This window comes from Apium graveolens, chromosome 5 (genome assembly GCF_009905375.1).
Source record: "Apium graveolens cultivar Ventura chromosome 5, ASM990537v1, whole genome shotgun sequence".
In the NCBI taxonomy this organism is placed as follows: domain Eukaryota; kingdom Viridiplantae; phylum Streptophyta; class Magnoliopsida; order Apiales; family Apiaceae; genus Apium; species Apium graveolens.
This window is the reverse complement of record NC_133651.1, coordinates 46,909,368-46,981,456: the sequence shown is the minus strand read 5'-3', so window position 1 is coordinate 46,981,456 and position 72,089 is coordinate 46,909,368. Positions and strand designations below refer to the sequence as shown.

The 72,089-nt window shown below is 34.3% G+C and overlaps 1 protein-coding gene across 1 annotated transcript; it reads left to right on the top strand.

The window, feature by feature from the left end:
- Nucleotides 1-36,080: 36,080 nt before the first annotated feature.
- LOC141723958 (putative E3 ubiquitin-protein ligase ARI7) lies at nucleotides 36,081-54,544 on the top strand. The gene is made up of 15 exons (XM_074525929.1): nucleotides 36,081-36,463; nucleotides 44,874-44,998; nucleotides 45,401-45,506; nucleotides 45,593-45,683; nucleotides 46,017-46,189; nucleotides 46,462-46,566; nucleotides 46,657-46,745; nucleotides 47,198-47,305; nucleotides 47,533-47,623; nucleotides 47,717-47,806; nucleotides 48,511-48,558; nucleotides 49,161-49,232; nucleotides 51,042-51,141; nucleotides 51,223-51,346; nucleotides 53,868-54,544. Exons 1-15 carry the CDS (start codon nucleotides 36,290-36,292, stop codon nucleotides 54,022-54,024), a joined length of 1,653 nt encoding a protein of 550 aa, XP_074382030.1. The 5' UTR covers nucleotides 36,081-36,289; the 3' UTR covers nucleotides 54,025-54,544.
- The last annotated feature ends 17,545 nt before the right edge of the window (nucleotides 54,545-72,089 follow it).

Here is a 72,089-nt window from a genome sequence, read left to right as displayed (position 1 = left end):
TATGCGGATCAACACCGAAAGTTTGGTGGATTTGAGCCAGGTGATCATGTGTTCTTCAAGGTATCACCTTGTAAGGGTGTGAAGCGTTTTGGTATGAAGGGGAAGTTTAGTCCGAGATATGTTGGACCTTTTGATATTTTGGAGAAAGTAGGGGAAGTATCTTATAGAGTTGCGTTGCCGCCACAACTATCTCATGTGCATAATGTGTTTCACGTGTCTGTTTTGAGGGGCTACAAATATCATCCATTACACGTAGTTCAGTATCCATTGCATAAGATTAGAGAGGATCTTTCTTGTGAGGAAGAAGCTGTGGCTATCTTAGCTCGAGAGGAGCGAGTTTTGAGGAAGAACACCATTCCGTTTGTGAAAGTTTTATGGAAAAACCATCCAGAGAGAGAGGCTACTTGGGAGTTAGAAGAAACTATTCGTGAGAAATATCCGTATTTATTCGATTCAGGTACGAGTATTTAGTTTCGTCTGATTCCGGGGACGGAATCCTTTTTTTTAAGGGGGTATATATGTAATATATGTAAAATAATAATAATAATAATAATAATAATAATAATAATAATAATAATAATAATAAGAAGAAGAAGAAGAATTAGAATTGAGATAGAATTGAAGTCCTATTCCCATGCGATGATACGTGGCTTTATAAAAACAACACACACCGTATATAATTATATAAAAAAAACCCTAGAACTGCAAGAACGCGGAGAGAGGACAGAGTAGAATAACAGGGGCGCCTACAAGAGCTTAGAGTCTACAAATAAAAGAAGAAGATAGGAGTCTTGTACACTAACAAGAAAACAAGTAAGACAATTTCTTTTTGTTATTATAACCTCATCATGATTAAATATATATATATATATATATATATATATATTTGTGTGAACAACCCTTCTGCTAGGTAGATCACGTGAGTCTTATTTTGTAGAATTTGCTAGTTAAGATATGCATAACTTTATGTGCTTTCCGAATCATATTTTATTATTTAATATGGTGATTGTTTCATATTTTATTATGTAATTATTTGTTTTAATGATTCCAAACCGCGATGATTTGCACAAAGATATTAATTGATTTACAGTTTCAAACACATATCCATACAAGAACTTGATTTTGTAATACTTAAGCTTTAGGTTATTTTTATATTATTTTGTAATTTTACTTATAATTGATACATGTACTAATGCTTAGTTAATAAAGATTGTTTACATATTAAGCTAACTTGTAATCATGGTGTGTAATATTTAATATTATTAAATTATTAGGTTGCATGTGTGGGACTGAAAGCTTATATTTAATTATATAAAAAATCTTGTAACTTGTGTACGTCTTGTCTCAGTATTTAAGTTACGGGAAAATATATACGAGCTTATCATATATTAAGAATGTGAACTTGTGAATGTTTAAAATCATGATTAGAGTTCTGGAAATCAAATGTTAATTGCTTGCTTGCTTTTGATTTTGTGTAGGATGATTAACAAGTGACATCTGTTTTGGGTGATGTCCGGTGGTAGTACATGAACTCTAAAATTTAATACTTTATCCAGGGCTTTTACCATTTTTGAGATGTAATGGTTAAACTATATTATTTTAATTATTAGCTTAATCACCTCCTGACGTGTATATATACATTCGTATGAATTTTGATAAACTTGGTTAATTGGTATATATTAAAACGGAGTGTATTAGGATCATCTCGAGGCTAGTAACAAAATAAAAATATTTATATAAATAATTTATAAGTAGTAATGATTAATTAATAAAAAAAATTATATAAAATGCATATTAATCGTAAATTATAATTTTGTATTTAGATAGTGGGCCGGGAATTTAGCTACTCGTTTGCAGATTTGGTTAGTATTTTTGTTGCGATATTTGAGGTACGGATTATGTCCCATTTTTATTCAGCGCTCCTCTTCTTAGAAATTTAATATCTCCGTTTTTTGGAATTTCATATTTTATTCGCTCCATTAAAATTGTTTGGATATTTTGACTTCTGAAAATTGTTTTAAAAATTGATTTGGAAAATTATAAATATCTGTTTATGCGATTTTCAAAATTACTTATGACACCCTCTGTTTTGGAAATCAGAATTATTTGTCTCAAGTGATTTTAAATTTTGCGAGAATATTTTTATTTTGAACCCTTAGTGTGATTTAGGGTATACCGAGTTAACCAGCTGTAAGGGTACTAGAGCCATGTCATTGCGGCACCAGTGACATGACACTTCCGTGACAGTGTGATTGGTCACGGCGTATCATTCTGTTAGCTCTTGGGAGGAGCTTTTGCGCATTTGATATTTGTTTTAGGATACGTGGGTGCACCCAGAGTTTGATTTGTAATTTGATTTATGGTGACGTTGTATATGCCGTATTCTTTTTCTGGCAGGTGCTTAGGGGGATCCGAGACTGTGTGATGGAGAGCTACCCCATTTATTGATTAGGATTTCGGACTTTATCAGTATCTAGACTTAATTATTTATTTATAGATTTCAACATTTATATTATTGGTTTAGACTGTTTGGAGATTTAATATTATTTTGGAGATTTCGGACTGTTTAATTTTTGTTTAGAAATATATTAGTGCTCTGTTTGCAGGTTTATGGATTATAAGTAATATCTACTTCTATTTTAGGAAGGGGGTGTTACAACTATTTAAATATAAATAGAGACAAAAAATATTTTTTTTAAACAAACATCTCTAAATATGCATACCGCTAATAGTACTTATCTAGATTTTAAAAATTAATTTTGATATTCGATACTAGATTAGACGCACTTATATATTAATAAAACATGTTAAATTTAAATTAACTTAAATATTTTATGAACATACAACTGTATATGACAATCATGACTACATGAACTAATAGCCAGATAATAAATAAAACGATAGTAAAATCAAAGAGCTCACATGATCGATAGCTTGTACCAACACAATAAGGATACTCTACTACTTAACTAGTCCAGAGTGAGAAAAAAAATCACTCTAAATATATAAACTACTAATAAAATAATTATACAAGCAAACAATTATTAGTAGCGTATATGAATAATTTAAAATTAGACAAAAGTACACCAAGAATCAAAGTAAATTACACTAACGTGTACGGAATGTAAGATTAACATGTAACGCATTTATCTTTAAAAAAAATATAAAATATTTATAATAAAATATATAATTATACCGACATTTTGGATTTATATAATAAAAATAAAGAAGCATCATATGAATAAAGTTGAATCTCGATCAACTAATAGTCGATAAAATATTAAATTTGTTAAAGTGATATTTATCTCTTATCCGAACAAAATACATATAGTGTATTGTTACTAACGATTAAGTATTGAAGTAATATTTTTTTCCTCTCAATCCTATTACTTTAAGGAGGTTGACTTTATTTCAATTTTAACATTTTTCTTTAAAAGTATTTAAAATAATTCTCGGCAGTAATTTATATTGAAATATGAATTAAATATCATATAATAAGGAACAGTCCCCGAAAATTGTGAAATGTGCACAAGGTGACTCTATGCAAACATTACTCACGTGTAAATATAATAAATTACATAAATAAGTAAATTATTCTTAAATATAATAATCATATGCATAGACTAAAATAACTTAGACAAACAGTGGCACTAGTATGAAAATGAACATACATATTAATCAAGCTAATAACGTATAATGTACACATTGAGATTATGAGAATGTCAAAACTTTAATAAGTTCGTAAAGGTTTAGAGCACAATAAAATGGATACCTTATTATATATAAATCAACTTTCAAAAATATTATTATTGCACCAAAAGAAAATAAAATCGTTGTATTGACACTAATGTTAGTAATAAGCATAGACATAATTATCTTTATTAAAATTATTCGCAACATAAATTACAGTATATAAATTACGACTAAAATCAATACTACAACCATTTTAACAAAAATAAAATAAAAAGAATACTTATAATAACCATGCAACCGATTTAAACAATGACAAATTTTTAAAATTTAACAAGAATTTTCACTACAAGAAAAACGGCTTTTTTCTACCAAATACATCAAACCAGAAAAATTCGGTAGAAATTGCTCTACTATTTTCTACTATAACGACTCGTGTATTTTTGAATTATTTAAAAATATGATTATGGAAATTATTCAATGAATAAAATATGTGTATTGGTTTTGACCGCTATGTGTTATTTAATTAATGTGTGATTTATGGTGTACCGGGTTGTCCGCGTGATTAATTATGGAGTCGTATTGAATTATTTCTAATTTCAAAAATGGATTTAGTGCAAATTTATTTCCATAAATATTTGGAATGCCTCTAAAATTATTTTTATGGTTTTACAATTACATTAATTATTTTTAGGATTTTATAAAATTGAGAAATCAATATTTTATTAATTATTTATCTTTAAATGATTTTTCTGATTACTTTTATTTGTAAAATCCATATTTAATTCTAAAATTTTTCAAAAATGATGAAACTCATATTTATCGAAATTTGGAATATTCCGACAATTTTAAAATTATTTTGGTAATTTTTGGGATTAATTTTACCCGGGTGTTGTTTCGTTTTATTGATAAAAGCGGTTATAAGTGTAATTTCAAAAATTATGTTAAAATTATGAAAATTATGTTTTTATAAATTTCGGGATATTTTTAACATTTTAAGATTATTTTCGTAATTTTCTAAATTTATTTTAAGTGCAGCTCGAATCGTCAATTGATAAATACGGGTACGAGTTACGTTTCAAATATACTTTTAAAATTATGGAAAATTTATTTTTATTACTTTTGGATTATTTGTGATATTTTAAAGTTATTCTGGTAATTTTCGGAGTTGGTTTTATCCGCAAGTCGGATCGTTAATTGTTAATTGCGGTTCAGGCACAAGCTATTTTCAGTCAGGACACGTGTTAACCACACAAATGTGTGTGGCACAGCTGGGGGGTATGTGTCGGATGTTTAAGAATTTTACTCCTAATTCACTCTCAATTCAATCTCTCTCTTCTCTGGATATCTCTCGTCTCTTCTCCCGCTATCTCTCTCTCGCTTCGTCTCTTCTCATCTCCTCTTGATTGTCCCCTCTTCTCCGTTCTTTATTCTTGCTTCCCTGTTCCGGTGAGTTTACCGATCGCCGCCTTTATTTTTCCGGCCGCTTTTCTGAATTTTCCGGCCACTGGGTTCTTGGGTTTGATTCCGTATTGATGATACGTATATGTATATATACGCATATATATGCATGTATGTCAGTAACGGGTCTATGCCTTGTTTTTTTCCGGTTGACGTCGGATTATTTTCCGGCAGGGTGACCGGCGTGTGTCCTTTTGTGTGGTTTTTGTCTTGTGATGCTGTTTCAATTCGAGATTATCTGAAATTGGATATGTTTGTTCGATTGGGTTTTGATTAATTTACTCGAGCATTTTTCTGAAATTTTCGAATGAACATTTAGTGTATTTGTTCGAATTATTTTAGTAAAAATCTGAGTGAATCCCTGAAATTATCGGAATTAATTATTTGTGAGAATATTTTAATTGGTAGAATATGCGTTGGAAACCCGAATTAATCGGGCACCCGCGGATTTTACCGTCATCGGCGATGAGCCTCGGCGAGCCGACGGTGGACCGTGATGATTATATTCTGAGTCCTAATTTAATAAATAAATGTAAAATGCGAATAATAATTGATAATAGTATTGAATTGGTGTTTGGGAAATTATGGATGTTGGTTGTTGTGATTGTGGATTGTTGTGGTGAATTGACGTCCGTTAGGAATATGTGTATTAGTTTGATGATAAGTTAAGCAAAACACTTAAGTAGAAATCTAGTGTTTGTAGCCTCAAAGGATAAGACCATCTTGGCTATCCGTTGAAGGAGTAGCTTTACTTAGCAATAAGTTTAGTATTGTAGCACATTTCACTCTCTGGTATCAAGCTGTAATTCTTAGATGTTGTTAGGAAATAATCAGTCATGTTGACTACTAATGGATGTACAAATAGGAGGGCTAATTGTAAATATTTCATGCCTTGTAATTTTGTATAAGTGAAGAAGTGTCAACGGATATTGAAGACCTTCAACGGATAAGAAACAATGCTTCAACGGATAATATCCATCAACGGATAAATGGTTCAACGGATAATATCCATCAACGGATAAGTGCTTCAACGGATAAAGACTTCAACTGATAATGCATCAACGGATAAAGCTTCAACGGATAAAGCCTCAACGGATAAGGCATCAACGGATGAAACCATCAACGGATGAAAGCTTCAACGGATGCTTAGTTCATTAGCAGTTGATAGTGACAATTCACAAGCTGACAGAGGCACATGGATTGACAGAGACATACTGGAATGTGGAAGCCTCTAGGAGGAATCAAGAAAATGCAGCATTTCCATTCTGATGTAAACAAGGAAGTATTCAAAGATTTATAGATTACTCTAGATTGCATTGGATAGAGAAATGAAGAAGAAACATGTGAAGAATCTTTTCAATTATATTTTACAGTTTTTCTTCACTTGTAAACTTGGTGATATATAAACCAAGTAGCAGCTAGTAATTACACATAAATTTTCCTTGAGCTGTTTAGAAATATCAAAAGAGAAAATCATCTAGTTTGTACTAGGAAGCAGCTGTGGTTTAATTCTTTGAATCACAGATTTTCTGAAATAACACATCTCTGGTGGAACAACAAATCCACCAGAAAAGTTTTTTTTTAAAGTTCTTTGTGTTCATTACATTTGTGTTTGAATATATATCTGTCTGCATCAGCTTCAAGCAATTCACACACATTTGATCACTCAAACACTTAGCCTTAGAAACTGCTCAAAACTTGAAAAAGTTTTGAGATTTACATTCAACCCCCCTTCTGTAAATCTCATTGTTAGTCCACTGGGAATAACAATTGGTATCAGAGCAAGCTCTTAACATACAAAGAGTTTAAAGATCTATTCTGCTAACATCATGAGTGCACAGAAGAATCCTCCTGCTAACATCATGAATAGGAAGGATATTGGTGTAAAGATCCTAGTCCTGGAAAAAGATAATTATCATCACTGGAAAGTGAAGATGCATTTACATCTTCTTTCTCAAGATGAAAGCTACATCAACTGTATTGAAAATGGTCCTCACATCCCTCACAAAGTAGCCACAGCTGCTACTGCAACAGTTGCTGTTGGACAGTCCATTCCCAAGCCAAAAGCAGAATGGACTATTGAAGACATGGAAGAAATCCACAAGGATAAGAGAGCCATGAACATTTTGTTTAATGGCTTAGATCAAGATATGTTTGACAATGTCATCAATAGCCAAACTGCAAAGGAAGTTTGGGATACTGTACAAATCATCTGTGAAGGTACTGAGCAGGTCAGAGAAAACAAGATGCAGCTTCTTATTCAACAGTATGAATATTTTCACTTTGAAGAAGGTGAATCACTAAATGATACCTTCAACAGGTTTCAGAAACTGTTAAATGGATTGAAGCTGTATGGTAGAGTGTACCAAGTCAAGGATTCCAACTTAAAATTTCTTAGGTCTCTGCCAAAGGAGTGGAAGCCCATGACTATCTCTTTGAGAAATTCTCAAGATTATAAGAACTTCACACTTGAAAGATTATATGGAATTCTGAAGACTTATGAACTTGAAATGGAGCAGGATGAGCTGTTGGAAAAGGGAAAGAGAAAAGGAGGAACAATTGCTCTTGTAGATGACAGTGAGAAGATGGAAGCCAGGAATGAGGAGAAGACAATGCCAAGTCTCAAAATTGGTACAAGCAAATCATAATCAAGCAAGGGTAAAGAGCAAGTTGCTGAGGATGAAGACAATTCCAGTCAGGATGAATCTAATGATATTGAAGAACATTTGGCCTTTCTGTCCAGGAGGTTTGCAAAAATGAAGTTCAGGAAAAACACAAAGTTCACTAAGCCAAACAAAAACATGGTGGACAAATCAAAGTTCAAATGTTACAACTGTGGCATTAGTGGACACTTTGCAAGTGAGTGTAGGAAGCCAAATTCTGAGAAAAATAAATTTGAGCAAGTTGATTACAAAAAGAAGTATTTTGATTTGCTCAAACAAAAGGAAAGAGCTTTTCTCACTCAAGATGATTGGGCAGCAGATGGGGTAAATGAAGATGATGATGTGGAATATGTCAACCTAGCCCTGATGGCTAATTCTGATGAAAATGAAACTAGTTCATCAAACAACCAGGTAATTACTACTGATCTCTCTCAGCTTTCTAAACATGAATGCAATGAAGCCATAAATGATATGACCAATGAATTATATCATTTGCGTGTTTCCCTTAAATCACTAGCAAAAGAAAACACTAGGATCAAGGAGAATAATGTGTTTTTAAGTGATAGGAATGCTGTGTTAGAGGATCAGGTAATTGAGCTTGAAAAGATGAAACTTAAATGCTTGACTGTTGAGAGTGAACTAGCAGAAGCTGTTAAGAAAGTAGAAATTCTTTCTACACAGTTAGAAAGTGAGCAAGAGGTAATCAAGGCCTGGAAAACATCTAGGGATGTTAGTGTTCAGATTGCAAAGGTTCAGGGAATTGAATCATTCTGTGAGGATGCCTGGAAGAAAAACAAAAAGGAGTTAGAATTAATTGATGGATTGTCAACGGATATGGAATCAACGGATGATGAAAGTTATCCGTTGAAGGAAGAAAAGGAGCATCCGTTGAAGGCTCATCAATTAAAATAGGCAAGTTCTTTTAAAAATAAAAGTCTCAATAAAAAGAATGATTCAACTCTCAAGAACTTTGTCAAAGAAGGAGCTAGCACATCCAGAGATGTCAGTAAGGTGAATATAGGACACATGACTTTAGATCAGCTAAAAGATAGGCTCAAGTTGGTTGAGGATAAGAAGGAAACTAAAAGAAAATCTAAAAGAAATGGGAAGGTAGGGATTAATAAACATAACAATTACACACCTGATAGGTATGCTCCTAGAAAAAGCTGTGTGCATTGTAAAAGTGTTAATCACCTATCTGATAATTGCAAATCTGTTAAAAATGCTCCCATGCCTTTAAATCCCTCCATGCCTAAAATGTCTATGTCACCTCTGCATGCTATACCTGTTATATCTCACCAGAATCCCCATGCACATTTTGCAAACATGCCATATATTAACAATCCTTATTTTACTGCATTTAGTATGCCTCAAATGCCATACAATATGCCTATGTGGAATAACATGTTTGCACAACCTATGCCTTATCAAATTCAAACAAATGTGTTAAATGATTCTGTGACTAACCCTACACTTCAACCAACCACATCTGAGACCAAGGGTGACCCAAAGTTACCTAAGTCAAAAGATGTAGGAGGAATGAAGTCTAGGAAAAAGACTAACAAGGCTGGACCCAAGGAAACTTGGGTACCAAAATCAACTTGATTGATTTTGTTGTGTGCAGGGACAAAGAAGAAATCTATGGTACTTGGACAGTGGTTGTTCAAGACACATGACAGGAGATTTCACCCTGCTCACAGAGTTTAAGGAAAGAGCCGGCCCTAGCATAACCTTTGGAGATGACAGCAAAGGATTCACTATGGGATATGGCTTGATTTCAAAAGAAAATGTCATCATTGATGAAGTTGCATTGGTTGATGGTCTCAAACACAATTTATTGAGCATCAGTCAACTATGTGACAGAGGGAATACTGTTTCCTTCAATTCTGAAGCCTGTATTGTCACAAGTAAAAAGGATAATAAAGTGGTTCTAACTGGAGTTAGAAAAGGGAATGTGTACTTAGCTGATTTCAACTCTACAGATGCAGAATCCATAACTTGTATTCTCAGCAAAGCAAGTCCAGTTGAAAGTTGGCTATGGCACAAGAAGCTGTCCCATTTGAATTTCAAGACAATGAATGATCTAGTCAAAAAGGACTTAGTTAGAGGAATGCCTCTAGTGGAATTCACAAGGGATGGGCTGTGTGATGCTTGTCAGAAAGGAAAGCAAAAGAAAGTATCATTCAGTAAGAAGCTTGAATCTGCAATTGATGAACCACTATAACTTCTACATATGGATCTTTTTGGACCAGTCAATGTATTGTCAATTTCAAGGAAAAGATACTGCCTAGTGATTGTAGATGATTTCTCAAAGTTTTCATGGGTTTATTTTCTTAAATCAAAGGATGAAGCTAGTGAAATCATCATCAATCATATCAAGCAAGTCAACAATCATCCTGATTTCAAAGTAAGGAATATTAGGAGTGACAATGGAACTGAGTTCAAGAATTCAACCATGAAGTTGTTCTGTGAAGAAAGTGGGATCATGCATGAGTTCTCAGCTCCAAGAACTCCACAACAAAATGGTGTGGTGGAAAGGAAGAACAGATCACTAATTGAAGCTGCAAGGACAATGCTTGAAGAGTCAAAACTCCCAACTTATTTTTGGGCTGAGGCTGTCAACTATGCATGTTACACTCAGAATATTTCTCTAATCAATCAGGCAAAATGCATGACTCCCTATCAATTATTCAAGAGAAGAAAACCAACTTTAAACTTTCTACATGTCTTTGGTTGCAAATGCATCTTAAGGAATCAATCTGATCACAAAGGGAAGTTTGATGCAAAGGCTGATGAAGGAATATTTGTTGGTTATTCTGCTGGAAAATCATATAGGGTCTACAATCTAAGAACCAACATTGTCATGGAATCTGTACATGTTGTGTTTGATGATAAAAAGATTGATGGACTAACAGATGAGGGACATCATGAAGGACTCAAATTTGACAACATTGAGATATACTGTGATGATAGTGAAAGTGAGAATGATGAAGAAGACATCTCAAGAAGAATTCAGAATCTGCCTTTGGATAATGCACAGAATGCTGCATCCGTTGAAAGTCATAATTCAGCTTCCGTTGAAAGAAGCATTACAACATCCGTTGAAAGACAAAGTGCATCATCCGTTGAAGTTCATAATGAAGCATCCGTTGATCGCAGTCTGTCAACGGATAATCAATTCACTTCATCAGTTGATAGAGCTCCCAATTCCTTTCAAAGGATCAGCAACTCAGGGGGAGTTTCAACAAATCAACATTCTATCTCACATCCTGACAATACTGAGGCAACCTCATCTAGGGCTAATCTACCACCTCAAAGGAAATGGACCAAGAATCACCCTTTTGAACTGATCATTGGTGATGCTACATCAAAAGTACAAACTAGAAGGGCTACTCAAGATGAATGTCTGTATAGTAGCTTTCTATCACAGGAGGAACCTAAGAGAGTGGAAAAAGCTCTATTTGATCCAGATTGGATTTTAGCAATGCAAGAGGAGCTAAACCAATTTGAGAGGAACAAAGTATGGAAGCTGGTACCCAAGCCAAAGAACAAGAGTACTATTGACACAAAATGGGTATTCAGAAACAAGATGGATGAAAATGGCATTGTCATAAGGAATAAAGCCAGATTGGTTGCTAAAGGCTATTCTCAACAAGAGGGAATAGATTTTGATGAAACATTTGCTCCAGTTGCCAGACTTGAAGCCATCAGAATCTTTCTAGCCTATGCAGCTAATGCCAATTTCAAAGTCTATCAGATGGATGTAAAGAGTGCATTTCTAAATGGGGAATTGGAGGAAGAAGTTTATGTAAGCCAACCTCCCGGTTTTGAAGATCAAAATTTTCCAGACCATGTGTATTATCTGTTGAAAGCACTCTATGGACTAAAGCAAGCACCTAGAGCCTGGTATGAGACTTTGTCAAAGTTCCTTCTAGATAATCATTTCACAAGAGGTACTGTTGACAAAACTCTCTTCTTTAGAAATGTTAATGGCTCTAAGATACTTGTACAAATTTATGTAGATGATATTATATTTGGATCTACAGATGATAAGCTTTGTAAAAAGTTTGCTAAATTAATGCAAAGTAAATATGAAATGAGCATGATGGGAGAGCTAACTTACTTTCTTGGTTTACAAGTTAAACAAGTTAGTGGTGGAATTTTCATTAGTCAAACTAAATATATTTATGATCTTTTAAAGAAGTTTGACTTAATGGATTGTTCACCTACAAAAACTCCCATGGCCACTGCCACTAAGCTTGAATTAAACAAGGCTGAAAAGTCTGTGGATATTACAAGTTATAGAGGCATGGTTGGCTCACTTTTATATTTAACTGCTAGTAGACCTGATATAATGTTTTCTACATGTCTCTGTGTTAGATTTCAAGCTGACCCTAAAGAATCTCACTTAGTGGCTATTAAAAGAATTTTCAGATATCTCAAGGGGACTCCAAATCTAGGAATTTGGTATCCTAGAGAGTCTGGTTTTGATCTAATTGGCTACTCAGATGCAGATTATGCAGGTTGCAAAATAGACAGGAAAAGCACAACAGGCACCTATCAATTTCTAGGGAACAAGCTTGTATCATGGTTCAGCAAGAAGCAGAATTCTGTTTCCACATCAACAGCTGAAGCTGAGTACATTGCTGCTGGTAGTTGCTGTGCACAGATACTATGGATGAGGAATCAACTATTTGACTATGGTCTGACTGTTGACACCACACACTGATAAAGATGTCTCTGCTATGCTAGATTCCATAGGCTATGCTTTTGATTCTACAAGTTTAGGTAGTATTAGAAGGAAAGGCCTTAGAATGGAGTTTTCTTGGAGATGCCTTTATTAAGGTTTTCTCTGGGAAGATTAGCAATTTTGATGCTATCACTTCATCTCTTGTTAATATGCTCTATATGCTAGTTTCTGATAGGTACTTTAATTTTAGCAACTGTGTTATGCTAGAATTAGGTTCCAGATTAGGTAACAAAGCTAATAGACCACATAACATCTACTATGCTAGATTCTTTATGTTATTGGCTAACCATGTTGCTGAAGGTTTGGTTATATCCAATGAGAATAATAAACTCAAATGTTGGGCACAAGAGAAAAGGGTCCTTGCAGACCTTTTGAGAATGAACCTCAACAGCCAGGTGCCATTGGTATACTTGCCAATCATGAATGCACCACATGTAAGTGAGGTAAATACTTCTATAACTCCTACTACTTCCGACCCCACTGTTTCTTTGCCTTCTAGTGTGGCTATGGAACCTGTGTCTTTGTCCAAACAGGCTCCTACCAAAGCCACCAAATCTAAAGTTTCCAAAGTCAAGTCAAAGAAACCTACCTCTGTTGTTTCTCAAAAGACAACAGTTGTAACAACTACCATAAACCCTGAAGGGATTGAACAGGGTGTAAGTGGTGAGGGGAGGGGTGAACATCAAAAAGCCCCCCAAGATAAGGTGGGAGAGGTGAGTGGTACCCAAACCAGCCAAGCCACAGTCTCTCAAAAGACTGTGGTGGTTCAAAAGGAGTTCAGCACATCCCTAGTTGCATCCTCCCAAAAGGATGTAACTATTTAAAATAGTCCCCAACCAGGGACACAGAACAAAAGAGGGAGGGACACTGAAGCCACACATTCACCATTTAAAGCCTTTTCAAGGAAGAAGAAGGCCAAAACCCTAGTTTCCACACAAGGGACACACACAGCACAGATACATCCACCAGTATCTGTGCCTTCTCAAATTCAGCTTGATGTGATTCCAGCAAATGTGGAATCACCCCATTCTCTCAATATAGAAACACACCATTCATCAAACTCTCCAACACCCTCTCTGGATGTGGATATGATATTCACATCAATTCCTGATTCTCCCTCATTAAAACTCAGGGAGGAGCCCCACTCAAAACCTGATGATCATCATCTTTTAGATGATTTGTTGGATCATCAGCCAATTCTTTCAGATGTAGTTGAAGAATCTGTGTTACCTCACTTAAAATCAATCCACACAGATTCAAAAATTATGTCACTTTCTATATCTACATCTTTTCCTTCCTCAACGGATATCTCTCATCCGTTGACAAGTGGTTGTTCTTCAACGGATAAGCTTAACAGCAGTTATCCGTTGATACCATCAGTTTCTACTTCAACGGATACTCCCTATCCGTTGATGGTCTCTACACACTTAACAGAAACAATTCCAACTGTAGAGGACATGGCAACTGTACAATCACTTTTAGGATTGAGGGAAGGGAGTGATCTTTTGAGTGAGAGGCTGGGTTGCTCCCAGGCAAAAGGAGAGGTTGAGAGTCACCAAATGCATGCTATTTCTTCCAGCATGGCAAAAGTGAGTGAGAGGAGTGCCACCTTAGAAGGTGAAGGTGAGGGTGTGAGGGTGTGTGTGAGCCAGGGGAGCCCCTGATGCAAAAAAAGAGAGAAATTGAGAAAAAGGCAGGTACAGAAGCTATAAGGGTGGATCCAGCCATTGCTAGTGAGTTAATGAAAGTGGATGATGCGGATAAGGAAAGACAATTTCAGCAACATTACAAAGCTGTCATTGATACCATTTCCTTGGATGCTGACACTTTTACTCACCCTGTTTCAGCCTATCAATTATTGGCTGCATAGGGCAATGTGGAGGCAGAACAGACACTACACATTGTACACACTTCAGAATCTCTTCTCAGAGACAAAGCTGCTGTCAACAGGCTGCCTTCTCAAGCTGGTGAGCCATCTGAAGAATTTGGAGTAAATTCTAATGATGATGACTCTAATTCTTTGAATGAGAGCATGAGCTTAGGGGGAGTAGCAGGCCCAAGTTCTGTTCCTGATCTTCCTGCATGGGCATGGGCAAAACCATCAACACCAGGAGAGTTTGGTGTCACTTTGGTCAGACAAGTCATGACAATTCAGCAGGCCCTTCAGGAGACTCAGGATGCTGGTACCAAGGCAATTCTTCAAGCTCATCTGGACTCTCTGCATCTCTTGCAGTTGCAGCATTACCAGCAAAATCTAAGTGTGGATGAGCTCAAGCTAGACATTGCTGATCTGAAATCCTACAATGCTGAGAAATTGGATTCACTTATACCCAATGGTATTATGCAAGATTTGTTGGGGAGACTGAGGAAAGCATCTGATGCTGACAAGAGGCTGGCCAGATTGGAAGATAGGGTTCAAATCATTGAAGACTCTATGGTCACCATTCTTCAGAATCAACAAATTCAAACAAATCTACTCATGCAGCTGGCACAAGCACAAGGCTTGACCCCTACCCTTGATGATAACAAAAAGGGAGAGAATAAAAGGGAAGGGGAATGGGAGCCATCTACAACAGTTCAGATTTCTCAAGTGCTAGTTCCTGTCATCACAACTTCTCCAACTATTCAAGTCAAAGGAAAGCTAGATGGAATTGATCTAATCCAGATAGCAGCAGCTGAATTGCAAGTCAAAGAGCAAAGGAAGAAGATTGATGAAAAGATGCAACTAATATTTGGTTCTACAACTTCTCAATCACAATCTGTGAAGCATAGCACAAAAGTAGAATCAATTATTATGGAACTCAAGCCAGTAGGGAGGCATAAGGATGGAGAAACTTCTTCCAAAGATCTGCAACCTATGGTTCTCAAGCCCAACAACAGATCCAATAAGGACTCTACAAAGAATCCTCTAAAAGAGGTGGATTTTCCTCTTCCAAAAGCTGATGAGGACAAGCTTTTAGGTAGAAGTATTGCATATCTCAAAGAGACCATGGATGAGGCTGTAAGGAGAAACATGGCTATTATCTTCAGAGAGGGAAAGAGCATATGTGTGATGCAAGGACATCCCAAATTCTCAATAGCCAAGAGGGAAGAAACCAAAAGGTTGAAGGAAGAAGCCAAACAGCTAAAGTCTGACAAAAGAGCATAAGCAAGGCTTGAAAAACAGCTAAAGTCAAGTCAGGCTGAAGAACAAAAAGAAATTGAAGACAAAGGTGAAGATGAAGCTATGGGGGACATGGTTGGTACTGAGATGGAGGAAAGAAGTAAGGAAGAATGGCAAAAAGGGAAAAGAAAGAAGGTCAATGCAAAGAGAAAGAAGGTAGATAAGACTGAAGAAACCCAATCAATATCCAAACCACTACCCTCTATTCCTGAACCAATTGTACCTGACCCCTTCATGAATATTCATGGTGAAACAATCATTCCCAAGGAGGAACCAATTGATTGGGACACCATCAAATTGCCCACCTTCCTAACCTCTTCTCCACCATCAAAGAAGCAGAAAAGAAGAATCAAATCAACACCCTCTAAAGCCTCAATCAAATTCACACAGAAGCCTAAGCCTAAATCTCAAACCTCTAAAGATGATTATGTTCACATCTGTGACATAAAAGAATTTTCAAACATTGAACTCTATCTGGATGAGCTGGAGGATGTAAGGGGAATAGCTGCCTACAGATAGCTACCTGAGAGACTAGTGTTCAAATACAAAGGAGCTGGGGAAAGAACATGGCCTCTTCACAGAATTCTGAATGAAGGCTACTCTACCTTGATTAGAGTCTACTCAGCCATACAGAAGGATTCTGGCTTTACCAGGACTGCCAAGACTGAGATTCTCAACAAGATTGCCAACATAAGGAAAACTTGGAGGGAGCCAAATGCCTTGCCTAGAACTTTACTCATTCAAGAAAGAGGAATTACAATTCACAAATCACCTCATTGGTTGATGGAGTTCAGAGACAACAAAGGAGTCAGAAGAATTTTCAGAATTGAAGATCAGCTAAAGATTGCCAGTAATGAAACTCTCAAGGATATGCAATCTAAGTTAGATATCAACGAAGAAGATGAAGCTGAATTCTACATACAACTTCAACTTCAAATAGAGGAGAATGACAGGAGGCTAGGAAAGAAAACCAGGGATCAAAGGAAAAGAAATTAATTTGCTCAGGCTAAAGGAGCACCCTTGGAAACAATGTAATTCTTCAATTCCATCTCAGCATATACATTTTTGTAGCACTTTTGAATTTCTACTTTGTTACAGTTTATATATTTGTTAAGTGTTTTGTTATCATCAAGCTAAACCCAAATTTATGCCTACAGTTCTAGTAGACATAAATAGGGGGAGATTGTTAGGATTATGTGTATTAGTTTGATGATAAGTTAAGCAAAACACTTAAGTAGAAATCTAGTGTTTGTAGCCTCAACGAATAAGACCATCTTGGCTATCCGTTGAAGGAGTAGCTTTACTTAGCAATAAGTTTAGTATTGTAGCACATTTCACTCTCTGGTATCAAGCTGTAATTCTTAGATGTTGTTAAGAAATAATCAGTCATGTTGACTACTAATGGATGTACAAATAAGAGGGTTAATTGTAAATATTTCATGCCTTGTAATTTTGTATAAGTGAAGAAGTGTCAACGGATATTGAAGACCTTCAACGGATAAGAAACAATGCTTCAACGGATAATATCCATCAACGGATAAATGCTTCAACGGATAATATCCATCAACGGATAAGTGCTTCAACGGATAAAGCCTCAACGGATAAGGCATCAACGGATGAAAGCTTCAACGGATGCTTAGTTCATTAGCAGTTGATAGTGACAATTCACAAGCTGACAGAGGCACATGGATTGACAGAGACATATTGGAATGTGGAAGCCTCTAGGAGGAATCAAGAAAATGCAGCATTTCCATTCTGATGCAAACAAGGAAGTATTCAAAGATTTACAGATTACTCTAGATTGCATTGGATAGAGAAATGAAGAAGAAACATGTGAAGAATCTTTTCAATTGTATTTTACAGTTTGTCTTCACTTGTAAACTTGGTGATATATAAACCAAGTAGCAGCTAGTAATTACACTTGAATTTTCCTTGAGCTGTTTAGAAATATCAAAAGAGAAAATCATCTAGTTTGTACTAGGAAGCAACTGTGATTTAATTCTTTGAATCACAGATTTTCTGAAATAACACATCTCTGGTGGAACAACAAATCCACCGGAAAAGTTTTTTTTTAAAGTTCTTTATGTTCATTACATTTGTGTTTGAATATATATCTGTCTGCATCAGCTTCAAGCAATTCACACACATTTGATCACTCAAACACTTAGCCTTAGAAACTGCTCAAAACTTGAAAAAGTTTTGAGATTTACATTTAACCCCCCTTCTGTAAATCTCATTGTTAGTCCACTGGGAATAACAACGTCGATTGTATTCGACGGGTAGTCCGATAAACGAAGGAGACGCTGCCCGATTTTCGGGAAATTGAACTACGAAAATACGGGAACGTATCCGATGATTATCGGGATGTCGAGTGACTATATATATATACATGTGTGTTTCATACGAAATTTGATTGTATGATGTGGTGAATTGTTTTGCCAAAAGTAATAACCCTAATTTTGTAAAATGACGAGTATATGCATTTTTCCGAAAATGAACACCGAACTGATTTTTGAGAACGTGAACCCTAATTGTTGCGTGTGTTGTTGTAATGCGAATAATTACGAGTCGGGATTTGATATCATGTGGATAGATTGCTAGCAAGGATATGTCAAGCATACCTAGACGTCTAACGTAGGGTATTTCGACCCTGTAGGTTATAGTCGGGAACCTGAAAGTGAACGTTGGACTAAAGATGACCTAGTAGTCCGTCGACGAGCTCAGTAGAGTTTCAACAGAAAAACTTGAGTATCAAAGTCGAATCCAATGTGATCTAGTGGTTGGACGTTAAAGCCTGAGCGGTAGAGTCGGCTCAGAGTTGATCAGTAATAGTTGTAAAGCCCTGTAAGGCAAGTACTTCTAAACCTTTTTCGAAATACAATGTAAATATTTTTTTAATTCTCTCGTGACATATTGTTAAGTATTCAAAATAGTTCTGTTTAATATTAAAAGTACCTTAAATCATGCAACCTTAAACCTGAATCACATCATTTGATCTTTGAACCATAGTCCTTATTCTTTGTAAACCATCCTTGGTTGATTTTCAAATACCAAACCACACAAATATGATACTACTTCCCAAATCTAAAACTACCAAATACCAAACGCTGGAACAAAATTGTTTGAAAACACGGAAATTTTTATACTCCAACCATTCTTTATAATATCAGAGAACTATACCTTGAAAAATCATTATTTGTCTAATACCTAATCCTTTACAAACTGAAAACCGTTTCTTATACATACCCCGATATACCCTTGTGATATCCATGAGTTTCCTTACATTTTTATTCAAGTGTTTAATCGTCATTGATTATGACCTTGTTTTATTGAATTATATTATTTATCATATTGAACTGCTTTAGAATTGGATAGTTTTTTTTAGATATGGACCAGATTCGTGGTCGGACCATATCAATGGTCAAGTTAGGCCAATGTGTGCCTTGGATCCAGTAATTAGAGCAGTGTTGTGTGCTTTGCTCGGGGTTAGTGCGTGACTGATCAGCATCCTAACCTTGGTTTTAAAACTTAAAATGAATATCCAATTCTATTGATTGTTTAGCAATAAACTTGATTCCTCTGAATCATCTCGTTTGATCATTGATTAACCTCAATTATTGACATTGTGACTTGCTGAGCTAGTTAGCTCACTCTTGCGAATTTTTTTTTATGTATTCTACAGTTAAGAAGGATACGGTTGATAGTGAGGTTTCCCAGTTCAATGTACGAGCTAGGATTCCAGATTGAGTTGGATCAAGCTAGCAGGAGCTTATTGCGATAGTGAGATAGTAAGATTGTAAGAATAATTTTATTATCAGTTGTAAGTTAAATTAGTTGGGATTTGGTACGTTGTAATAAAAGTTAAGGTTGTGGCTTGTTTTCATACTTTAACCTGTTCGATCCGTGGTTGTGTAAAGCAGGGTCATTGCAAATAGTATCTCATATACAGGTTTATATATTATGTATGTGTTGTGGACCCCAAACTTCTGACCCGAGTTTAGAGGGTGCCACAAGTTGGTATCAGAGTTACAGGTTATAAGTCACTAAAACAAGCCTAGATTGTCAGGATTGGGTAGAGGGTTAGGATTAGGAATAGGAAATAGAAAGATAAGACGTTGTGAGGTTGAGTGCGATTGTATAGTAGGTCTCCGGCACGGTTCGTATTAAGATTCGGAATTATTAAATTGCGATGTGATTTCCAGGCAACGACAATGGCAGATCCTGATTTCCCTGCATCATCTGATCGTTTGGGGCTTTCCGTTCGAGGATCGTCATCTTCTCCCAGATTTGATTTGCATCTTGTTCTTCCATCAGTATTAATGGTATTACCTTATATTATGACAGTTATCCTCTTCAAGTTATTCTACGCTATTCCACCACCTATTGATATTAGACTACCTATTTAAGAATCCCCATCTATTTATTCTTGTTTTACTGGACAACCGACTGTGAGTGTGTCTTTTCAATTTACCTTACACCTTGTTCTATACTCCAGTTTAAAACTTGCCCTATGAAGCAACAGTACCTACGAGGATGAATTCGGGAGCTATAGTAAATAGTGAATACCGGAGATATAAATAAAGGTGAGAAGAAGTTTAGAAAGAAGATTCACGTGTTTCGAAGGATAGATGCTACCAGATTAAATGAAGCCATTAGTGACTAGGCCCCCATGACTAGCTTGAGGAATGGATTAGATTAGTATTGAAAAGAGAGTTAGAGGAGATTATGGTTCTGGAGCTTTCTTGAAGTTAATTAATTGTGTTATGACAATGTGATATATTTATAGTAACAAGGTGATGTGACATCAGCCGATTTATTGAATATTGGATAGCCTGTTCTACTTAACTACTGTAACGATAATGTCGGGAGTATTACCAGTATGGAAGCTTTAATGTGAAGCTACAAATAAGATAACATGCAGCGAAAATTGAAGTTTTCGTCGATTAAGAAAGGCAAATGGATACGATAAAGGAGAAAAGGTAGATTGAAGTGAACGGACTTTTATGTGATTATTTCTTTGATTTGGTACCTTGTTATAGGTCGGAAGGACAACAACCAACTCATATAGTAAAGACAACCAGAATTATGATTTTTTTTAAAAATTTTAACAAGTTTTCGAAAAATATTTTCCCTTACAAAATTTCTAAATGCCTTTTTGAATAAAAAAGTTTTAAACACTGGTTGTCAAGTTACTACTTGAGTTTCTTGTTTGTTAAAATACCCGGATTATCTGGAAGGATATTTATTTTAGACTGGGTATTGTTAATTCAGAGAATAAAGTGATCCACGATTATGAAGAAGTTGATTATTCCTAACGGTAAGGTGCAAATATTGTTTGACAAGGTTAATAACAGAATCAGTGTACGGAGTAACTATTTATCCAATTACTAGGACTATCAGAGTCCAAAGAATTCATTGATTAAACAGAAGCCCGGGCATGACCGAAGAAGATTGGAAAAATTCCTAGACCTTTCCAAAAGAAGAATATTATTAACAAAAGGATCGTTATGTTGAATGATTCGTGGTTATTTTAACTTAAAAAGAGGAAACTCGAAGTTATTTGGTAAGAACGCCATTATGATCGAATTGTTAGAGTATTATACGTGTAGGTGCGATGTTAAGGACGCAAGACTTAACAAGTAAGAATCTACCATAATGTTTAATTTGTGAAGGCATTTCAGTGTACTTTTTAAAGTTTTTATATGACATAATTGGGATATGATCGAACAAGCTCGAAAGATGAATACAAGTGAAATATGGATGGTGACCAATGGTATCATTCTTGTCCTCAATACTACAGCGTATATTCCTTTTTAATTCTCAAAATGTATGAACTTCTTTTCTTAATAAACTCCTTATGATGATATCAAAAAGGAGGATATTGCATTCCTTTCAAATATAATTATTCCCCTCAAGTTTTGCTCTCTCATTGGGACAAATAGTGTTATAGTGCGGGACGCCACCTAATCATGTGTTGTATGCCATATGGTACGAAAGACTGGCCATCTTAAGTACCAATGTGGTTGCCTCATTCATATTCAAATCCTTGTTTCTTCTTTCTTTTCAACTCTAATTTTTGTTGAATTATGAATCCTTCTAGTTGTTTCGTTGTACTGCCGTTCTTTGCAAGAGTTTTTCAAGTAAAAATCAACGTATTCTGAACCAAGCGGGCAAAGTTCCATCTACCTCTCATGCATGGAAAGGAAACAAGGGCATATGGCGAGAATTGAAAATCACTAACCCAGTCAGGAATACACTAAGAGTCAAGGGAATCTACTACAATAAGGAATACGTCTCCAAGAATGCGAGTTTATGATTTGTCTGTGAAATATGTTATTCCGAATACGGATGCGGTGACGTGAACGATTATTGTGGATACCTTACGCGTTAAAGTATTAAAAGATGTGAGAGAAACTTAATCGTTTATCTCTCAAGGTTTTGTTAATAAGATGAATTACCCTACTGAATTGATAAGATTATGATCAAAGGACTAGCAAGTCAAGAACGTGTAATTGTTGAATAAGTAAGTACCAATGGTGGAATTGAGATTTCTGGCAATAAGTTGTGAAGAATTGATATCATTTGAGATAAGAGGATTTGACATTATTTTACGGAATGGATTAACTATTTAAGCATGATACCCAGACAAACCGTCGTGATGAAGAGATAGTCTTGAAGATGTCAAATGAGAATATGATGAGGTATAAAGGAAGAAGGAGGATAAAGAATTTGTTAATGATGATTACGGTGATCAAGCTGTGAGCATTATGGTGATTACGAGATAAATAAAAGTCAGAAGCAAACAAAATTTGAAAATTTTATAGCAATTAAGGAGTTTCAAGATATATTTCCAGACGAGTTACCAATATTTCCTTCTGATAGAAAATTTGACTTAGCACCTGAAATAAAGCCAGTGTCCAAAGCCCCGCACAGAATAGCGCCAGTTAAAATGAAGGAGGCAGCCAGGCAAATGCAAGACATGTTAGAAGAAGGAGCGATTAGACCTAGTGTACCCCCTAAGGTGCACCGGTCCTGATTGTTAATAAGAAAATGGAAGTATGAGATTATGCGTCGACTAAAGAAAGCTCAACAAGTTTACTATCAAGAGTAAGTATCTGTTACCTCGAACTACTGATTTGTTTGATCAAACAGAAGAAACAAAGTACTTTCTAAAATTGATTTAAGATTTGGGTATTATCGATTGAAGATTAAACCTATGGACATATCAAAGATAATTTTCAGAACTAAATACTGTGTTATAAAATGCTCGTATTGTCATTTGGATTGACCAATATACCAGTGATATTTGAACTTGATGGACAAAATCTTTAAGGGATATATGGATAAGTTGTAGTTGTGTTACTTAAAGTCAACGAAGGACCATGCAAAGAATTTAATGATAGCCGGGAAGTCGAAGAAGAAAGATGTGGTATGAAAAGTTTACAAGGTGAAAGTTTTGATGGTAAGAAGCATAAATAATTAGTGAAAAGGAGACCAAAGGAGATCCAGTAAAAATTAAAGTTACTATGAATGAAGAAAGACCAAAAGCACCAACAAAAGTAAGAAGTTTTACCATGAGCTGGTTATTATTGAAAATTTATGCAAGATTTCTTGAAAGTTGCAATACCTTTGACAAAGCTAATCAGGAAAAGCAAGAAGTTTTTATAAAGTGGAGAAGGGTGAAGAAAGTTTTGCGGAGTTAAATGAAAGAATGGTTACATCACTTGTTTTATCAATTTGAAAGTATTAAGGAGATTTGGTAGTTTATAGTGATGCTTCTCATAAGGGAATAGGATGTGTGTTAATGCAGCACAATAAAGTTATTGTATATGCATCCATACAACCGAAACCTTATGAGCAGAAGTATCCTACTCATAATTTGGGAGTAGCAGTAATAATATTCGCTTTGAAAGATTGGGAAACATGATATGTATGGAGAAAGGTGTAAGATCTGTACGGACCATAAGAGTTGGAAGTATGAATTGACGAGGAAAAGCAAATGTTGTGGCAAGAGATAAGTAAAAAGGAGAGAAAACGAACATAGAAACGGCACCAGAAGAATTATCTATGGAAATTTTAGAAGTTGGAATTGGAAGTTAAAATTCATAATCCAAAAGAAGCAAGGATGGATAGTATGACCTTTCAGTCAAAGTTGTGAAGGGAAAGATAAGATGTCAATAGAAGATAATGGATCACGATGTTAGTAGTTAGTAAGAGAAAATTTATGTGCCTAGGGGAAACGTTCATGATATCCCCAGGTTTTCTTCCAGCACTTAGATGCTACAAGTAAAAGAATTAAGAAATGAGATTCTACAGAGAATTCATGATATAAAGTATTTAGTTTATTGAAGAAATGCCAAGATATACGGAAATTTAAAGAAAAATAGTGATAATCAGGAATAAGAAGGAAATTTCAAAATGGATTAGGAAGTGTTGGACATGTCAAAGAATTAAGGCGAAGTACCGAAGGCCTAGTGGATAAGGCGGACCGGGGAGTGGTTTTACAAGAAGTGAATCGTAAAGTATACCAGTGATGTTAAAAAAAAAGAAATTATGAGAGTATGTACTGATTATCGGGAGTTTAACAAAATAATGAATAAGAAGAAGTGAGACCCTATAAAGAATTGATTACTTACGAGACCTAATTCAAGAAGTATGCTATATCTCTGGGAATAACTTAAGATCCGATCTGAGAACATATCAGAGATTACGATTAAAGTAAGTTAAGAGCATTGCAAGCTCTGGTGATATTATGTGAAATAACAAGTGTATCAGGTGAAGATAAGGAATTAAGGAACGTGGTATATAAGGAGTACTTGGATAAGCAAATTGTATTTATTAATAACATCCTCAGCTACTCAAGGAATAAGAAAGTATGTGTAGAATGCTCAAGGATTTTTCTCCAAAGATCAGAAGGAAAGCAACTATACGTTGAGTCTTCAAGAATGAAATTTTGACTAAGATTAACAAAAGATTCTGAATTAATCCATTAACAACTACCTAAGCACGGAAGTGATTCAGGAAATGTAAGATATGTTGAGAGGTTGAGTTTTAAGGAAATACTGGAATGATCATTTTTTTTATCGATGTCAGCTTTGAATGCCACTTTACCAAACTTCATGTGAACGCAAGTGTAAGTCCCCATTTTTATTAAGATAAAGTGGGAGAAAGGAAGTTGTCAAATTTTAAGTTAATCTAGCACACCAAGGGCGTAACGATATTGATTGAAGCAGCTCAGAGTAGACAAAGAAATAAGCGAAATTGTATCGAGGGAGAGTATGAATATAAAAATAGGACCAGTAGTGTTAGTAAAACTGTCATCTTGAAAGAGATTGGATAAGTTTGAGTAGAAGGGACAAGTTAAGTCCTAAATTTAGTAAACCATTCGAGGTATTGATAAATATAGATAAAGTTGTTCTTGAATTAATGTTGCCATCACACCAGTATGTACATATAATGTGTTCTGCGTGTCAATATTAAGGCGAGTCCTTGGGAAATAAATGTATATCTATGGTGGATATATTTGAAAGCCTCGAGAAGAAGAGTCTACTTGGATATTAGGGTCAGATATGCTTGACAAATATCCTCACTCGTTTAGTTAGACCAGATTCTGAGGACAAAATCTTTTTAAGGGGAGAAGGATATAACGACTCGTGTATTTTTGAATTATTTAAAAATGTGATTATGGAAATTATTCAATGAATAAAATATGTGTATTGGTTTTGACCGCTATGTGTTATTTAATTAATGTGTGATTTATGGTGTACCGGGTTGTCCGCGTGATTAATTATGGAGTCGTATTGAATTATTTGAAATGCCTCTAAAATTGTTTTTATGGTTTTACAATTACATTAATTATTTTTCGGATTTTATAAAATTGAGAAATCAATATTTTATTAATTATTTATCTTTAAATGATTTTTCTGATTACTTTTATTTGTAAAATCCATTTTTAATTCTAGAATTTTTCAAAAATTATGAAACTCATATTTATCGAAGTTTGGATTATTCCGACAATTTTAAAATTATTTTGGTAATTTTTGGGATTAATTTTACCCGCGCGTTGTTTCGTTTTATTGATAAAAGCGGGTATAAGTGGTATTTCAAAAATTGTGTTAAAATTATGAAAATTATGTTTTTATAAACTTCGGGATATTTTTAACATTTTAAGATTATTTTCGTAATTTTCTGAATTTGTTTTAAGTGCAGCTCGAATCGTCAATTGATAAATACGGGTACGAGTTACGTTTCAAATATACTTTTAAAATTATGGAAAATTTATTTTTAATACCTTTGGATTATTTGTGATATTTTAAAGCTATTCTGGTAATTTTTGGAGTTGGTTTTATCCGCAAGTCGGATCGTTAATTGTTAATTGTGGTCCAGGCACAAGCTATTTTCAGTCAGGACACGTGTTAACCACACAAATATGTGTGGCACAGCTTGGGGGGGTATGTGTCGGATGTTTAAGAATTTTACTCCTAATTCACTCTCAATTCAATCTCTCTCTTCTCTGGATATCTCTCGTCTCTCCTCCCGCTATCTCTCTCTCGCTTCGTCTCTTCTCATCTCCTCTTGATTGTCCCCTCTTCTCCGTTCTTTATTCTTGCTTCCCTGTTCCGGTGAGTTTACCGATCGCCGCCTGTATTTTTCCGGCCGCTTTTCTGAATTTTCCGGCCACTGGGTTCTTGGGTTTGATTCCGTGTTGATGATATGTATATGTATATATACGCATATATATATGCATGTATGTCAGTAGCGGGTCTATGCCTTATTTTTTTCCGGTTGCCGTCGGATTCTTTTCCGGCAGGGTGACCGGCGTGTGTCTTTTTGTGTTGTTTCTGCTCTGTGATGCTGTTTCAATTCGAGATTATCTGAAATTGGATATGTTTGTTCGATTGGGTTTTGAATGATTTACTCGAGCATTTTTCCGAAATTTTCAAATGAACATTTAGTGTATTTGTTCGAATTATTTTAGTAAAAATCTGAGTGAATCCCTGAAATTATCGGAATTAATTATTTGTGAGAATATTTTAATTGGTAGAATACGCGTTGGAAACCCGAATTTATCGGGCACCCGCGGATTTTACCGCCATCGGCGATGAGCCTCGGCGAGCCGACGGTGGACCGTGATGATTATATTCTGAGTCCTAATTTAATAAATAAATATAAAATGCGAATAATAATTGATAATAATATTGAATTGGTGTTTGGGAAATTATGGATGTTGGTTGTTGTGATTGTGGATTGTTGTGGTGAATTGATGTCGATTGTATTCGACGGGTAGTCCGATAAACGAAGGAGACGCTGCCTGATTTTTGGGAAATTGAACTACAAAAATACGGGAACGTATCCGATGATTATCGGGACGTCGAGTGACTATATATATATACATGTGTGTTTCATACAAAATTTGATTGTATGATGTGGTGAACTGTTTTGCCAAAAGTAATAACCCTAATTTTGTAAAATGACGAGTATAAGCATTTTTCCGAAAATGAACACCGAACCGATTTTTGAGAACGTGAACCCTAATTGTTGCGTGTGTTGTTGTAATGCGAATAATTACGAGTCAGGATTTGATATCATGTGGATAGATTGCTAGTAAGGATATGTCAAGTATACCTAGACGTCTAACGTAGGGTATTTCGACCCAGTAGGTTATAGTCGGGAACCTGAAAGTGAACGATGGACTAAAGATGACCTAGTAGTCAGTCGACGAGCTCAGTAGAGTTTCAACAGAAAAACTTGAGTATCAAAGTCGAATCCAATGTGATCTAGTGGTTGGACGTTAAAGCCTGAGCGGCAGAGTCGGCTCAGAGTTGATCAGTAATAGTTGTAAAGCCCTATAAGGCAAGTACTTCTAAACCTTTTTCGAAATACAATGTAAATATTTTTTAATTCTCTCGTGACATATTGTTAAGTATTCAAAATAGTTTTGTTTTATATTATAAGTACCTTAAATCATGCAACCTTGAACCCGAATCACATCATTTGATCTTTGAACCATAGGCCTTATTCTTTGTAAACCATCCTTGGTTGATTTTCAAATACCAAACCACACAAATATGATACTACTTCCCAAATGTATAACTACCAAATACCAAACGCTGGAATAAAATTATTTGAAAACATAGAAACTTTTATACTCCAACCATTCTTTATAATATCAGAGAACTATACCTTGAAAAATCATTATTTGTCTAATACCTGATCCTTTATAAACTGAAAACCGTTTCTTATACATACCCTGATATACCCTTGTGATATCCATGAGTTTCCTTACGTTTTTATTCAAGTGTTTAATCGTCATTGATTATGACCTTGTTTTATTGAATTATATTGTTTATCATATTGAACTGCTTTAGAATTGGATAGTTTTTTTTAGATAAGGACCAGATTCGTGGTCAGACCATGTCAATGGTCAAGTTAGGCCAATGTGTGCCTTGGATCCAGTAATTAGAGCAGTGTTGTGTGCTTTGCTCGGGGTTAGTGCGTGACTGATCAGCATCCTAACCTTGGTTTTAAAACTTAAAATGAATATCCAATTCTATTGATTGTTTAGCAATAAACTTGATTCCTCTGAATCATCTCGTTTGATCATTGATTAACCTCAATTATTGACATTGTGACTTGCCGAGCTAGTTAGCTCACTCTTGCGAATTTTTTTTTGTGTATTCTACAGTTAAGAAGGATACGGTTGATAGCGAGGTTTCCCAGTTCAATGTACGAGCTAGGATTCCAGATTGAGTTGGATCGAGCTAGCAGGAGCTTATTGTGGTAGTGAGATAGTAAGATTGTAAGAATAATTTTATTATCAGTTGTAAGTTAAATTAGTTGGGATTTGGTACGTAGTAATAAAAGTTAAGGTTGTGGCTTGTTTTCATACTTTAACCTGTTGCGATCCGTGGTTGTGTAAAGCAGGGTCATTGCAAATAGTATCTTATATACAGGTTTATATATTATGTATGTGTTGTGGACCCCAAACTTCTGACTCGAGTTTGGAGGGTGCCACATCTACCAACCCGTAAATTGGTAGGAATTGCTCTAGGTGGGGCCCAGATTTTGTACACGCAAGCACCAAAACCTACCAATTTTGGTAGGTTTTGACCAAAATTTGATACCGAAATGGTCGAACCAACCACGTCATCAGCCCTCACTTATTTTATTAATTAAACTTTTTTTATGAAAAAAGAAATAATACCATCAATCTGAGACCATTTCCTACTAAGTTTGGTGGGAAAGTTTTTCCTACCAAGGTTGGTAGGTTTTGGTAGAATCTTAATGTGAAAATAACCCCCACCAACCACATCAGCAGGCCACGTATTGTTAAGAATATATAACATTTTTCTGAAGTATGAATAAATATCAATAATTCAGGTCGTTTCCCACCAATATTGGTAGGAAATGGGAGAAAACTAAGAAAAATGTATTTTTTCCACTTTTCGCTCATTGTTTGTTAGATTTCCGTTGATCATACTCTAAAAACATAAATATCTATTCATTTTAATAGTGAAACTCTAAAACTTAATTGATTACACTTACAGTCCCGTGTTTCCATTTATTTTTTGGATAATTATAATTATTACGAAAAAAAATATTAAATATGAAAATGATTCGATAAATTAAAACTTTTCAAGTGAAATGTCATTTTTTAGTGAAATAAAACTAGGAAAAAAATTGGGTAAGAAAACAATTATGAATAAGAAAATCGTTTAGAAAACAAAACGTCGATATTGTTCGAAGATTTAGTTAGATTTTCAACTCAAAGTTCCGGGGATGGGTTAGACATTTGGATTTTTTTAATAATCCAACCTTACGGATGATTAGATATATGATTTTTATACATGTAATTGAAATATAGAATTTTGAAAAATTAAGCTATTATGTTTTTATAATAGATCTATAGAAAAAAACTACAAGAAAATTATTTTTTTGTACTTTTCGCCCATTGTTTGTCACATTTTTGTTGATCAAACTCTAAAAACATAAATATCTATTCATTTTAATAGTGAAACTCTAAAAGTTAGTTGATTACACTTACAGTGACGTATTTCCATTTGTTTTTTGGATAATTATAATTATTACGAAAAAAATATTAAATATGAAAATGATTTGATAAATTAAAACTTTTCAAGTGAAATGTCATTTTATAGTGAAATAAAACTAGGAAAAAAATTGGGTAAGAAAACAATTATGACTAAGAAAATCGTTTAGAAAATAGAACGTCGAGATTGTTCGAAGATTGAGTTAGATTTTCAACTCAAAGTTTCGGGGATGGGTTAGACATTTGGATTTTTTTAATAATCCAACCTTACAGATGATTATATATATGAGTTTTATACATGTAATTGATATATAGAATATTTAAAAATTAAGCTATTATGTTTTTATAATAGATCTATAGAAAAAACTGCAAGAAAAATATATTTTTTGTACTTTTCGCCTATTGTTTGTCACATTTCCGTTGATCAAACTCTAAAAACATAAACATCTATTCATTTTAATATTGAAACTTTAGTTGATTACACTTACAGTTTTGTGTTTTCATTTGTTTTTTGGATAATTATAATTATTACGAAAAAAATATTAAATATGAAAATGATTCGATAAATTAAAACTTTTCAAGTGAAATGTCATTTTATAGTGAAATAAAACTAGGAAAAAAAATTGGGTAAGAAAACAATTATGACTAAGAAAATCGTTTAGAAAACGGATCGTCGAGATTGTTCGACAATTGAGTTAGGTTTTCAACTCAAAGTTTCGCGGAAGGGTTAGAAATTTAGATTTTTTTAATAAACCAACCTGACGGATGATTATATACGAGTTTTATACGTGTAATTGAAATATAGAATTTTTAAAAATTATGCTATTATGTTTTTATAACAGATCTATAGAAAAAAATGCAAGAAAAATATATTTTTTGTACTTTTCGTCCATTGTTTGTCACATTTTCGTTTGTCGAACTCTAAAAACATAAACACCAATTAATTGTAATAGTGGAACTCTAAAAGTTAGTTGATTACAATTATAATCCCGTGTTTCCATTTGTTTTTTTGGATAATTTTAATTATTACGAAAAAAATATTAAATATGAAAATGATTCGATAAATTAAAACTTTTCAAGTGAAATGTCAATTTATAGTAAAATAAAAGTAGGAAAAAAATTGGGTAAGAAAATAATTATGACTAAGAAAATCGTTTAGAAAATAAAACGTCGAGATTGTTCGAAAATTGAGCTAGGTTTTCAACTCAAAGTGTCGAGGATGTTTAGGATTACACACTTGGATTTTTTTATTTTTATTTTTTAATAATCCAACCTTAGGATGATTAGATACATGAATTTTATACACGTAGTTGAAATATTGAATTTTTAAAAATTAAGCTATTATATTTTAATAATAGATACATAAAACAAACTTTTAATTCCTACCGGAATTGTTAGGTTTTGCCCAAAAAAGTTGTTTGTCCTTTTCCTAGTTAGGTATTTCCTACCAAGTTGGGTATGAAATAGACCTAAAATTGGTAGGAAAAGGCATCACCTGAAAATAGTAATTAAATTGTTATTTTAACAATTTCGTATAATATTCGATTTTTAATAAATATTATGCAATTTTTTAACTAAGATATATTTGTTTGTTTCACTATATATTTTAGGGATATGATAAAATTTTTAGAAAAAAATAAATATATTTGGTTTACTAGTATTTAGTCCTATATTGATATTTAAATTTTTTTAAATATTTAATTTACTTTTTCTTAATTGCACTCACACTAAAAATTAAAAAAAAATCGTTAAACCCCATTACCTACCTATATTGGTTGTAGTTTCACGAAAATTTTAAACATGAAAGTAAATTCAAATTTTTTAAAATTGGAGCGAAATCCAAAAATTCAAAAACAAAGTCCAACTCAAAACCTACCAATATTGGTATGAAATGAACTTTAGTTTCACGAAAATTCATATATGGAACCAAAACTAAAAGTTTTAAATAGGGAGCCAAAATCAAAAATTCAAAATTTTCGTCAAATTCAAAACCTACCAGTATTGGTAGAAATGAACCTTAATTTCAAAAAAATTCAAATGTGGAGCCAAAATCAAAAATGAAAATTTCAAATACGGAGCCAAAATTAAACTCAAAAATTTGAAAATTCTGCCTAAACCCATAACCTACCAATATTGGTAGGAAATAGGTGACTTGAACCTATAAACCACTATCTTCCTCTTTTCACTTTCAATTTCATCTACTCCACCAAAATTTCATTTCATAATTTCTTCATCCTCTTCTTATTTTTTGGTAAATATCTTCATCTTCTTCATTTAAACCATCTCATATATATGTATGCATTTCAATATTTTTAACATATTTTTTATCTTGATTCGTTTATATAATTACTTCTTTGTTTTTACTACATGTATTAATTGTTCATGTACGTTAATGACTACTAACATTTATAATCTCTTCTTATGTAGATTTTATTCACTCGAGACCAAGGAAATGAAACAAACAAAGACGAAAATGGAAAACTCACAAAGAATGTAAACAAATTATTCAACAACGATAATGAAGAAATTACAAAGAATGAAGGCAAATGATTCAACAATGATGAGAACTTGAAGATGATTAGTCTTAACTTTTCAAACATCTATTGATCGTTGTAATGAATTATTATTTCTAATATACAATTATCACGAATATGTAATTTTTTTTAATGTTATAATGGTGATATGTCCGGATTGTGATTTATGATGAATTTTTCAATTTTGGTTATTGTTGTATGCTTATGATTTAGATATTAATTTATGTACAACTTGTTCTACATTGTTATCAATGAAATAATTTTTTTTATACAAAAACTGTCCAACATTTCCCACCACATTCAAGCCATTTCCTACCACATTCAAGGTATTTCCTACCACATTCAAGCTAAACAGTGGTAGGAAATGGTTGGTAGGAAATGCTGATATTCATATCTTCTGACATAAAACCTACCATTCATCAGTCAAAACCTACCAGTTATGGTAGGAAATACTCACTCAAAACTTACCAATTTTGGTAGGAAAAAGGTCTTTTCTGTGTCAATTGCCACGTGGCAGGACACGTGGATGGGTCCCACATGCCAACTCATCAGTCTGACCCCAATTTGTATGACGTGGCAGCTAACATGGCAGGTGACGTGGCCGTCCATGTGGCATGCCACATGGGCGGCCACTTGGCAAGTGGGACCATTTGAGATACAAGCACCAATTCCTACCACAAAGCAATTCCGACTGGAGTAAATCCCATAAAGCCTTTTGGTAGGAATTGCCCCCTTTTTCTATCAGAAATAACCCATTTCCTACCAAAACGCTGGTAGCAAATGGCCGTTTTTCTTGTAGTGTTTAATATACCGAAAATAGCTATCAGTCAGCCATATTTAAATAACATTATTAGTCTAATGACTTATCTACATTATTGTAAGCTGAGAACTTATCAAATCTTAATACCCTATATATTATATCCTTATCATTAATCTAATTTACTCAAAATAAATTTAAAATACACATTTTATAATTAAAATAAATTTTCAAAATTCCTTAGAGACAATATGTACATGGTGTAGTCTTGTGTAACTATTTTTCATGCGTCAACATGTATATAACTTATATTAATCCAACACAACTTATATCAATATAACTCTAACTTTCATCGCACCGGAAAATCTAAAAATCTTTAGAATACAAATATAAACTCGCAGATAACTAGATACTCCTTATTACATAGTTCCTAACATAATCCAAAAGCGGAAAGTTTTTTTTTTCACTCCAAAATCCGATGAAATTCCTAGTACTCCTCTTAGCTAATAAATATAGCAACTATTTTTTTTCATCTTCAAAAATCATTCACTTTTCTTATCAGTTAACTCTTTCACAATCTTAACTTAAATCTTACAAATTATAAAATTATCCAATCTATACCTATGATAAAATCAATGATTATTGAATTCAAAATTTACCTTATATTAAATATATCGAAGGTTATCTAAGCACTTTTGATACTAAACAAACGTAAAATAGAATTTTCCTTGAAAATTGAAAGACATATAAAAGAATTTGATCACAATGAAAAGAAGAATCTAATATTCGAAATAGAAAAATAAATGATAAGATAAGTCTAATTTCGGCAAAATAACACCAGAGAAAGGAAAATGATCCAAATATCACATACAAATATGAATAGAGTTCACAAAAAGAGATAAGCAAATCTAGTTTACAAAAATCATAAGGGCTGAATACATATAACACAAATACAAGCTAATAAAATCTTAAATTGAATACCCATCATAACGTCTACCCAGCCTCACAGGTCAACCTAAATAGGTATTCTACAAGAAAGAACCTAAGCTCTGATACCATCTTTGTAACACCCCCTTCCTATAAATAGAAGGATATATTACTTATAATTCAAAAACCTGCAAATAGAGCACTAGTCTAAAAATCTCCAGAATAATACTAAATCTCTAAAATGTTTAAGTTTTGAAACTTATTTATTTGAAATTTTAATAATATGATTTGATAATGTTTATTAATATACACATAGATGTATAAGTTCGTGATATTACAGTTTTAAAAATAATGGACTGATTGAAATTTATTTTTATTGATAGTTATAGGCGCGTATATGAAAGATTATTATATTTAATTAAAAGGTAAATTTTAGATGACATCAATAGTATACGAATTGTCATTACTCTGTTCACCGATCAAATCCAACTAACTATATTCAGATTTATGTTAGTTTAATATGTTAAAACCCGAATCCATGTTAAAATTTTATGTATCAATGACAAAAAATTTATGTTAGCTTGAGCCCCGTCATATTAACCAAATTGAGCTAATTATATTTACTATTTTATTTTATTTTATTAGTCCATGGTGATTATTATTTTATTTTAGACCGAATGGATAATATGTATTATTTTGTTTTAGTTTGATGACATTATATCGACCCCACAAATTTTCTTTCAAATTTTTATTTTTGTTAAGGTCTGGTCCAATAATATAATATTTTTAGTGGGATCAATAATATTTATTATTTTATTTTAGCCCGATTCTTCAAATCCAACTAATTATATGTAATTTTTTTAATATTTTATTTAATATTTGATCACTAGTATAATTTTATTTAGTCCGGCCGGGTGAATTTTATATATTATTTTTGTTTTAACGAAAATCATTAGACATATTATAATTTTGTTATGAATATTTTTCTATTTATGAAAATGATTTATTTTAAATATTACTATAATTACGGTTACTAGACCGACAACCAACAAAAGTTAGATCATTTCGTCTTTAATATAATAGTATAGACAATATAGATGATAGATAGATTGATAGATAGATAATCAACATATATTTAAAAGAATTGTACATAATATTTTTAGAGAAAGAACCGTTTTATTTGAAGAAAATAGAAAAGACAACATGTTTTACTTAAAAAAGGTATAGATTAAAAAGAATTGTCTAAAATATTTGTAGAGAAAGAGTTGTTTTAGATGATGAAAATAAAAAAAGTAACGTATTTTACTCATACAAGTAATTGGTTAGATATTAATTAAGTAAGGGCATTTGAGTAAAATATTAATTTTTTTTAAGAAATGAAAATTATGTAATTGAAGAAAGTACCGTAAAGTTTCGTATTTAATATAATAATATAGATAGATAAATAATTCTACTTCAAAAATTAAATAATTTTTTTCCTATTTTGTTTATGTAATTGAATTATAAGATAATGCTTATTTTAAATATATTTGTCTTTACACTAATACTAAAAATTATATAAAACAAATATTTTTTAATGTGGACCCGTAAAAAATATATCACAGACAACTACTGGTTAGAACTGCAGATAATTTTGACTTTTGCATTGTTTTAAGAAGATAGAGTTTGCATTATGAGATGAAATTGTTATTGTTGTCGAGGAATATGGATGACGATGCTAAGTTATTCTTGTAAAGTAGTTAAGAATTCATTGATTGCTAAAGTCAAAGAGTTTAACAAAGTCTTTAAGTAAAATAATAATTAAATAAAACAAATAATTATGTAGCTGAAAGAGTTAATTTATTAGTTATTAGTGGTTATAATATTATTATTTTATTTTATTAAATTATTTAAAAAAATTATTTTAATTGAGAGAAATAAAAAGATAACATGTTATAGTTGGTAATGACTTTTATTTGTTTTTCTATTATAATTCAATTACCAAGGATGTGTTTTAAATAAGTTATTTTAATTTAGAAAAATAAAAAAATAACGTGTTACAGTTGAAAACGTTATAATTCGATTCCTCAGCGTGTACGAACAACAAATACCATAACAAAACTTTTATGTTTGGCGTATATATATATATCCCTCCGCAATTTTCTTGTCCCAAAATTCACACAAAAGCTTCCAACCTCCCAACAATTCTCTCTCTCGTGTGTGTATATATATATCTGATTATTCCCGTTTGTGCATACACCTACAAGCCTAATTTGGCGAGTACCTGATCGGAAAGTGTGAATTTGAAAGGTTTTTTGATGGATTCGGAGGATGATATGCACGATGCTAACGATCTAGAGGACTTGTACAGCAGCGATGATTATGATGATGATGATGAAGGTGATGTTGTGGTTGACAGCGATAATGATGATTATGCCTATGATAATGATTCCGATGATGCTTCTGGAAAACTTGCCTCTATCAGCCAGCAGGTTCTTTTTTATTTCTAATTTAATCGCTTTTTATGTAGTGTGTTGATGTTGTATATATTTGATTGTGCTGTCATTATTTTTCTCAAGTTGAATGTCCTGATAATTACTGCCACTAATCAATTTCTTGTAGAGTTAATTTTAGAATTAAACAGTTTAAATCAGGACAAGTAATTTTAACTTAAGTCCATTATGGTGACATTTTAAATTAGGACAAGTAATTGTAAATTAAGTCTGACAATTTAAATTAGGACAAGTAATAGTAAATTAAGTCCATTACGGTGTTTTGTGCGTGTTTCCTGTAGGGTAAACCATTGCAAATTTTGATTTAAAGCTTTGGTCATCAAGGGTTCATAACATCAACTTTCTATAAAACAAAATTAACTTCCTGAATCATCATTATTCAAGAGTTATATTCTTCAAACTATAAATACATATCGCATATTATCAAATATGTGTGAATTTCAAGTTTAAGAGGAAAATAGTAACTACAGAAACATCTTCAACTGGTACTCGTTATTTTCAAAGCTGTATAAAACGGAACTAGTAGATTAACTACAAGATAAAAGGATCTTAATTTGTATCGAAACTAGAGTTCTTCGTTGCTAAACTTGATACTAGAACATTTAAAAGATATGATGTTACCTCTCAGCTGCTCAATTTCATCAAGATGATTTCTAAATATTCCCGTGGAGTCGTGGAACTATAAATATCAATGCCAGATTGAGATATTTTTGTTATGTGAATACAATCTGCGATTAATACATATAATCAAACAAATGTGTGCGTGAGTAAACGAAATCAAATGGAGGAAGAAAGGATATAAACAGAAGAGAGATCCTCGAGTCCAGTTGAAACTGTCTCCTTAAAGCTATTTCGCCTCTCACCGTATGTGCGAGTCGATAGCCTCCCAGGATAAAACGAGGTAGCGGCGGCGTTACGGATAACGAGCACCTTCAGCGAGCTTGAACGGGTACGAAACTATCACCGAGAGAGAGAGAGTTTTGTGTTTAAAGGCGAATATGTTTTTGGTGTCTAACCCTAACGCCTTAGAGGTGTTTATATAGGTGTAGATAGACTTGTGCGCTACTCTTTTCCATAATTAAATATCATTAATTATGAAATCGGTGTAATACTTGCAAGCTACTCTATTCCATAAATAATCTGAAACAAAATCAGATTAAATATATCAAGACATACACCATATCAATTAATCTGAAACAAAATCAAATTAATTTATGCCATAATATTTGAGCCAAATTCTAATGGAAAATAATAATTTCCATTATTAAGAGAATATCATCATATCTCACACATCTTTTAGTCATAATGCTCAAAAAATATGACTTGCCAATATGGGACTTATACCCATATTTTCCAACAATCCCCCACATGGGTGAGATTGGTGATCTTAGTAGCACACACCAGACAGACAGACACGGAGTTTGACTTGGTGATAGTTTCTTCGATCAGATATAGCATACGATAGGTAGAGAATGCTCCTTGAACCTTCGCTCGAGTAAGCATACCGACTTTACTGGTAGACAGTAGACGTGCTTGTCCTTGAACTGTTCGACCGTTTGTGTAAACGATGATATACTTATCACTATATCGTTTCTGACTCGTTCAGCTCTCATGAGTATGTCCATTTTGGCCATGGAACATCGTCCTGGTTCTGCAGAAGTTTCTAAAGAATTGTGCCTCGCAATTCTCCTTTGAAGCGGCCCCACTTCTCTCCCACATAGGTGATCTTTATCTTATAGAGTAACCCGCGTTTACTCAACTGAATTCCATGCGTTCACTCCTGAGCTCCATGTATTCATCAAAGATCATTAAAAGCTCAAAGCTTAACCTCGTACCTTACGGGTCTCACTGTTTTCTCATCATAGGAACAGGCCAGGGGTTACCCCCACAGTGATTTGGTCATCATGATTTAGTCTCGAGTTCCCCTCAAGTACCTTAGTACCCTTATGATCGCTTTCCAGTGATCAGCTCCCGGATTACTCGTAAACCTACTCAACTTGCTAATTGAGTATGCAATGTCTGGTCTTGTACAACTCATGAGGTACATCAGACTACCAATTATCCTCTAGTATTCCAATTGGGAAACAGCTACACCTTTGTTCTTGGATAGGTGCAAAGTCATATCCACAGGTGTCCTAGCTTTCTCAAAGTCATCCTTAAGAAACTTCTCAAGGATCTTGTCAACATAATGTGGTTGACTTAATGCGAGACCCTCTGATGTTCTAGAAATTTGAATTCCCAGAATTACATTTGCTAGTCCCATGTCTTTCATGTCGAATCTTGATTTCAACATGTCCTTGGTAGATTTGATCACTTTATCATTGCTTCCGGCAATAAGTAGATCATCTACATATAGCGTCATCATGACATAGCCATTGTCATTCTCCTTGACATAGCTGTTCTCGTTATCCTTGTAATAGGCACAGCTATCACATTCATTGATTTTGAAGCCATTGGCCAGCACGACCTCATCAAATTTTTCATGCCATTTCATAGGCGCTTGTTTCAAACCATACAATGATTTCACCAATCTACAAACTTTCCTTTCTTGTCCTGGGACAACAAACCCTTCGGGTTGTTCCATATAGATTTCCTCATCTATGTCCCCATTTAGGAAGGCTGTTTTCACATCCATTTGATGTACAGTTAGATTACGCATTGCAGCAATAGCAAACATCATCCTTATGGAATATGTATCAAAGTAATCAAGGCCTTTTTGTTGCTTGTATCCTTTAATTACAAGTCTAGCCTTATACTTATCAATAGTGCCATCAGTTTTCAACTTCTTCTTGAAAACCCACTTGCTACCTAATGGTTTGCAACCAGTTGGCACGTCCACTAATTTCCAAGTATGATTTTGCATAATTGAATCAACTTCATTCTTGATGGCCTCTTTCCACATAGGCCCATCAGGTGAGGTAACCGCCTCCTTATAAGTTTTTGGGTCACCTTCTTCGAGCAAATAGGTCATAAAATCAGACCCATAGGATTTCTCCGTTCGTTGTCTTTTGCTCCTTCTCACTACCCCACATTTTTGTCTTCACTTTCGTCACTCTCATTATCGTCATCTACAGACTCATGAGATCGTTTAGACGTCGTAGGTTGTTGGTTTCCTGGATTACAGGGAAACATCGTCTCAAAGAATGAGGCATTCCTTGATTCCATAATGGTATTCTTTTGAATATCAGGAATCTTGGATTCATGAACAAGAAACCGATATGCAGTGCTGTGTGGAGGATATCTGATGAAGATACAATCCACAGTCTTAGGACCTATCTTCACCTTCTTCGGTGTAGGGATTAGTACCTTTGCAAGGCACCCCCACACTTTCAGGTGTTGGTAACTTGGTTTCTTTTTCTTCCACATTTCATAAGGACTTACATCCTTATTCTTGCGCATCGTAATATTTAAAATATTATTTGCGCTTAAGATGACTTCTCCCCACATCGATTGTGGAAGCCCAGAGCTTAACAACATCGCATTCATCATTTCTTTCAGAGTGCGATTCTTCCTTTCAGCCACACCATTTGACTGAGGGGAGTATGGTGCAGTGACCTCATGGATTATACCATGTTGTGAACAGAATTCTCCAAATGGTTCAACATATTCACCTCCACGATCACTTCGTATCGCTTTGATTTTCTTAGTCTGTTGTGTCTCAACTTCTTCCTTATAGATTTTAAACTTATCTATAGCTTCGTCTTTGCTTTTCAACAAATATACATAGCAGTATTTTGTACAATCATCAATGAATGTAATATGATACTTGTTTCCTCATCTTGTTGGAGCGAATTTTAAATCACATATGTCGCTATGTATTAGGTCTAGCACTTTGGTGTTCCTTTCCACACGTTTAAATGATGATCTCGTTAATTTTGCCTCAACACAAGTCTCACACTTATGTTTTGAATCGATAGTAAGTTTAGGTATGTATTCTTTTGCACTTAAACGTCGTAAAGTGTCATAATTTACATGTCCTAATCTAGCATGCCATAAATTAGGAGACTCAAGCAAGTAAGCAGAAGAATTCTTCATTTCATTATCGTCCTTAACGGACATTACATTGAGCTTAAAAAGCCCATCGGTTAAATAACCCTTGCCTACAAACATACTACTCTTAGACAAAATTACTTTATCTGACTCTATTACAATGCGAAAGCCATGCTTACTCAACAGAGAACCAGACACAAGGTTCTTGCGAATATCAGGCACATAAAGTACATTCTTCAAAGTCAGATTCTTCCCAGAGGTCATCTTCAGGATCATCGTGCCTTCACCCTCAATGGTAGAAGTTGCTGAATTCCCCATGTAGAGCTTCTCACCAGCATCAGAAGCTTTGAGGCTAGAGAAAATCGCCTTGTCTGAGCAAACATGCCTAGTAGCACCAGTATCAATCCACCATTCACGTGGATTAGAACTGACCATATTCACTTCAGAGACCGTAGCATAGAGGTCTATATCACCCATATCCTTGGAGATATTCTCTACCATGTTTGCTTCTTTCTTCTTGTTGGGCTTCTTGGGCTTTTTGCAGTCAGAAGACCTATGACCAACTTTATCACAGTTGTAGCACTTCCCCTGAAATTTCGACTTCGAAATCCCTCCTTTGGGTGCCAGCTTTGCCCCTTTACTAGAATTAGTCTTCTTGGGCTTGGAGCTTTGAGCGTGCTCCACCATGTTTGCCTTCTCAGTGGCAACATTAACTTTCTTCTCGGACCCTCTGTTGTCTTCTTCAATACGAAGTCTAACAATAAGATCCTCCATAGACATCTCCTTTCGCTTGTGCTTAAGGTAGTTCTTAAAATCTTTCCATCCAGGTGGAAGCTTTTCAATAACAGCAGCAACTTGGAAAGACTCACTTACGACCATTCTCTCAGCATGAATGTCATGAATGATCACCTGCAGTTCCTGCACCTGACTGACCACAGTCTTAGAGTCTTCCATCTTATAATCAAGAAAGCGGCCAACAATCCACTTCTTTGCCCCAGCGTCCTCGGTTTTATACTTATGGTCAAGTGACTCCCATAAGACCTTAGCTGTTGGCTTCGCGCTGTATACGTTATACAACGAGTCAGACACACAATTTAACACATAGTTCCGACATATGTAATCGGAGTGCTTCCAAGCATCAGCAGCATACACAGTCTGCATGTTACTCTCAGCAGTGAGCAACGGTGGTTCTTCCTTAAGGAAGCGATCCATATGCAACGTGGTCAGATAAAAGTGCATCTTTTGTTGCCAACGTTTGAAGTTCGTTCCGTTGAACTTCTCAGGTTTTTCAGCATGTGCAGCAGGCACAGTTTGCATAACAGGTGCAGCAGGCACCACAGGTGGAACAGATGGTACGTGCGTCTGTACTACAGGTGTATGCACACCAGTAGGCACCGCAGGTATGATCGGAGGAGTGAATCCTGCCGATATCTGTCCAAGAGGAACACTAAACTGTCCAATGACAGTGTGTCCCACAGGCACATGTCCCGAAGGCACATGTCCAACAGGCGTTTGACCCCCATCAGATCGTACGATCCGTGCGGTAGGGTTAACCGGCTGCTGGTGAACCCCATCAGATCCAGTGATCTGTGCGTTGGGATCAGCCGTCATGTTCATCGAATCGTTCGCAGTTTGGTTCTCCATCGATCTGTTACTCAACAAAACAAGCAGATACAGATGTATCAGTCACAGATGTATATAAAATAAATAGCTTTAAGATTGTGAATACAATCTGCGATTAATACATATAATCGAACAAATGTGTGCGTGAGTAAACGAAATCAAACGGAGGAAGAAAGGATATAAACAGAAGAGAGATCCTCGAGTCCAGTTGAAACTGTCTCCTTAAAGCTATTTCGCCTCTCACCGTATGTGCAAGTCGATAGCCTCCCAGGATAAAACGAGGTAGTGGCGGCGTTACGGATAACGAGCACCTTCAGCGAGCTTGAACGGGTACGAAACTATCACCGAGAGAGAGAGAGAGTTTTGTGTTTAAAGGCTAATATGTTTTTGGTGTCTAACCCTACGCCTTAGAGGTGTTTATATAGGTGTAGATAGACTTGTGCGTTACTCTTTTCCATAATTAAATATCATTAATTATGAAATCAGTGTAATACTTGCAAGCTACTCTATTCCATAAATAATCTGAAACAGAATCATTAAATATATCAAGACATACACCATATCAATTAATCTGAAACAAAATCAAATTAATTTATGCCATAATATTTGAGCCAAATTCTAATGGAAAATAATAATTTCCATTATTAAGAGAATATCATCATATCTCACACATCTTTTAGTCATAATGCTCAAAAAATATGACTTGCCAATATGGGACTTATACCCATATTTTCCAACATGTTAAAGATGAATAGTACGTACCATGAGAAAAGGGAACTCTGCCATTGAAGTGGCAACCAAGAAGAAAGAAAATTCATGAACAATTAGGCCATTCAGATTAGCTTAAACTAGCCGTTGGTTTAAATAAGTTCTCTTGATCTCAACTCCATTGCCATCCATAAGTGTTAAGTTATTCAAATATATATTCCACAATTTTGGGTGCTAATTCTGGAAATGCCACGGAAACTCTCAATTTCCTATCGTAGATGTGATGCCATTTCATGCGACACGTAAGAGCATCACAGTGGTAAATGGAATATGCTAAACATGACAATTAATAGACGGCAAAGAGTTTAATGTCTCAGATTGCATGCGTTGCATTTACTATTAGAGATATTAGATTGCATTTCATTGACAGTTTTTTGCATCATCTAGCTATTAGGTGTGGACTAAAAGTTTATTTGGAATGGGTAAGTTTTCACATCAGAAACATGCTTCTAGACTTATAAATATCCTATCCAAGAATATTAGTATGTGTCTTTCTAGTCATTTTTCTTATCTTTAAATCACATAAAACAATCAAGTATGGAATAATAATATGTAAATCCATTAAAAATCTGACTAAGTAAAGGTTGTTTGAGGTGCTGAAATTGCAAAGAATGATTAGCCCACATGTGCGCTGCCATGGATTCTCTAACGAAATCTTCTCCTTTAGCATTCTCGTGTTCATAATCTCTATGTGATAATTGTTCTTTGGTAACACTGCCATTTTTAATTTCTTAATCAACTTCGGCAAGTGTTAATTATGACATGAAATCTGTTTTTAGGGTTGAGATCTTTGCTTTAATCTCACTTGCTAGATCCATTTGTTATAAAAAAAATCTCTTCTTTGGTGTATCAAATTCACGCTCTATTGCATTATACAAAGAAGAATGTCCGGTTGAACACTTAATGTGCATTTTTTAGGTGGAAATATACTTTTGTAGTGTTCTTATGAACAAAATTCGAGATAGTTATAAATGTTCATTAGTTGATCATAAGTGATGCCATAGTAGTTCACATATGCAAATCAAGTTCTAGTTGTGTATACAAATTTACCATAATAATTATAGATCCTCTGTTGGTTGACACTAAAGGTTGTTCTCCTTTTGGGATTTTGAGACAATGATTCCTGGTATACAGTTTTAATCCTAACCCTTCCCTTCCCTCCCCAATTCCCTCGATTCTTCCCTGCCCCCCTTTTAAACGGATCCTAAATATGCAAACTGTTTTTTTTTAATGTATTAGGTGTTGATATTTCTCATGTTGATGAGTCATGCTTGCGGTAATTATCTCTTTTTTGGTTGGTCGCCAACTTAATTTTTGTGGTACTAATATTGTTACTTTTGTTCCCAATGATTTAATGATATGAACTCTTGCTGAAATTGTGGCCGAGAAGTGTTCAGTTAAGGGTTATATGTTAATTTTCCTTATTTTGTTATTTCCTGTCCATTTTTAATTTGTTGAACCCTTCCTGTTTGGTGCTCTGATGTTCCGTTTTAAATTTGTTTAACACTTGAATTATATTTTTTTATGTTTTCGTGAATGGGTGCTAAACAAGTTTTGAACTTGAAGTTGTTAGTTGGCTATCCTTGCTAAACAAGTTTTGAACTTGAAGTTAAGGGTTATATGCTAATTTTTCTTATTTTGTTATTTCCTCCTTTTTTAATTTGTTGAACCCTTCCTGTTTGGTGATCTGCTGTCCGTTTTAAATATTTTTAATACTTGAATTATATTTTTATGTTTTCGTGAATGGGTGCTAAACAAGTTTTGAACTTGAAGTTGGCTATCCTTGCTTTAGATAAATATTTGGCTGGTTGCTTGTATAATTTTACTGATCTTGCTGCTCTCTAAACTCTAATTTCATCATGTAACTTACTGTGTTGTAATTTCTCTAAATACTTATTTCTTCGCAGTGGGTATATCTTTATTACTTTAGAAAGGTTGGGCGCTTTCGTCATATTTTTAGTTTGTCATTGTTTCCTTTCTTAGCTTCTGCACTGCTTTTGTGTTGCAGAAGAATTATACTGTCTTGAAGGAAGAAGATATACGACAACGCCAGGAAGATGATATTGCAAGAATTTCTGCAGTACTTTCCATTCCAAGAGTTTCTGCATGCATGCTACTTCGCCAGTATAAATGGTGAACCCCCTTCTTTTTTCTTGCCGTGATCATATTTCCTTTCTATGCTAGATAGTACAAAGAGTGGAATGATTACGTTTCTCCCTTCTATTTCCTTAAAATTTTAATCATTTGGGTATGAATTGGTTAGTTATTTCTGATTTCCTTTCACAAGTTTTTAACAATAGTTTTGTTTATTAAATTGGATACAGGGATTATCATGTGATACGTTGAGCTTTGTTCATGTTCTGTTCCTTATCTTCATATTTGTAACTTGCAGAATCTGATGTATATACAGTCATTGGTGTCTGTTTGCATGTTCATTAGTAACGTATTACTAAATACCAAATCACAAACATAGTGAAATTACCGATTCTGTTTAACTTATTTACATGTATCTGATAAGAAAAATTGACAATGTAGGAGTGTCAATAGTGTACATGAGGCATGGTTTTCAGATGAAGATAGAGTTCGCAAGGCTGTTGGTCTAGTGGAAGAGCGAGCTGTTAAATCTCAAAATGATGGAAAAGTACACTCTATTGTAGAAGTTGGTTCAATTTGTTGACTCACATTCCCTGTTTGTACTGTTGTTGATGGCTTCATTTTTTTTGGCAGCTGATCTGTGCGATCTGTTTTGAATCCTATCATATTGATAAGATAAATAGTGCTTCTTGTGGCCATCCTTATTGTTGTACATGTTGGGCAGGTATATTTCTCAGCCATGGTTAATCTAAATTATATTGGAGGTCTGATTTACAGCTCTTGCTCCAGCTCTTCCATGATTGTGGTGATTGTTTTGTTACACAGAATACGACTAATTAGATTTTCTTAGAAAGTTGATGCTAATACAAGCACTGGTTGATGTGCCAATTTCAGTGTGTCAGGAGCTACATGCTTCTTTGTTATGTTTCTTTTGGTTGTATTAATATTTCCGCCTTCTGGTAGATTTTAAGCGTCAGAATAATGTACTGTTTATGCAGTTGCCATTTATAGAACAAGTTTTAAAATCTAACCGCTCTTGTGTGCTTTCTGATTTTAGCATATATTAGCACATCTATCAATGATGGGCCCGGATGCTTGACACTGAGGTGTCCAGACCCATCTTGTGATGCTGCTGTGAGTCAAGATATGATAAATGCGTTGGTGTCCAGTGAAGACAAGGAAAAGTATTACCGTTACCTTCTTCGGTCTTATATTGAAGATAATCGAAAGGTACATTTCTCTAAGCATTTGACTGTCTTACTTTACCTTTCATCTTGTGGTTCAATCCAGGATAAGAACATGTACTAAGTTGCAATTCATTTTTTTTTTGTCCCCTTGATTGTCACTTTGTTTTCTATTAAAGAAGGTATTTTCCTAGCATTTCTCTCACAAAAAAGTGCTAATTTGAAAATATCAAACCAATTTAACTGCTTCTCCCTCTAAATAAGCACTTCAAGGGATATATAAGCTCTCCTATACTGTCTAATAATTTATTTGTGTAGACCAAGTGGTGTCCTGCGCCTGGATGTGATTGTGCGGTTGAATTTGATTTTGGAAGTGGAAGCCATGATGTGTCATGTCTGTGCTCATATAGCTTTTGTTGGAATGTAGGTTTGTCAGCATTTTTTGGTTTTGGTTTATTTTATGTATCAATTGGATGTGTTTCAGTATGCTTAAGTTTCAAACTTCTGTTACAGTGTACAGAGGAAGCTCACCGTCCAGTAGACTGTGAAACTGTGTCTAAATGGATATTGAAAAATACAGCCGAATCTGAGAACATGAACTGGTAGGTCGTTACTTCTGATAGTAATTTTGGAATGTATTTAAGCAGTTCCTGTTTCATTTGTTAATGGTCTGATGATCATCCTTTACATTTTAGGTCTAAGATTACCTTTTTTTTTGGAAATCTTCTAATTAGACTGTCCATCAAGTCACTTTATGTTTTGTAATCTAAGGATTAGTAGCTGATCTAGCTTCTATAGTAAACATGTGAAAATATCTATTACAGTATCAAAAAATTCATCGGTTATAATTTGATTATTGTATGGCATAATAACTATGCATCTCAAAGAAGTCATGCACCACAGGCACATCTATATATACACGAAGCAGTTATTTAAAATGAACATCTCTATCGTGGAATTAAATTTTCAATGTGTCTGTCTAAGTTATTGAATAAGTGGTTGTCATATATTTTTTTGGCAGTATAATGCTAACGAATATATTTTTATTTTACAGGATACTCGCCAATTCGAAGCCCTGTCCAAAATGTAAGAGACCAATTGAGAAAAATCAAGGTTGCATGCACATGACTTGCACACCACCCTGCAAATTTGAGTTTTGCTGGTAAGCATCAGGTTTTTTAGATGTATTAGATGCTTTTCTTTAATAACGCGTGTTCAATATCTTTCTCCTTTCATATATGTATTAGCGTATGCATGAAACTTTCAGTTTCTAGATCCTTACCTATTCGTTGTGGCGGGTAGTGTTATAATGATGATTAGCTTGAAAAATACTGATTTTGCTTTGCAGTATTATGATTTCGTCATATTAACATTTGATGTGCACTGCAGGCTATGTCTTGGTGTCTGGTCTGAGCATGGTGAGAGAACTGGCGGCTTTTACGCTTGTAATCGTTATGAAGCAGCAAAACAAGAGGGAGCGGTAATAATCATACTCTCATGTCACTAGACTTTTCTGTTTTATACCGAAAATGAGTCATAATAATGTATCCCTTGCATGTTGTATCCTTTGCAGTATGATGAGTCTGAAAAGAGAAGGGAGATGGCTAAAAATTCTTTGGAAAGATATACACATTATTATGAACGATGGGCAACCAACCAATCGGTATGATCAAGTTTGTCCCTAAATCTCTATTTGAAGCTGTCACACGGCCTTTATAAATTGAAACTCCTGATCTCTTCATTATCGTAGAACCATAAACTATACCACCTTACTTAATTTAGCTTCCCTTGAAATTTAATTGTAGTTGAAAGAGGAACTGTACCATCTTCGTTAATATCATTTTCCCTTGAAAATGAAGAACATTTTTAGTTTATAGCGAAGTTGAGAGTGATTTACAATCGGTCAATAACAAAATTTCACTTATTTGGCGATATTATAGAAGTTAACAACTTAATGAACCGTTTATATTTACCATTTTATGAAGAAAAGGGTTTCTCCTTAATTGATGGTTTTTCTTGAAAGAAATTCATATTTTTTTAGAACTTTTGAACTCTAGCGATTTAGTTGCCAGTTTTAAGGCCAAATAAGTGAAATATCTTTCATTTCAGGGATGCCAAGTGTATATTGCTCTTTAAGTGTGGTAGATTACAAAGTACTGTTGGAAAACTTGCATGTTTGGTTTTTGTTTTAACACTCTTTTTGGTACTCCGGAAACAGAACAGGAGAGAGAGGAACCGGATCAACTGCATTTTGCACGCGCTCCATAACTATATTTTTTTGCCATGTTTTAGTTTTTATTTTGGATATAGCTAATTCTTCGCATTCTGTTTAATCATATTCGACAACTTTATCATTTTCAATGGCAGTCGAGGCAGAAAGCACTTGCAGATTTACATCAAATGCAAAATGTGCATGTAAGTACTTTTCTTATTGTTTTGAATTGTAATTAAAATACGAACAAGTGATGATTGTATCACATGTGTAACCTATCATTGGTTTTCTACAAGTTCATATACAATGTTAAATTACTGTGTGTAATATTTATATTTAGATATTGTTGTACAAAGTTCTGAGTTATAACTTGGCGAGTAGTTCACATGTAAACTTGAACAAACGAAATTTTTACAGGTTCGAAATGAGGGCAGAGAATAGAGATGTATAAAAAATTGACGCACATGTTTATTTACTAAAAATCTTCAAATCATGACTTTTATCCAAACAATTCAGTTTTTTCAGAAGATATGCATTTTATTGCCACGAGGCTGAGATCAGCCTAGTCTCATACTGATTAGTATTGAGTTATCTTGTATCATTTGTGAGCACACAAAGCTTATCTTTCATGTGAAGATCATCTTAGTTTCATACTGAATCAGTGTATTGAGTTATCTTGTATCCTTTGTAACCACAGATGTAGCACATGACGATCTTGTAAATTACTTCCTCCGCTGCTGTATCCATATAACAACTTCATTAAATCTATGGTTACTAACTTGTAAATTTCTTTATGTTTGTCTAGCTTGAAAAACTCAGTGAAAAACACAAGATACCAGAGTCACAATTGAAGTTTGTAGTAGAAGCATGGTCACAGGTATGTCTGCTGCTTTTTTATCGAAGTTATAATTTGAATCCTGTTAATAATATTCAAGTAAAAAACTTCAAGCCCTTATTGTTTTTCAATAAGACAATAACTTCTCAATGTATGTGTTAGTTTTCATCTCCTAATAGTCCCTTCAACTTTTCTACTAAAAGTTCTTGCAGCTGTTGGTCTACATCTAATCGTAATTGTCATGATGTAATATGAAATATAAAGATTCCTGGAAGAACAAATAAAAGGTAGGGATAGTGGACTAATACCTAATAATAGCAATATATAGACGTAGATGGGAAACTAGAAACTAAGAGCAGAGAATCTATGAGCTAGTACATTCAAATTCTGTAATTAAAGTCTATTTCATTTGTCTAATTTCCAAGATGCTTGTAAATCAACAATGATAGATACAGGAACATCTCCCCTAAATGAATGTTTCACTACATTAACTAGTTCCGTTCATCTTTGCCTCAGTTGAGTCTCATCAATCAATGTATTTCCTTCAAAAAACTATAAATTTTTAAAACCTTACTGTCCATGAGCCAAGTCTAGAACAGCGTCGGAACGAACAGTTTTACTATTGGACTGGGTGGCGATATATTGGTTTAGTGCCTAATGCAGTTTATCTTGTGCCACGACCTGTACATGTAGATTCTAAATATTAATTTCTATATGTAAATTGATTTTGTAATGTGTCCTATTGCAAGTATTATGAATCAAGTTCATTCCATATGCTTTTTATATATATGTGTAGACAAGTACAAAAAAAGTGTATATTACATGTATTATTCATTCTGATATGTTGATATCATGAGGGTCCTTTTTAACCTTATCTATGTACGTGCAAGTTTAATAAATTGTAGCAAGTGCCGTCGTTTCCTCTGGTTTTTCCGTTCCCCAAATTTAGGGTTGGTAGAAATATGTGAAGTTGGGGTTTATGGTTTGTTAATTATAACATTTTTGGAAGAGTTCAGATGTTCATAGTACTTTCATCACATATAGTTATGGTTCAAACCTTGGTTATGCGTGTTGAACCCTGAGTATATTAAGTTCCAATTAATTATGGAAAATGCCACTGTTTTTTCTCTTAGCAAAAGGGTCCTGGTTTTTGTAATCAATTCTTGAAAATTCCACCAAAACTTGATGTCACGGAAATGATCGACCAACGATTCTTTTGGATCAATGGCCCAAAAATGTGGGAAGTTCTTTAATTTAACAAAGTTTCTAAAATCAGCCTCGTGTCACCATTCTCTTTTTTTAGATACAAAAATGAATGAAAGAGGATTCACTATGTAATACTGAAATATAAATGGTGAATGGTATGTCACATTGTATCTATACATGTGTGTATTATTAGTAATTAGATATTATGTCAAATAACATTAGTACATAACTGTATCTTTATATGTATCTGTTAGATTATTTGTTATGTATTGAATTAGATATTATATGTTTTTTTAAATAATTTCCTAGCACTAGGTAGAACTAATTAATTCATTTTATCTTTTAATATTATAATAAGCTATCTATGTATGTATGTAAGAAAAAGAAAACGCTGTCTGTCCGAAGGCCTGACCCGCCACGACACTCGCTAAATGAACAGAACTTGAATAGAACATATTCACTCTAATTCCACTGTGCCTGTGCGCCATATAAATCCACCTAATTTGAAGCTGACATGTTTTGTCCCACTTACAATACCAACTTGATGTCCATCTCTTTTTACACCTCGTAGCAGATGTATTATTCGTTAAACCTTCTACGTGCATGATATGATTGATTGTTGCTTATTAATTTTAATCCTGGCAGATCGTGGAGTGTAGGCGAGTTTTAAAATGGACATACGCATATGGATTTTATTTGCCAGAGCATGAGAAAATCAAAAGACAGTTTTTTGAGTACTTGCAAGGTATATTCATACTGAAACATGTTATTGCTCTAACACTTGTTCAGGAATAGTTCACGGTTCATGTTTTAAATTTCTGAACAGGTGAAGCGGAGGCTAATCTAGAAAGGCTTCATCAATGTGCTGAGAAGGAACTACAGAATTACCTCGGGGATGGAACCTCTGAAGATTTTAATAGCTTTCGTACAAAGCTGGCTGGTTTGACTAGGTATAATTATTTTTAATTTTTCAAAAATAAAAGTATAACTAATTCTAAAATTTCTTAGCTGTTATTAACCAAGCTCAATTCCGTAAATGAGCCCATAAGTTGAATTATTGAATTATTTCTCTGGCAATTAGGAAGTGAAAAGGTGTTAAGTTAGTTGGTGAGTGGTGTGTTTATATTAAGCATCTGTAATCAAAGTTCGTTATGAAAATTACTTTGGTGGTGACCCATCTGAAAGTTTGTTATATTATTTCTAAAATATGCTAGTAGTAAATAGTAATTCTAAATCAGGATCGCCCCTTGAAACTGTTCTTAAGTTTAGCATATAATCAAAACCAAGATCACCTGTTGAAGCTGTTCATATATATTGTCCTTTGGTGGAAGAATATTGTGGAAAAGAGAACATGTATAAGGTTGGTGGGTTGTTCCTGTGTTGAAGCTGTTCATATATATTGTCCTTTGGTGGAAGAATATTGTGGGAAAAGAGAACATGTATAAGGTTGGTGGGTTGTTCCTGTGTGGAAAGCTCCTAAAATATCTGGAAGGCTAGTCAGTGGATGCAAGATAAATGTTAGAAGTGCTGTGTGTGGAGTGTTACGTTTACTTTAAAGTTGCATGTTGAGTGTTAAGTGTACTTTAATGTCATTAAGTTTGATTTGAGTACTACTGTCAGGAATTGATGTGTTCCTGGCTTAGTTTGATTCTGTTTTTGGAGTTTTCTGTTGCTTTAAGTAATATAAAATCTAGATTAAGATAGATAAAAGAGTATTAGAGAGAGAGAGAGATGCCTCAACATGCTCCATTGTTCTTCCAAGCCAAATGTCTAGGTCTCATTCCATATTGAAAATTTGAAATGGTGTTGCATTCAAGGTTGTATGAAAGGTGCTGCTGTACCACTAGACCTGGCAATAAGGGTAGACGACACGTGAACACGGTACAAAACGACACGAATAATTAGTGTTTGGGTTCGATAATTTGGTACACGAATACGAAAACGAAAAAACACGAATATAATTAGTGTCGGGTTTGGGTTTCCAATATAGGTACACGACACGGAACGAAAGTACACGGAATAAATAAATAATTAAATTTTTTAAAATATATAATGTACATATATATACTAAATACCAAATGTGAATTTTACCTATTCTAAATAACATATATATAATTGTAAATACTAAAATATATTTTATTTGTTCCTTGACTACGTGAGTGAACACTTCACCATTTATTTATCTATTACATTTTTTAACAATTAATATTTTTCGTATATAATCAGTGTACTTCAGTGTACTAAAACGGGTAAACACGAATATATTAGTTCCGGGTTAGTGTCACCAAATTGGTACAGGAATGCAAATCCGGGTCGGGTTCAGGTTTAAGGTTTGGTACAAGAAAAAAAGTACACGGAACGTTTATACACGACATGGAACGTTGCCAGGTCTATGTACCACCATTCTGCAGAGGACAAACAAGCTGACCAGTTCTTAGGTACTTCACTAGTCATATTCCCGAGGGGGTGGTTGATTTCCTCAAAGGCCATACATGGTCAAGGTTTGGGGATGGGAAAAATTGGGATCCCAAAGAATATGTAGGGGTATAAATGACCTTCCCTTCGAGTTCGGGTATAGCAGGAACCCCTGAATCTACAGCCACCTGGCGTTCCAACCCAGTTCCAGCATAACACTTCTCGGATCGAGAAAGGGGAACTGCTTGACGTTTGTTGTTTAGCCAGTTAACAGGATAGGGGTTCTCATTCCAAATTTTTATATTATTAATCCAAACTGTAGCATATGCCATATGGGATCCCAATTCCCGAAAGCCCCCCTAAATGTTGTGTAGGCCTACTTAAGAGAGGATACTTCCTTAAAAATAGGGCTCTATTTCGATTTATATGATGAAATAATATAATATGAAGAAAAATAAATCCAGTTGTTTTTACTTTTAAGCTTATGATTGTTATTATTGTTGTTTCCGTCTTCCAACTATGAGATGCATCGTATTTTCTTCTTTCTTCGGTGGGGAAACCTTTAGGGTAGCGGTCCTGCGGCTGAAATACCTTAGTAGTTATCGTTTTACCAATTTACTCTATACTTCCTTCTTTTCAGTGCTTGTACAACATATATGAAGACCCATATGCTAACTGTTAAGGATTTAGTTAGCTCTTGTATCTAACATTGCACTGATTAAAGCTCAAGTAGTAAGAGTAGCTGCCATTAGTTTTCAGCAGTTATCTATACTGTTTTCTTAATTATGTGTTTGATTAATGTTAATCTTTTTTATTGGTAGAGTACCTAATATATAGAGTTTTAGATTGCAGTGTCACTCGTAAGACTTTAAAAACTTGGTTAGAGCACTAAGAATGGTTGAAGGCCTACCTGCTTAATGATTAAGGATGTAGTTAGCCATATCTCTAAATTTTGCACTGATTAAGACTCAAGTTGGTGTTCAGCAGTTATTAACATATTCTATTTATTTGCAAGTTATTAATATATTCTATATGCTGATGAGTTGTAATTTGCAGCGTCACTCGTAATTACTTTGAGAACTTGGTTAGAGCACTAGAGAATGGTTTATCAGATGTCGACTCCAAAAGAGGTTCTAGCATAAAAGTAAGCTCAAAGGGTGTTGCAGAGAGTAGCGATGCAAAAGGTGCGAAAAAGAGCTTGACCAAAATATAAGGATCAAGCGAAGGCACCAAGGATTCAGGCAGTTGAATTTGTGATCCTTACACTTATTTCAGGTCTGTAAAATGACAAATGTGCCAACACTGAAGGTGATCATTCAAATATATGTATATATAAGATATAGATTTTTAAAACACAGATCTCATTAAGCAGGATATTGGAAGGGTGAGTATAAGAAAGTTTTTCTAGTTGGTCACTGTGGTTGGTTTGTGCAAACAAGAACTACTTTGCTGTCTGATTTACAGTTGTCACTTGAGTTGGAATGGTTTCAAGAAAGAACAGGAAAGGACTGTTGTATGTTTATTCTACGTTGGTCCTTTTTGTATATAGCTTCTACCCACTCACTTTGTATTTTTTTTCCAGTTCACTTGTATCTTTATGCGCTATGATTTGTGAACGTGTGTCGCGACTATTTATACCCCAACATTTGCGTCAAGCAATTATGTCTTTCATTAATATGACGGGCTAACTTGTTCTGTACATGATGAATAAATTGTTTGATGGCATTATTACACCCGGAAGTACTATTTTATTTGTGAGTGTGACCTCATTAGACTCAAAAGTTCATTTCTGAGCGTGATTGTCAAATATATTTAAAACCTACATCATTTTTAATATAGAAGAATCCAGGGAAAATTTAATGGCGCATGGTTCACTTGATTATTGTGTTAAGACTCCTTGTTACATTCTATGTTTTGTTAAACTGTCTAGATGAAATTTTGTCACAACTATGCAGTCTAGAAAATGTTCATTTGATTATTGTGTTAAGACTCCTCGTTACATTTTGTCAAATTTTTTAGTGAACTTGTGTTGCTTATGGCAGTCTAGAAATTGTTGTGTGAAAATGTTCCAGTCATGAGTGATAGGTATGGTCCTGTTTGGGAAGTCATTTTCCAGTCAACTTGTATCTTATAATAGAGACAAGGGTATTGGTCAATTTATCTGCCTATCTTTTTTTTGACAGTCAATTAATCCTAGTTAAAAGTAATATACGTCATCCACAAAAAATCCAAAATTGAACGTATACGTATTAACATAAATAATTATAGTCTACATTAAGAAAACTGTGATTGTTGAATTGTAGTCTGCATCGTTGATCAAATATTTCATTGTGGTACATCCCTCACATCGCTGATATAAATAATATTTTTAGATTTTTCAGAGAGATAATCGAACATTTTTTGTAGAAAAACACATAAATTCGATTCGTCAAAATACAAACGCGTCGCTGATATAAACAACATTTTTAGATTTTTTAGAGAGGCAATCTAATATTTTTTGTAGAAAAACACATAAATTCGATTTTTCAAAAATACATTCGACTAACTGACAATAACCTAGATCCGATGTGACCCATAATAATGAACCAGTATATTAAATTTTGCATATCAATGATACCAGATAACAAAACAAACCGAACTCTCGTTGGGAGAGAGAATAAGGTAGCAAAAACCACAAAAGGACAAGGGTATTAAACCTCTCAATGAAGAGATAGATTTATTTGAAATAGTAAAAAGGGAAATGATTAAAATGGGATGATGAGATATTATTATCTTATAAATATATGATATCCTTACATGTTTTTACATTTGATTGGCTTGGAAGATTTCATCTTATTAAGTTGTCTCCTCTAAGTATTATTATATATAGAATTCCTTTGTATTGGTCCAAGTCATCTAACTCTTAACCATATATTCAAGTAATAAACATTAATGTGTTCTTATGTTTCTTTAACTTTCTTCAAATCGTGATATTTCTTATATTTCCCGTAATCTTTTTGATGGTTGTACCTTTATTAATAAATTATAAATTTGGTATCAGAGTCATGGAAGTTTAAACCCCCCTATTTCTCCTGACAATAGGCAACATTAGGGTGACTTACTTGTGGTCTAAGGAGAATATGTTCTCTGGTTGTCTCGACAGTGGATTCTCTCACACCTGAAATCTTATGACTAGAAATATTATGAAATAACTGTTACAACTTTAAGTTGTGGCACAATAGGCTGTTATGATGGTGCAGCTAAGGGTATATGTTCAGATTATCATAAAGATTTCATGCTTGTTTAAACGCTTTGTGTGTTTGTAAGACACCATAATCCCACAAGCGAATTTAAAGGTACAAGGATCATCAATCATATGGTTATTCCTAATATGCACACTCCTTCTCTTTTTCTACTTCTTCTTGTAATTTCTTTAGTTCTTCTAAACCAAAATGTAACGAGTTTCTTTTTGCTATAAATTATCATAACGAAGATAGTAAAATCCCTATTAATAAAATTTCTTGTCTGAATCCATAAAAAACCTTCACTAAAAAACTTAATGATGTATATCGTGTTATAAAGCAGGTTCTTTCATCCCACAAAGCAATAGAAGCGAGGGAACTCGTATTCATCTTGCATTCATGTGCCAAAGCAAATTCCTAAAGATGAACTCGTCAAGATGACCATGTCTCTTGGGGTATATGCAATTGTGAAGCATATCTTAAAGACCAATGGAATGCTGAAGATGATTATCTACCCATAAGAGGCAATAAAAATATGAAGAAGTCTATGCAAAAGAGTATATAAGAACATTACAACAATAGCCAAGAAGCTTGAGCATGGTCTATCGTTAATCTCAAGCGCGACTGCAGGGCAACTTCAACCCAGGATTGATGCTCTCCATCATGAGCTTATGTAGTTAGCAACAATCGTTTACCTTAACTTATCTCTACTTAATCAAAAGAAGGTAGAGTTAGATGTTTTGAAAGCCCAACTGCATTTTATTTCAACCCAATAGTCGTACACTGATTATTATGATGCACCATCAATTTCATAATATTTACAACCTTTGTCAAATTATTCGCAACCTCTTTATGACTTTTTCACCATATGATCACAATACATTCATTAGTGTAGCTTTTCTACATATAAGGCAACATGAAACACCACAGTCATCAAAAAGAAAATCAGATATGTATCCAACAAAGAAATCCTCTACAACGAAACAACCTTAGTCGTCCTCTCATGTTGATGGTGGAGAATCCAATATCATCTTTTCTAACTAAGATGGCCACTCAACCCCAATCACAGGAAAAATAAGCTTCGCTATGGTAAATATGTGAAGAAGACTCATAGAGTGTTAGCATGTTACAAAAAATTCTCATGGGTGATGAAGAAACTTTTACCCAATGTAATATCCGGGATATATCGTGTAATTATTTTTGCTATTATATAATTATTATGTGTGTTCAGTATCTATTCTGTGAGCTAATTGTTAAGTGTTATCTGTACTTGAATATTCAAAAATAATATTAATTGAGTATTTTAATTTTTATATGTCCAAAATAAAATAAAAATAATTGTCATATCTTCCTAATTATTTTTATGTTGGTTTATGGATTTATAAGAATCATATGAAATTTCTAAAATCTTTTTCCGGGTAATTAAAGTCTATTTTATAAAAACGGGAACCAACCGACGTCACCCGTTGTTACGTTTTTGGAACCCGAAACTCTTTCGAGAACTCCTTCCTAACCTAATTGTAATATTCCGAGTATATTCCATGTTTCGACTTTTTCGATCCGGCTTACGGTTTGTCCTGCGCGGGTCCCGGCGCAACATTTTCGATACAATATTCGTTTCGGTAAATCAATAAAACCCGTATTTTCGATAAACGGGAGCTTTTTATTAAACTATCGCAATTATCACTTCGTAATACGTGTAACCAGGCGCTGAGACCAAGACCGCAGTACAAATTGTACTGATTTGGATAATTATCCCGAAAACCGATACCGTTTGGATCAGTTTTTACAAATAAACGTACCGTTTTATATCGGGAATGATCCAACGGGATACTAATTTTCCGTAATTATAAATAGCCTTTTTCCGTATTTTATTTCGTATCAAAATCATTTGCAGATAGTTAATTATATAATTTTCAGAGAAAACCCCTAATTACATAAATTGTTCTAAGAATCAAACAACAAAACGAAGGCGTTACCGATCTCTGTTTTCAAAGCTTGAGTAACCAAAACGAAGGATTTGAAGTGTTCTATCAGATTCTGAGCTTTGTTTCACTGCAGAAATCAAGGTTATTTTTCTAAAAAATTATTTATTTTCGAATTTATTTTATTAAAAATATGAATTTTTGTTCGGATGATTGTTTTTATGATTTGATGATTGCATGTTGTAGAGCTTGTTTTCCTGATGATTTTCATATGTCATACGTCTGATTTGGAGTTCAATAACATGTTCAAATTTGAGTTTGATTTTCGAATTTCAAAATTAGGGTTTATAACCCGTATGAATGTTCTTAATTGAAATTTGGGGGTTTCTTATTCTGTGATAGATTGAAGTTGTGTTATAGTGGGTTGTGTTCTCTGTGAAATTTGCAATCTAGTCGTATAAGTTTCATGAACCAACGAGGTCTGTAGAGAAGGGAGTTGTGTTTTGAAGTTTTCCGATGTTCGCCGGAAACTGGAAAACTTCACGGCCAAATTCCGGCCAACTCAGGGATTGTTAGGATAAATTGATTGCATGGTTGTGTTCCTGATGTGGTGTAGATGTGATCTGGAGGTGTTGGTGGGGTGAGGACGCCGGGAACGTGTTCTCCGGCGAACCCGACTGTTTTCCAGCGACGGGGTGTAAAATTGCAGTTTGGTCCCTGGACTTTTGAAAACGATACAGTTAGGTCCCTGAAGTTTCCAGACTTTGCAAATTTAGGATTCCTGTTTATAAAATGTTTAAAAATCATATTTCCTATTTATTTTTATTATAAAAATTCATTTTTAAATTTTGAAAATTCTAAAAATTATTATTTTAATTCTGAAAATTATTTTTAATTCACAAATAAATCTAAATTAATTAGTTAATTAATTTCAGTTAATTTATAATTGATTAATTGGTCAATTAATTCGAAAATTAATTGATTAATTGATTTAATTAATTATTAATAGATTTTAATTAGTTTTTTAATTAGATTTAATTATTTAAAAATGATTTAAAAATTCTGAAAAATAGTTTCGAGCTTTAAAATATTATTCTAAATTATTTCCAAGGCTCGATAATTATTCTAAAATTATTTCGGAACCAGAATGGGCCAATCGAACCCTGTTTATTAACCCGAAATTGATCCAACGACCCATTTTAATTCCGAAAAATGTTTTAAAAATCATTTTAAATACCAGAAAGCCTATTTATGACCCTAGACTTCTTTATAAATAATATATCATTGATTACGTGATGTATTATGTGCTATATGTGACTTGTTAATTGACTATCGGTGTATATATTCAGTGTTTACTTGATTATTGCATAACTTTCAATCCGTTAATCGGATTTGGGTAAAACGAAGGGTAGATAGAAGTATGTGTTGAATAGAATTCCATGAGTAAATTATTGATAAATGCTTATGATATGTGAGCAGAAGAGGCAAGACGTAAGAAAGGGAAACAGATAGTTGAAGAGTAAGACGGTTGTGATTGGAAACGAGTGCAGTGTAGTAAGCTAATATCAGGCAAGTGTTCTGAACTTTCTCGAGATATTGTAGTACTTGATAATCCTGTGATATTGCAAGTGCTTTGAAGCACAGAAACCTAAATCCTGATTTCAGTTATTGTCCTTGAGCCATGAATCATATTCTTTCTAATCCATTGATTATTGTATACCCAAACAAGAACCACAAATCTACGATACTACTCTACAAATACATACAAACTAAATACCAAACACTGAAATGAACTATTATATACTCAACCCATGGTATCTTATACTTTGAAAGATCGAATCCCTGAAACCTTGAAACGTTGATTCCTTTGTTATCCAATTCTTTCATTACCCAGCATCCAAGCTTTTAAATTGCCTTATTGATCCTTACAAGGATTGAAACCCTTTCATTGTTAAACATTTATTGTTGTTAATTATTTCGGTTATTGTTTACTATTGCATATTCTGTTATTATGTTAGAATTGGATTGTTTTTATAAAATTGTGGACCAGATTCGTGGTCAGACCATATAATGGTCAAGTTAGGCCAATGTGTGCCTTGGATCCAATAGTTAGAGCAATGCTGTGTGCCTTGCTCGGGGTTAGTGCGTGACTGATCAGCAGCCTAACCTTGGTTTTAAAATTAAAAGTATAATATCCAATTCTAAATCATAATCCATTGTTCACTTGATATCATAACCATATTCACCTGATGATCATTATTCTCAGTTTTGTCATTGTGACTTGCTGAGCTAGTTAGCTCATTCGTGCGATGTTGTTTATATTCTTTCCAGTTAAAAAGGAACCAGTTGGTAAAGAGGATCCCCAGTCCAGCGCGAGAGCTAGGGGTTCAGGTTGAGAAAGCTGAGCTAGTAGGCTTCTTTTGGAATAATTTAAGTTTGTAAAAGTTTGTAATAATGTTTAATACTCAGTTTGAATTTGAAATAGTTGGGATTTGAACGGTTTGTAATATATTAGTGTGTTTGGCTTGTGTGCATACTTTAACCTGTTGCGGTCCGTGGTAGTTGGTAAGTAGGGTCATTGCATATATTATTATTATCTTTATTATTATTATAAGCAGGTTATAATTAAGGTGTGTGTGTGGACCCCAAACTTCTGACCTGGGTTTGGAGGGCGCCACAGGTTTGGTATCAGAGCCACAGGTTATAAGTCACTGACACAAGCCTAGGTTGACGGGAATGGGTAGAGGGATAGGATTAGAAGTAAGGTATAGGATGATAGAACGTCGAGAGGTTGAGTGTTATGGTATAACCGGTATTAGTATAGTTTGCGTCGTGGTATGAAATTCTTATATTACGATATGATTTCAGATAGCAGAGATGGCTGACTCTTTTATTCCCGTATCAGCTGATCACTCAGAGCCTTCAGTTGGAGCACCAACATCGGATCCACGTCCTGTTATTCCACCAGCATTGGCTATTCTACCTCCACCGGTGTTGCAGCCCGTACCATTGCAGGCCATTCCACCTCCAGGCATGAGGCCACCTGTCAGAGGACCCCCACCAGCTGATTCAGATTCCACTGGGCATTCAGTAGCGAGTGCCCCATTCCAGTCTACATTGCCCCCAGTTCCTTATTACCGGTATGAGGCTCTTCTATTGGAGCGTGATTCCTTGTTGGCTCAGATTAGAGAGTTACAGCATATCATTAGGACTACAGATGTTGATCGTGGTATGAGGGAGCTTCGAGAGGAGATTCATGTGACACGGAGGGTTCTTGAGGCTAGGCTACATGGAGCTACACTACCTGGCAGAGGCCCTGATGCACTGCTGGACTGGGCTACTGAGGTGATGGAGGACTTTAAGAGGCTGGCAGGACCAGAGTTTCCTTGGAGCTGAGTTAGAGATTTTGAGATGGAGATGCTGAGCAGTGTTGTTATGGTTATGTAGTATGGATAGTAGTGTGTAGTGTGTATCAGAAGACTTTTGAGTTGTATTTATAGACTAGCGATGCTGACTAGTGAGTAGGTTGTTGTACCCTTTTTGCTTTTACTTTCGAAGCGTCTTTACGCTTGTACTACCTAAAACTTTTGATCTATATATCAGTACCTTTTCCTTTCTAACACTGTCATTTACTTTATTGCACCTGTTTTACTTTACCTTATTTATTGCACCAGTATATCCTGTGATACCATGTACCCTGTTTTCTATAACTGTTTATATTCTGTAAAGAAGCATGCAATTTACTTAGTTACAACTGTTTTCAAAAAAGAGATATTTCTATTTCATAAAACTTTTCTTTTATACAAAGATTTGATTCAAAAGCTAAATAAATTGATTGATTCTTTACAGAAAAATGCCTCCCAGAAGAAATACCCGCACCAACACCCAGAATGAAGAAACCAACAACAACAACAATAACAACCAAAATGATATAAACCAGAATGTGAAGCCAGGACCCATGGACCCAGTAATAGCCCAGATTCTTCAAATCTTGGCCCAACAAACAGTTCACCTGGCACAACAACAGCAGAGACAGACCAATCCCCAGGTAACTTTCAAAACTTTTCAGGCAGTAAACCCACCAGAATTCAAGGGTTCCTTAGAGCCAATTGAAGCAAATGTATGGTTAAAGGAAATAGAGAAGGCTTTTGCCTTGGTAAAAGTGAAGAAGGAGCAGAAGGTTGAATTTGCAAGTTACTATCTGAAGAATGAGGCAACCTATTGGTGGGAAATGGTGAAAACATTGGAAAGCACAGATGTTATTACTTGGGAAAGGTTTAAGGAATTGTTTTTAGAAAAGTATTTTCCTCAATTTGTTCAGGATCAAATGGAGCTGAAGTTTTTAGAATTAAAGCAAGGAAACATGTCGGTAACAGATTATGAGGGGAAGTTTGAGGAATTGTCAAGGTATGTGCCGTCGTATGTTGATACTGATAAAAAGAAAGCTAAGAGATTCCAGCAAGGCTTGAAGCCATGGATCAGAGGGAAGGTAGCTATTTTTGAATTGGATACCTATGCCGGGGTTGTACAGAAAGCTATGATCGCAGAGACAGAGAGTGAGATGTTCCAGAAAGAAAAGGAAAGCAAGAAAAGGAAAGTTGAGGGAAGTGAAGGTCAGTCACAAACAGGGAAGTTTTCAAATTTTAAGAAGGGCAAGTTTCAGCCAGGGAGAAATTTTAATTTCAGAAGACAAAATGCAGGAGACGGAGGCCAGGGCAATTGTTCAGCTAATGTGAATCAGCCGAATCAGTTGAGATTAACTTTTCCAGATTGTCAAGTATGTGGAAAGAGGCATGGAGGAGTTTGTAACAAGTTGAATGTGGTATGTTTTAAATGCAACCAGAAAGGGCACTACTCGAGGGAGTGCCGAAATCAGCCAGCAAGAGAGCCAGCAAATAAGGATCAACCTATCCGGAATCCAGCAGTGAAAGTTCCAGTCATTGGATTTACATGCTTTAAATATGGGAAGCCAGGACATATGGCCAGGGATTGCAAGACACCAACCCCAGTCAGTAATGCATTAAGGATTATGGAATCTACCCCAACAGTGAATGAGACTCCGAGGGCTAGAGTTTTTGACATGTAGGTGAAGGATGCGATACAGGATACGGATGTCGTGGCAGGTACGCTTAATGTGAATTCTTTATGTGCCAAGGTGTTAATAGATTCGGGAGCAACTCGATCGTTTGTTTCGCAAGATTTTGTTAGTAAGTTAAATTGTCCAGTTGGGTATTTAAATGAAATAATGACTGTTGAATTAGCAAATCAAGAACGTGTAACAGTTAACCAAGTTTGTGGGACTTGTGAGATTGAGATTTCTGGTAGTAAGTTTTGTGTAGATTTAATACCGTTTAAGTTAGGAGAATTTGACGTTATATTAGGAATGGATTGGTTATCTAAGAATGATGCTTAGATAGATTGTCGAAATAAGAAAGTAATGGTGAAAACGCCAGACGAAAGAATAGCAACGTTCAAGGGACAGAAGCAGGTAAAGAAGTTCTTAACGATGATTTAAGCCAAGAAGTTACTACGACAAGGATGTGAGCATTTCGTAGCATATGTGATCGACAGAAGTCAGGAGCCAACAAAACTTGAAGATATTCCAGTTGTAAATGAATTTCCAGACGTATTTCCCGACGAGTTACCAGGACTTCATCCAGATAGAGAAATTGAATTTGCAATCGATTTAGCACCTGGAACCGAACCAGTATCCAAGGCCCCGTATAGAATGGCGCCCGTTGAGATGAAAGAATTAGCAAAGCAATTGCAAGAGCTGTTAGAGAAAGGAGTAATTAGACCCAGTGTATCCCCGTGGGGTGCACCGGTATTATTTGTCAAGAAGAAGGATGGAAGCATGAGACTGTGTATCGACTATAGAGAGCTCAACAAGTTGACGATTAAGAATAAGTATCCGTTACCCAGAATTGATGATTTGTTTGACCAATTGAAGGGAGCCAAGTATTTCTCCAAAATCGATTTAAGATCGGGATATCATCAACTGAAGATCAAACCAGAAGATATACCAAAGACAGCTTTCAGAACAAGGTATGGGCATTACGAGTTTTTAGTGATGTCTTTTGGATTGACCAACGCCCCAGCAGCGTTTATAGACCTGATGAACAGAATTTTCAAGGAATATTTGGACAAGTTTGTTATAGTATTTATAGACGATATTTTGATCTATTCAAAGACGGAGGAGGATCATGCAGAACATTTAAGGACAGCTTTGGAGATTTTAAGGAAAAAGAAGTTATATGCTAAATTGTCGAAGTGTGAGTTTTGGCTACAGGAAGTTCAGTTCTTAGGACACATAGTCAGTAACGAAGGGATCAAAGTGGACCCGGCAAAGATCGAGGCAATTACGAATTGGGAAAGACCGAGAACACCCACTGAGGTAAGAAGTTTCTTGGGATTGGCAGGATATTATCGACGATTCGTTCAGAATTTCTCAAGAATTGCAACACCATTGACAAAGCTTACACGAAAGAATGAAAAGTTTATATGGAATGACAAGTGCGAAGAAAGTTTTCAGGAATTGAAGCAGAGATTAATCAGAACACCTGTTTTGTCACTTCCAGATGATCAAGGGAATTTCGTAATTTATAGCGATGCTTCCTACAAAGGATTAGGATGTGTTCTTATGCAGCACGACAAGGTGATTGCGTATGCGTCAAGGCAATTGAAACCACACGAACAGAAGTACCCTACTCATGATTTGGAGTTAGCAGCTATAGTTTTCGCTTTGAAGATTTGGAGACATTATTTGTATGGAGAAAAGTGTGAGATTTTCACGGATCACAAAAGTTTGAAATATATATTTACCCAGAAGGAACTTAATATGAGACAAAGGAGATGGTTAGAATTGATCAAAGATTATGATTGCTCGATTAATTATCATCCCGGTAAGGCGAACGTTGTAGCAGATGCGTTATGTCGGAAGGAAAAGTTAAATGTATTATCCGTACCTGAAGAGATATATAAAGAATTTCAAAAATTGGAATTGGAGATTAGAATTTACAAGCCTGAGGAAGCAAAAGTGTACGATATGATTTTCCAACCGGAGTTATTAGAGAAAATAAAGAAATGCCAGAAAGAGGTAATGGATCAAGATATAAATAGTTTGGTAGGTGAGGAATTATGCACGCGACAAGATGATCAAGGTATTCTTAGGTTTTCTTCAAGAATTTGGATTCCACCAGTAACGGAGCTGAAAAATGAAATTTTACAAGAGGCACATAGTTCAAGATATTCCATCCATCTAGGGAGTACCAAAATGTACAGAGATTTAAAGAAGAATTATTGGTGGCCAAATATGAAGAGGGAAATTGCGGAATGGATTAGCAAATGCTATACCTGTCAGAGAGTTAAAGCAGAGCATCAGAGACCAAGCTGATTGCTACAACTATTGGAGATTCCAGAATGGAAGTGGGAACATATTACCATGGATTTCATAGTTGGATTACCAAGGACGAGGGCTAATCATGATACCATTTGGGTTATAGTAGATAGACTTACCAAGTCAGCTCATTTTCTGCCTATAAATGAAAGGTTTTCGCTCGACAAGTTAGTTCATATGTACTTGAAAGAGATCGTAGTTCATCATGGAGTTCCAGTGTCTATTGTATCTGATCGAGATCCAAGATTTAATTCAAGATTTTGGAAGAGTTTTCAAGAATGTTTGGGAACAAGATTGAATATGAGTACAGCTTATCACCCCCAAACAGATGGCCAAAGTGAAAGAATGATCCAGACAATCGAGGACATGCTACGTGTTTGTGCTATTAATTTCAAAGGAAGTTGGGACGAGCATTTACCCCTAGTAGAGTTTGCTTATAACAACAGTTATCACGCCAGTATTGGGATGCCACCTTATGAAGCCCTTTATGGATGCAAATGTAGATCTCCAGTATATTGGGACGAAGTAGGAGAACGCAAAATACTCGGACCTGAATTGGTGCAACAGACAAAGGAAGTTGTTGAAATTATCCAGAAAAGATTAATAGCCGCACAAGATCGTCAAAGGAAATATGCAGACCAGTCAAGAAAAGACATGGAATTTGAAGAAGGAAGCTTAGTATTATTGAAAGTATCACCGTGGAAAGGACTAACGAGGTTTGGGAAGAAAGGGAAGCTAAACCCAAGATATGTCGAACCTTTTGAAATCCTAAAGCGTATTGGCAAAGTAGCTTACGAGTTGGCGTTACCTCCGCACATGGAGCACATTCACAATATTTTTCACATATCAATGCTTAAGAAATATAATCCAGACTCCAGGCATATAATAGAATATGAGCCAATAGAACTTCAAGCAGATTTATCATATGTAGAGAGTCCGATAGAGATTCTAGAGGAAAGAGAGAAAGTATTGAGAAATAAAGTGATAAAGTTAGTAAGAGTATTGTGGAGAAACCCAAAGGTTGAAGAGTCAACCTGGGAGTTAGAAAGTGATATGAGAGAAAAATACCCTTATTTGTTTTCTTAGAGATTCTGAGGACAGAATCCTTTTAAGGGGGGAAGGATGTAATATCCGGGATATATCGTGTAATTATTTTTTCTATTATATAATTATTATGTGTGTTCAGTATCTATTCTGTGAGCTAATTGTTAAGTGTTATCTGTACTTGAATATTCAAAAATAATATTAATTGAGTATTTTAATTTTTATATGTCCAAAATAAAATATAAATAATTGTCATATCTTCCTAATTATTTTTATGTTGGTTTATGGATTTATAAGAATCATATGAAATATCTAAAATCTTTTTCCGGGTAATTAAAGTCTATTTTATAAAAACGGGAACCAACCGACGTCACCCGTTGTTACGTTTTTGGAACCCGAAACTCTTTCGAGAACTCCTTCCTAACCTAATTGTAATATTCCGAGCATATTCCATGTTTCGACTTTTTCGATCCGGCTTACGGTTTGTCCTGCGCGGGTCCCGGCGCAACATTTTCGATACAATATTCATTTCGGTAAATCAATAAAACCCGTATTTTCGATAAACGGGAGCTTTTTATTAAACTATCCCAATTATCACTTCGTAATACGTGTAACCAGGCGCTGAGACCAAGACCGCAGTACAAATTGTACTGATTTGGATAATTATCCCGAAAACCGATACCGTTTGGATCAGTTTTTACAAATAAACGTACCGTTTTATATCGGGAATGATCCAACGGGATACTAATTTTCCGTAATTATAAATAGCCTTTTTCCGTATTTTATTTCGTATCAAAATCATTTGCAGATAGTTAATTATATAATTTTCAGAGAAAACCCTAATTACATAAACTGTTCTAAGAATCAAACAGCAAAACGAAGGCGTTACCGATCTCTGTTTTCAAAGCTTGAGTAACCAAAACGAAGGATTTGAAGTGTTCTATCAGATTCTGAGCTTTGTTTCACTGCAGAAATCAAGGTTATTTTTCTAAAAATTTATTTATTTTCGAATTTATTTTATTAAAAATATGAATTTTTGTTCGGATGATTGTTTGTATGATTTGATGATTGCATGTTGTAGAGCTTGTTTTCCTGATGATTTTCATATGTCATACGTCTGATTTGGAGTTCAATAACATGTTCAAATTTGAGTTTGATTTTCGAATTTCAAAATTAGGGTTTATAACCCGTATGAATGTTCTTAATTGAAATTTGGGGGTTTCTTATTCTGTGATAGATTGAAGTTGTGTTATAGTGGGTTGTGTTCTCTGTGAAATTTGCAATCTAGTCGTATAAGTTTCATGAACCAACGAGGTCTGTAGAGAAGGGAGTTGTGTTTTGAAGTTTTCCGATGTTCGCCGGAAACTGGAAAACTTCACGGCCAAATTCCGGCCAACTCAGGGATTGTTAGGATAAATTGATTGCATGGTTGTGTTCCTGATGTGGTGTAGATGTGATCTGGAGGTGTTGGTGGGGTGAGGACGCCGGGAACGTGTTCTCCGGCGAACCCGACTGTTTTCCAGCGACGGGGTGTAAAATTGCAGTTTGGTCCCTGGACTTTTGAAAACGATACAGTTAGGTCCCTGAAGTTTCCAGACTTTGCAAATTTAGGATTCCTGTTTATAAAATGTTTAAAAATCATATTTCCTATTTATTTTTATTATAAAAATTCATTTTTAAATTTTGAAAATTCTAAAAATTATTATTTTAATTCTGAAAATTATTTTTAATTCACAAATAAATCTAAATTAATTAGTTAATTAATTTTAGTTAATTTATAATTGATTAATTGGTCAATTAATTAGAAAATTAATTGATTAATTGATTTAATTAATTATTAATAGATTTTAATTAGTTATTTAATTAGATTTAATTATTTAAAAATGATTTAAAAATTCTGAAAAATAGTTTCGAGCTTTAAAATATTATTCTAAATTATTTCCAAGGCTCGATAATTATTCTAAAATTATTTCGGAACCAGAATGGGCCAACCGAACCCTGTTTATTAACCCGAAATTGATCCAACGACCCGTTTTAATTCCGAAAAATATTTTAAAAATCATTTTAAATACAAGAAAGCCTATTTATGACCCTAGACTTCTTTATAAATAATATATCATTGATTACGTGATGTATTATGTGCTATATGTGACTTGTTAATTGACTATCGGTGTATATATTCGGTGTTTACTTGATTATTGCATAACTTTCAATCCGTTAATCAGATTTGGGTAAAACGAAGGGTAGATAGAAGTATGTGTTGAATAGAATTCCATGAGTAAATTATTGATAAATGCTTATGATATGTGAGCAGAAGAGGCAAGACGTAAGAAAAGGAAACAGATTGTTGAAGAGTAAGACGGTTGTGATTGGAAACGAGTGCAGTGTAGTAAGCTAATATCAGGCAAGTGTTCTGAACTTTCTCGAGATATTGTAGTACTTGATAATCCTGTGATATTGCAAGTGATTTGAAGCACAGAAACCTAAATCCTGATTTCAGTTATTGTCCTTGAGCCATTAATCATATTCTTTCTAATCCATTGATTATTGTATACCCAAACAAGAACCACAAATCTACGATACTACTCTACAAATACATACAAACTAAATACCAAACACTGAAATGAACTATTATATACTCAACCCATGGTATCTTATACTTTGAAAGATCGAATCCCTGAAACCTTGAAACGTTGATTCCTTTGTTATCCAATTCTTTCATTACCCAGCATCCAAGCTTTTAAATTGCCTTATTGATCCTTACAAGGATTGAAACCCTTTCATTGTTAAACATTTATTGTTGTTAATTATTTTGGTTATTGTTTACTATTGCATATTCTGTTATTATGTTAGAATTGGATTGTTTTTATAAAATTGTGGACCAGATTCGTGGTCAGACCATATAATGGTCAAGTTAGGCCAATGTGTGCCTTGGATCCAATAGTTAGAGCAATGCTGTGTGCCTTGCTCGGGGTTAGTGCGTGACTGATCAGCAGCCTAACCTTGGTTTTAAAATTAAAAGTATAATATCCAATTCTAAATCATAATCCATTGTTCACTTGATATCATAACCATATTCACCTGATGATCATTATTCTCAGTTTTGTCATTATGACTTGCTGAGCTAGTTAGCTCATTCGTGCGATGTTGTTTATATTCTTTCCAGTTAAAAAGGAACCAGTTGGTAAAGAGGATCCCCAGTCCAGCGCGAGAGCTAGGGGTTCAGGTTGAGAAAGCTGAGCTAGTAGGCTTCTTTTGGAATAATTTAAGTTTGTAAAAGTTTGTAATAATGTTTAATACTCAGTTTGAATTTGAAATAGTTGGGATTTGAACGGTTTGTAATATATTAGTGTGTTTGGCTTGTGTGCATACTTTAACCTGTTGCGGTCCGTGATGGTTGGTAAGTAGGGTCATTGCATATATTATTATTATCTTTATTATTGTTATAAGCAGGTTATAATTAAGGTGTGTGTGTGGACCCCAAACTTCTGACCCGGGTTTGGAGGGCGCCACACCCAAGGTCACCAAGAGCCTGAAGAACCGAGTCTATTTTGAGAATGATCCATCAAAAGGGTTCTCTTTTAATATCTTACCTTGAATGTGACGCCCTACAAACTCGGGTCAGAAGTTTGGGGTTCACAACACACACACATAATATACAAACCTGTTTATGAAATAATATATGCAATGACCCTACACTTCACAACCATAGATCGCAACAGGTTAAAGTATGAACACAAGCCACAACCTCAGCTTATATTACATCGCACTAAATCCCAACTAGTTTAACTTATAACTGATAATTAAATCAATCTTACAAACTTGCATAACTCAAAACTACAACATAAAGCTCCTTCTAGCTCGATCTAACTTAACCTGGAATCCTAGCTCGCACACTAGACTGGGGATCCTCGCTACCAACAATTTCCTTCTTAACTTGAAAAGAACATAAAAAGATTCGCAAGAGTGAGCTAACTAGCTCAGCAAGTCATGATATTAATAATTGAGGTCAAACAATGATCAATTTGAATGATTCAGAGTAATCAAGTTTCTTGTTAAATAATTATTAAAATTGGATATTCATATTAAATTTTAAAAATCAAAGTTAGGCTGCTGATCAGTCACACACTAATCCCGAACAAGGCACACAACTCTGCTCAATATACTGGATCCAAGGCACACATTGGCCTAATATGACAACCAATCTGGTCTCACCACGAATCTGGTCAACATTTAGAAAACGATCCAATTCTAAAACAATTCAATATGATAAACATCGTAATTCAATAAAATAAAATCATAATTAACATTGATAAGACATTTTTCTCAGAGCATAATATAATTCATGAGTATCACAAGGGTATATTAAGGTATGTATGAAGAATGACTTCAAGTCTGTAGAAGAATCAAGTAATAGATGAACAATGGTTTAATGGTTATACAAGGTTTAGTTCTGTGATATTACAAGGTATTGTAGAGTATATAAGTTTCTGTATGTTCAAGCAATTTTGTTCCAGTGTTTGGTGTATGGTGTATATGTATTTGTGGAGCAGTATCGTATTTGTGTGGTTTAGTATCTGGGAGTTCAACAATCAATGGTTCACAACGAATAAGGCTTATAGCTCACGTATCGAATGATATGATCAGGTGTAGGGTTAAGAAACACAATTATCACATGTTAACATATGGTATGTCTCAGGTATATTCAAAGCACTTGCTATATAAAACAAGAACTGATCAGGGTACTTGCAATATATCTCAAGAAAGTTTCAAAACACTTGCCTTATCTCAACTGATTTCCACTTCACTTGCACTCTTCTATCAATTCTATTCACTAAACACTTGCTTTCATTTTCTATACCTCGCTTCCTCTTCTAGACATTACAAGTATCTATCAGTACTCATTCTTATCTCATTCTAATCGTCACATAGACGTTACAAGCTTCTATCTACCATTCGTTTCACCCAAATATGACTTGCGGATTAAAAGTTATGACTAGTATAATCAAACAATGAACACATAGGCATATTACATATCAATCAGATAGAACAAAGGACATAGCACGTAGGGTATTTGATACAAAAAATTCAAAGAAGGTTCGGGTTTAAAACGATTTTTCTGGTATTTAATACAAATTTTTGAACATTTTTCGGAATTAAAACCGGTAAAAGAATCATGTTATAAATAATAACAAGGTTCGAATACCTGAATCTGACTTTAAAATCATGTAATACTAATCATCGAGCCTTAAACATAATTTAGAAAGATATTTTAAAGCTCGAAACAATTTTCAGAATTTTTAAATTAAAAGAAATAATTAAATCTAATTAAATGATCAATTAAAATTAAGTAATAACTAATTAAAATTATTAATAAATTAATATTTAAATTTATTAACCAAGTAAATAATTAATTATTAACTAAAATTAATTAATTAAATAATTCAGATTTATTTCTGAATTTTTAAATCATTAAAAAATATTTTTGAAGTTAAAAATGAATTTTAGGAAATAAAAAGAGATTTTTTGAATTGTTTTTAAAAAGAAAATCCAGAAACAGTTTTTATAGAATGAAATAGGAATGAAATGGATTGAAACCGGGTTGGATAATCAGAAAAACAGATCAAGAGCAGGGTCAACTGGTCCAAAATGAAACCGCCAGATTTTGGGGATGAACCCAGTTTCCGGTGGC

Coding starts and splice junctions, on each gene's coding strand:
- LOC141723958 (XM_074525929.1), top strand. CDS start 36,290: ATGGATTCGGAGGATGATATGCACGATGCTAACGATCTAGAGGACTTG. Junction 44,999..45,400: donor CTACTTCGCCAGTATAAATG/GTGAACCCCCTT, acceptor TTGACAATGTAG/GAGTGTCAATAGTGTACATG. Junction 48,559..49,160: donor ATCAAATGCAAAATGTGCAT/GTAAGTACTTTT, acceptor ATGTTTGTCTAG/CTTGAAAAACTCAGTGAAAA.